General features: G+C 38.5%; 1 protein-coding gene across 2 annotated transcripts; it reads left to right on the forward strand.

Moving 5' to 3' along the window:
- The first annotated feature begins 14,842 nt into the window (after positions 1-14,842).
- Positions 14,843-51,455, forward strand: GYPC (glycophorin C (Gerbich blood group)). Of its 2 annotated transcripts, XR_014618564.1 has the most exons (4): positions 14,843-15,015; positions 41,394-41,444; positions 44,082-46,394; positions 47,283-51,455. XR_014618564.1 is itself a non-coding variant. In XM_084289312.1 (3 exons), the coding sequence occupies exons 1-3, from the start codon at positions 14,982-14,984 to the stop codon at positions 44,276-44,278; spliced, it is 282 nt and encodes a 93-aa protein (XP_084145438.1). In that variant the 5' UTR covers positions 14,843-14,981; the 3' UTR covers positions 44,279-51,455. The 2 variants fall into 2 exon arrangements, 1 of the variants encoding a protein (XP_084145438.1); XM_084289312.1 differs by having other exon boundaries at positions 44,082-51,455.
- The last annotated feature ends 20,634 nt before the right edge of the window (positions 51,456-72,089 follow it).

The raw sequence follows: 72,089 nt of genomic DNA on the forward strand, positions 1-72,089 counted from the left end.
TTTTCAGTGATTTGGGGTGCTTTTACTCATTTTTGACTTCAGATATTTCTGCTCAGACAGAAATTATATGAATTTATAATTGCTTGATATAGTATTATCAATACCCAATATTTTTAAAACCACAAAAAATATTTTTCACAGGAGAAAAAGGAATTGATGACATTTCAAAAAGCAAATTATGATACAAGAATTTTCGAAGACCGTTTTTATTGGTACTATTGGTATTATTTAAGTAAATAAGTGATGTCTTAACTATATACGAAAAACTATAAAAGAATCTTCCACATGAAGGAAGAATAAAATATCTGCCCTAACCCTGACAAAGCAGCATCTCTTGTGATGGCATCCACCAGCAGCTGTCTGGAGAGGTAATTCCAAGATTCATCCTTGGTATTGTTGTTTTGGAAGACTCCTTTCTGACAAAATACTCTCAATGATAATTCATCTGTATTGGTTCCTATCTTATCCATCACTTTCCAAGAATATATTCCCCTGCTGGTAAATTACATACATACTACTCAGACTTCTGAAGCCTAATGGTAGATTTGAACCTGCACTACCGGAAAAAGTTTTCCAAGAGAGTTGCATTTGGTTCCAGAGCCTGCAACCTCATTCTGGGGCGCATGGCATTGCTTTGATACAAGCTCATTCCAGAAACTTCAGTAGAATTGCACATTGTATAATCCAGCCTGAGTGAATTTAGTAACAGATGCCCACAGCTTTCAAGACAGATGCCTCATAAGTAGCATCCAGACATCAAAAAACTTAAAGACTGCTCTAGACTTCACAAAACATAGGAAGTAACATTAATACATGGTTTTGTGGAGTTCAGTGCCAAAAATAAGAGCAGATATTAAAGCCATAAGAGCAGATACTAAAAGCAAACTTCAAAAAAATAACAGCTGTTTTGAATAGTTGCTAGTGTCAGGCATTGGGTGACTATAAAACTTCCTCAGCCATTCTCCTCACTGTCATCTTCCTACATCTCCACTAATACCCAAGCTACTGTTGTAATTTAATTTTACTTTATTGCACTGCTTGTCTAGCAATTCTAATGAGATAAAGATTTCTGACAATGTTGAAAGTTGAGGTGACAGCAATTTGTAAAACAGACCAGACAGTATCAGTTGCACAGGTTATAAACAAAAGGAAGAAGGAAAAAGAAACTTATTTTGCACTGTTTGTAATCAGCACAGAGATGAGGGATTGCAGTTCTCACTGCTAAGAGAGATAGCATGTAGTTGGCTTAGCTCAGGAACATCCCATTCTGGGAACCCAACAAAACCAGCTTTCTGATTACTTTTAAAATTGCTTTTGTGTTGCAGGTACTTGAACCTTGCTCAGGAGGAATCACCAGTTTGAACCTCTTGAGTGACCTTTCACGGCTACTTTAGAAAATGCCTACATTGTGCAAGGCTGTGTCATGAAAAGATAGTTTATTTAGTAGCACTATACCCAGAAGCAATACAACTGTGGAAGTAAAGAGCATTGCTAGGGCTGCTTTCCTTTGTAGCAGAGCTCCACATAGTATTGGCACAGTTGCCCTGCTTCCTGACACCCTGAACAGAGACAGACAGACTACCTTCAGAGGTAGCTTGGTTTACTTTATTGCATCCTGTTCTGGACAGGATAGTCATTGCCTCTGCTCCTCTTTTGTCCTTTTTTTTTTTTTTTTCTCCTCCTAAAACAGCAGAGAATCTCTCTCCCACTTCTTTATTCTTGCCTGTTTTATCACAGTTCTGCAATATTACCTAATTTCTTATTGTTTCTAGAATACCATTACTGTTGCCTTCAATCTTATCTTTTACTAAATCATACGATTAACTCCTCAATTTTACACACCAAACCATCCTTGACCTCTATGTTTGCCATATGTTTTGTCAGCATAACTTTCCATCCTACCAATGAGTCCTTTTGAGAGGATTTTGGGAAAATAACAAGGCGGTTATTTTGGGGAGAGCATATTTTTGTCACATCAAGAAAGAAGCGGTTACATCACTAGGATAAGTACATCATGATTTCCAGGGGACTCCAATCTGTTTAGTAGCTGTAACTGCAGGTGTGAGAGAGCCCATGGCATCACGCTAATGTCCACAGCAGGATACCAGAGGAAGCCTGTAGTGAATGACTCTACAGCAAGAAACTTTGATGATTTGGGCTCATGCTGAGAAAAATAGTTGCACTGAAGTCATGAAATAAAGTAGAAAACAATATACCCTCCTACTCAATTGTTCTCTCTAGGTAGAGAATCCTGGGTCAGGATCTCTTTTATTACCAACAGAGGTCTATCATTTCACATCAGCAGAGAACCTGGCCCTCTCCTTAAGGGAGGGGGGCATGCATTAAATTTTACACTTAATGCACTCTCATTTCCATAATGATAAATGTAAAGTTACACTATTCTTTCAAGATCACAGTACAAAGTGCAAATGTGACAGATTTTTCCTACTTTTACAGTGGGATAACAGAAAACAGGACACTTCAGTACTTGAGGCCCAAAAGTAACATACGGTAAAAGAACTACATTTCCAAACAAATTATGGGGATTGTACAAACACAGGAAATAAAAACCTCCATAGGCAAGGAGAGAAGAGTTAAGACACTCTGCCTGGGATTGTAATCTATTTTCTTCTCCTGGTAAAAGCTGTCCTGGACCTGATATACCAGCTGCTGTCTCTGATATATGCCTCTTACCTCCCCATATGCTTCATGTATATGCTTACATATCACTCTGCAGTCAGCCAGCAGCTTTAAAATGTCACACTGATAGCTCGCCTGGTGACAATACGCACCCTCTGTGCTCATGGACTTAATTTATAGGTCTCAAGCCTACTTATATACATATAAAGGCAGAACCAAAGAAACGGTTTACAGTGACTACTGGACCAGCAGCTATTTCTTGGGCACTGTTACAACAGCAAACTCTGGAATGAGCTAATATAGATGGTCTCATCAGCCTGCGGCCTCTAGGAACAGAAAAGATACCACGATCATGTAGTCAGATACTCTGCACTTTACAGGCCATAGATTTTCATCGACTGATTCAGAGATTAATATCTTCAAGGCCACTCAGGCCACAGAATGATATTCAACTAATAACTTTTGTTTGACTCATAAATCTTCCAGTAAGGTGTCTGGAAGCTTTCAAGAAATAAGAAAAAAAACATACTTTTTGCTTATTTAAAAAATTGCCGCCACCACCCCCCGCCCCCCATCTGCATTGTTATGGATTAGATCAAGAACTGTTAACTCTCATTAAATTTTACTCCAAAACCTGGAGTAAAGTACCTGGTTGGTTCCTTCCCCCCCTTCCCATGGAGATACTTGCAAGTAATAGTCATATTACCCCTCAGTTTTATCTTTGGTAAGCTAAACACATATTTCTATAGCAAGACCTTGGCCTTGTTTGAACAATAAACCCATATATTTAAAGATACGATATCTACCTTCCTTGTTATCAAAATGGAAAGGAAAACTCCACAAAAGGCTGAAAAAAAAATAAAATTAGAGTGTCTTCTGTGATGTAAAGAAAAGTGAGTATATACTGCTCAGGAGGCAACCAGAAAACACACAAAAAAAAGGAAAAGAAACCTAGCTAGAGAGAGAGAAGGCCAATGGAGATTGTTTTCCAAAATGTTTGCAAGACATTGGGGGTTATTAATTACATGTTATTAATTAGGGGTTAGCTTAAGTCACCGCAATTCCTAGGAGAGGTGAGGTCAGCTATTGGTGGTTCATCTCAGACTTAAAAAAAAATAAAATATCTGCAGGTGATTTTTTTGTTATTTTGTTTTGTGTTTTTATTGAAGTGAAAAGACACATTTAGTTTCAAGTAGTCATCTGGCCTTCCCAGGAAACTCAGACAATACAAGTAAAGGGGAAGAAAGATTGAGTGGTCCTAGGTGCCTCTCACCTGTGAGCATTAAATCAGTGACTTCACTTGTTAGCAAAGAACTCTAATCACAGCTCTATGGCATAGCCCAAATAGAAGAGCACTATGCAAAGCCAAGCATTAATAAATAAAAATCAAGGGTTATCAATGCTCATCTGTGGAAAAGACACCAGTTGAGGTTAAAGTGTACATGCAGTGACTTCTAATTTTACAAGGAGGGACAATGATGATATATTTTTTACACAGTTGTCCACATTTCCTTGTCATTTTGTAAATGATAAAAGACTTAGATTTTAAGATTTAAGTTTTAGATCAACCTAATGCAGCTTCTAAATGGAGAAAAGCCCTTCAAATCTCAATATTATAGATACATTTCTCTTTGTAAATAATATCTGAAGTGTGAGTTGCTTTTAATTTTTTTCCCCAGTGATTTAAAACCTCAAAATTTCCAACTTTTTTTTTTTTTTTTTTTTTTTTTCCCAGTATACTGTAGTTCTTCTACTTCTCTAAGGAATCAACATCATTGCAAGCTCTCTGCCAGCAAACTATACAATTTTCTGATATCAGCTCACTAATGGAACATGGAGAATTGCTAGGAACATTCAGTATTTCTTCTTCTATTAGAATAAGTCCATGTATATAATTACTGAGTTTCCCTGTATACCTTCCAGAACTTGAAGGACACTGACCTGACAATGTTAAAAAGGGACTGACTATGAACTTAAATACTTCTGTAAGTTTGTGCACGTTATCAATGTGTACATATTATCCATGACCATTCATTTGCTACTAAATTCACTAGTAAATCAATGATGACTTCTGTGGACAACATAAAAGCCTTAACTGATATAGTAATGACAAGGTTAGATTGTTCATATGCATGCATAACTACTTTGTTACAAGATACAGCTAACTGGATGCAGTTGTTAACACACTCAGTGTCCAGGTTGGAGTAACAGCAGGGTAGTTGTGCCACACCACCAGTGATTTGGGGGTTGGATGGGCAGATTAAGAGGCCAGCTCATACCGACCCCAGGCTAGTAACAAAAGAAGTATATGGTAACATAAAAGGAGAAAGAATGCTGTTTGTTGAAAGTGCTTCTAATATTTTTTCAAACAAATTAAACATTTTGAAAACCTTGGGGAGACAAAATTTTGGCTCAATTAGCAGTGCAAGTCACAATGACCCCATGCATAGACAATATTGGGGTACTCTATTCAGTGAGAACAGATACCCGGTATATCAGTGTAATTATTCAGGCTATTTATTCACGGTGCATTATTTATTCATGGTGCATACAATTAGTTATGCTTACTAAATAAGTATTTGACCATCTACTATTCCAAAGCATCATAGCAATTATGCAGTAAAAGCAGGGAATCTCTGTATTTGTATTTACGTACAAGAGGATGGTCTCTGTGAGGAGCAAGAAATGGTATCAGAAAACAAATAGCAAATTAAAATATTCCTAGAAATGCTACATTCTTTATGTTTGGGTCTCAGCAAAGAGCTTTTTCTTAGGAGGGAGACAAAACTGTTGGACACGATGTGGTTCATCACACCTAATTTTATCCAGTAAATGAGTCACCTTCAGGAAACCTCCATCTCTTTGACTCCAGATGGAATACAGAGCATTGGAATAGACCATGTTACTAATATTTCAGTGATTGAAGTTACATAAAATGAAGCTGACCCCTTATCTTTAAAAAGCTTCTTCAATAGACTGCCTCATTGTAGAGCCTGTATAATTAGGAAATTTAATTTGGCTGATGTAGGAGAGGAAGTGTCCATATATGAATATTTATAGGCAGTCTTCAATCAGCAGCAAAATCTTTAGGTATGCTTTCAACTTGGAAAAAGACCTGAGTATGTGCTTAATTTTAAGAAGTGCTTTGTGTTTTCTTAAATCAAAATAGCCATAAGGACATTTTTCAGTGATTTCATAATCACCGAGTTTGAGCTCCCCTGGTGCTACACAGAATTTCTGCAGATCTCATTCAATGTTAAAAAAAAAAAAAAAAAAAAAAAAAAAAAAAAAAAAAAAAGATCCACTGATCCTAGAAGTTTCAGAACTACAGTCTTTCCCAAAACTCCTTACCTAAACCAATTCCACTCCTGAATTCTGACATATCTAGCTCTCCTTTTAGCCAGATTTTGTGTTAATTTATCTAGTAAAGAAAACATATGTTTAGATTATTCAGATATTTTTTCCTGTAGTTATGTTTATTGTTCTGACTGGTAACTTCCTGGGCAGCTCTTTTATTAAATAAGGAAGAAAACTATTTCTTAATAAAGCATTGCAGATTTCACAATGAAGCATATGTATGTATTAATAGACTTTGCTGTATCCCAGTACAAGAAAGGAGCGATCACTACATGTTCTCTTTCAGCTTCTCTCCTTTTCTTTGCAGTTTAATGCTTTCCATCTCCAGGACAAACACAGGGACCATAAAAAGGAGACCTATGGGAGTGCTGCAGCAACAATGGCTAAAATTTTCAAAGGCATTCGTATATGCCGTTTACATAAGTTTCAAGAAATCCTATGACACTGTATCTAGAGTGAAACATTCTGACTCTGCACTAAAGCAAACCAGCACTCATTGTATAACTTAGTCTGCAAAAGCAGAAACTGTACATCCCAGAGCCTGACCAGTTGTGAGTGGATCTGGTGAACTGTTGTAGTTGGGCTTGCTGCCATTCCAGCATGTGCAGTTTGGGAGTGTTTGTTTTTTTTTTGCTTTGTTTTGTTTTTTGCAGCTGTATATTCTTCTCCTGCTGAATGTTGAAAATCTTGAAGTAGAGCCAATCAGATATAGCTGAACTGCCTTTGCTGCAGTTTAAAAAAAAAAAAATCTGCATGCAGTTTATTTCAACAATAGACCACTCTAAACTCTCACTCCCTTCAGAGCAGACAGTTATATCCATTTTTTATATATATAAAAAAAAAAAAGTTAGTACAAAGAACAGGAACAACAGATTAGATGGTTTTAAGGCCATATCCTATTTTAACTGGATTCACTGGGGGTGGACTTCAAGGATAGTTAAAACAAGTGCATTTAGCACGCTTCAGGGAATTCTGTCTCTTCTACTCCTACTGTAGTAAGTCTTTTTGGAAATAAAAAAAGAAAGGTATTGCTGGTGACATACAAACAACACTCAAGTGAGGAGAACGTTTTACTATTTGAGTGAAGTACGAACTATCCATTGAGCAGGGGGTTGTGGAGCATTTTTAAAGTGGAAAGGAAAAACAAGACACCCAAGTGTCTCACTAACAGGAAGTGGGGAATCACATGGGTAATGCTTGGTTTTGGCTACTAAACACCTCTCTTGAGCTCTGTTTTTACAGTCTCTCATCCATTTAAATTTTGAAAATAGTCATTTGAAAGCAGTAGGATGAACTGTTTGCAGGATGTTAACAAATCCAGTCACATAACTATGCTGGTAAGACACATATTTGTATGGCAGGGGCTAAAACCCATGTCTTTTTCCTTACAGTACACCAGTGAGCAGATGAAGAAGTATTTCTATACTCTAACAATAAGTTTACACCACGGTTTTAGCCAGGGCTTCCAGAACCTTACGTCTATTGATTTATGGGTTGTTCAGAATAAGATTAAAATATTTAAAACAAAACCCCACCACCACAAACACAACACCTGCACAGAAGTAAACTAAGAGCTCCCAAACTTCATATTTGTGGTCCTTTGGGATGCCTTGCCTGCAGGATACAGCAATCAATTGCCACTTTGGGAATAGTCTGTGATAATCTATGGATCCACAAACACTGCACCCTGTGATCAGCAGAGAGTGCAGCCTAAGTGAACTTGAGAGGACCCAGATCTGTGCTGTTTTGTAAGCCCTTTCTTCCTGCTGCAATGCTGGTGTGATCCTATTGAACTCAGTTAGGATTGCTGAGTACATCTCCTAATTATTTAGTTAATCACTTAAAGAAAGCAACTTGACTAAGTCAGTAAAAACAAACATCTTCATAATTGCTCTAGCAAGTTGCTGAATAGAAGAAAAGCATGTAAGTTTAAGATTGCTTTAAATTAAAAACAATTAAAATCACATAAGCCATGAGAAAAACAAAGTTCAAGCCTCCCCTGGGCTAGGAGTTTTGTAGAGTTATTTTTAAAGGAGTGATAGGAGATATGCTAGGCTACAGGTTCTCAGGGTCATCATAGCCATCTTCATTGGGCTGTAGTTTCATTCAGCGTAACTATGCCTTTATCACATGCCAGCTTTGTACTCAGATAGTCTGTTGAAACACTAAACTCTACACTGAAATATCTCTGCTTTTATAATTAATCCAAGGCTATGGAAAGCAGTCCAATAACAAAACTGAAGTCAGCCTGTTCCAACACCAATATGATGAGGCTCAGGCTCTCTAGCACAACTAATATAAAGTATACTCATAGAAATTAGCAGGACATTATTTTGCAGGATAAGTACCTTTGAGTAAGTTTAGCTGGTAATCCTTCACAGAGACTCTCAGCCGTCAATTCACAAGAGGCAGAGGGGAAGAGAAACAAGGGTTTTTTGACCTTGCATTTATAAAAGAAAGAACTCAATTTGGTGTCCTTCCCTCTGGAGAGGATACTACAGGAAAGCTGAAAATCATAGAACAGCTTGGATTGGAAGGGACTTTAAAGATCATCCAGCTCCAACTGCCCTACCATAGGCAGGGATGCCACCCCATAGATCTGGTTGCCCAGGGCCTCATCCAGCCTGGTCTTGAGTATTTCCTGGGATGGGGCATCCACAGCTTCTCTAACCTGTTCCAGTTCCTCACCATCCTCTGAGTGAAAAGTTTCCTCCTAAACTCTAATACAATCTCCCTTCTTTTATTTTAAAACCATTCTCCCTTGTCCTATCATTGTCTGCCTGAGCAAAAAGTCAGTCTCCATCTTTTTATAAGCCCCCTTTAAGTATTGAAAAGCTGCAATAAGGTCACCTCAGAGCCTTCTCTTCTTCAGGCAGAACATCCCCAACTGCCCTTCTTCATAGGAGAGGTGTTCCAGACCTCTAATCAACTTCTTAGGCTTCCTCTGGACCCGCTCTGACAGGTCCTCATCCTTCTTGTGCTGAGGGCCCCAGGCCTGAACACAGTGTTCCATATGAGGCCTCACAAGAGCAGAGCAGAGGGGGACAATCACCTCCCTCAACATGCTGGCCAGTACTCTGCTGATATAGTCCAGGACACAGTTGGCCTTCTGGGCTGCAAGCACACATCAGTGGCTTATGTCAAGCTTCCACCAGAACCCCCAAGTCCTTCTCTGAAGAGCTGCTCTCAATGAGTTCTACTGTGTTCTCCACCCAGTCTGTGCTCATGACTGGGATTGCCTTGACTCAGGTGCAGCACCTTGCAGTAAGACTTGTTGAACTTCATTAAGTTCACATGGGCCCAGTTTTCAAATTTTCAAAAAGCAAGGAGAAAAAAAAAAAAAAGAGAGAGAGAGAGAGAGAGAACGCGCATGAGAGAGCAAATACCTCAGTGTTTTTATATTTCAGGAAATATCATCTGCTAATCTGATATGTCTGACTATGATTGGCTCTGTGTTTCTGTAACATGGGAGGCAGACCCAAGAATGGATTTAAAGCATATACATACATCCAACACCTTTGCTAGAGATACCCCAGTAACTGTGTTGGTTAAAGCATTCACACTGTAATAAGAAACATTTCAACTCTGGATGTGTCCCATCCATGCCTGATCCATCCAGACTACAAAGAGTAGAAGAGAAGCTGAAACCCTTGGTAAAGTACAAGACAGCTTAGCCCATAGTTCACATTACACAAAGACAATACAGATGAAGGACAACCAATTTTGAGAGGATTTTGATATCCACTTAACTAGTAGTGAAAGCATAATTTACCACTTGGGTAATAAAACACACCAGTCTCCAGAGGTGTCAGGACTCTCAACTTCTAATTTCCAGCCTGTTTGGAGTTATGCAATTTTGGAGTCCTAGAAAGAAATAACTTATTGAAATTATGCTGCAGATAATACAGTTCCAACTACGTAAACAGGAATTGTGGTTTTCAAACATCAGAGCCCCTAGCAATGATGGTTTCCACTGTTTAATTCTGTGTTGTGTGAGGAAACCTTCCCTCTTCTTTGTTTTAAAGTTCAGCATGATTAACTTTATTATATTTATTTTTAGTTGTTTTGTTATGAGAAATCCATGTACCAAAGTCTGCTCTCAGATTTCCTGAACTCAGCAAGAGCTGATATTATGATGTATCCCCAATGCATCCACCCAGCTTCTGTTTCTGCTATACTGAATGTGCCGTCAAACAGCATCCTGTTGACTGGTCTAGAGTACAAGCAGATGATATGCTTTCCAGCAACACTGGGTACTAGATTGGAGAGAAGATGCCTTAAAGCCAACGCTGTCCTCCCTGATCTTTGGACATGACAATATTCTAGACAGTAACAGAGAATCAGTGACACTTTGTCCAATGAGCTCTTGACTGTTTTGCCTCCATGATATCATTAAACAAACTACTGTTCAAGGATAGCCAAGCACAGTGCTGTAGAGAAGACATAGAGACTCCTTATATATGCATTTCTCTGACTGTGTGCTACACAGAGTGATGGTTTGTTTTGAGGATTTGTATTGTATGGACACCGGAGGTTCCCCTGAAAAAACAGATACTTTACACACACAAATGGGAAAGAATTTGCTCCAAATAAACTTACAGCCTAAGTGGGGGTACATTAAACACTAACAGGCATGTTACATCCTTTGACTGCAAAACAGTTGCAAGATGAGGCAAACCAGGGACCTGGCTGTGTTCCAGAGACAGGAATATAACCTAAAGGTTCAAGCAGAAGTCACAGAGGTGGTAGAAAGAAAGATCTATGCCTGAGATAAAAAAGAAAGAAGAAGAGATGATCTCTTATCTTTGGGTAATTTTTCTTTTCTTTTTTTTTTTTTTTTTTTCATGCTTTACATGAAGGTTGAGAACTTGTTCAGTAACAATTACTGTTAAAACTACAGAAAGAGAATCCTGTTCTGTGCCCCAAGGATTTCACAGGCTAATTGCATTTATAGTTGCTGGTAGCATAGGCACCATGTACATGTGTGCTGTATTTGCACCATTGTCCATCCTGGGTAACAAATCTAATTTGATCCTTTTGCATGGTAACAGAGGTTTAATTCCCTGTGATATAAAACCAGGCCTGAGTTGGTCCACACATTGTATGGGGAGTATGTGGTCAGTAACGTCTCTATCCCCATCCTCTGAGCACAAAAATAAATGGGAAAAACTGGAAGAAAAATAATGCCTGAGGTCAAGCAGGAGGCCCTTTAATATGAGGTAACAAATAAATAGAATATTTTTCCTTCCAGGGATGGGAGGAGGGCAATTAGCAGAAAAAGGCAATTCAGAGCACGTACAGAGCCAAATGTTTTCCTGAAGCACCTCTCATATGAAGTATCCCTCTGCGAGGATTCAGCCTAGCTCTGGCTTCACCGTAGCTATATCTCTCCTTGACCTCTGGAAAGTCTTCAGAGTTTGGGATCCATCCCGACCACACACAGCCAGGTGTGTTTAACAGCCTGAAGCTTGTAGCAGAGGAGAAGACAAAGCCATCTTTGTCAAGCTGGCCAGCTAGTCAGGTGACCGCAGTGTGTGGCCTGCTGGGACACAGCACTGCCTCATGCCAGTGCAGGCATGGGCATGGGCTTGGCCATGGGCATGGGGTGCTTCCTGAACCCACAACTGGGACAGAACCATGTCAGCCGCTGCTATAACCTCTCCTCAAAGGCCCAAACACCCTCTCCAAGGCTGGGAGGCTGCACAGGATGGACAATGAAGGATACTTCTGGGAGCTTTCTGATCAGCCTGTTGCAGTCTTGTCATGATATTTGCAGGCGGAGATTGCAGCTTTTGCATTATGTTTTGTCAAAAAAAAAATAAAAAAAATCCAGGGAAGACATGGATTTCTACTCCAATTTCCTAGTCAGGCATAACTTCCTGGATAGAGACATTTCTTCCAACTTATTTATTTATTTTCCTTCAAGTGCAACTTAAACCTTCCCTTCCTGTTGGGAACAACAGCTGCAGCACACGACATCACCTTGCCAAGCCTGAGTGACTGTAAAATACCATTTACCTTGAAGCAAGATAGTATCAAAGAGAACAACTGTATGGGTCTGAATATGAATTCATTGCATAGCTCTGGTTAGGAGGAGGAAGAGAAGCTGCTGTATCACTTCTGAGCTAACTCTCTTGGACCTGAAAGGACTGTCACATCTAAAAGCATTTCTGAGACAAAAAGGGAATTTTTGTTTCCTTGCTTAGAAAAACACTCTAAGCTTTCAAAGGTTGGAGACACAAAAGTATTCACTAGGGCAGGAAGCAGATACTTCTTCTACAGGTTAATGGGAATATGGTGGCCCCAGAAGATGAAGTAATTGGCTGATGAAAGCCACACACACACTTCCCAGCATTCCTACATTATCCCACAGATCTGATAGATCCTGTATGAATGCCAAAGTGTTTAGATAAAAAAAAAAAAAAAAAATGCTTTCAGCTACCCTTGTGTTACCTTCAACTTTTTGCCTTTCTTGAGGGGATGGGGTTGCTGGAAGCAACCTTTAAAGGTTACAAGGGAATTCAGACAGGCTGGAAAATGATGATTAACCACATTTTTTCCCCAACCTCACCCCACTCCAATCTTTTGCTCTGGGTTCCTTTAGTGCCTTCTGTCCCCTGAGGCCCTGAGTTGATGGAGGGTTGGGGGAGGCAGACAGCACTGGGCTGCTCTTTGTTTCGTGCCCTGGTCCCATGCTCCTCCGGAAGTGTGTTGGGCTGTGTGGAGCTGTTGTGCTCACTTCCCTTTTCAACATCACATATTTCCTATTAACGATGAGTGGGAAAGGTCAGGGAGGGTCTCTTTAATGGCCTGCTCGAGGGCAAGCAACAGCCTTGCAAAATGGGTCCCAGGCTCTCTGATTTCCTGGGATTTCTAGTCTATTCAATAAGCAAAGAAAGAAATCTTAAGAAAACCAAAGAAACGAAGGTGAATGAACATGAAAGGAGACTTTCCCCATGTGGGCTTGGTTCTGGCAGAATCTTGTTCTGTAACGTTGAGCATGCCTTTCCCAGTGATTTTGGTGGTAGGAAAGTAGCCTTAACAAGAACCAAGATAGATAAAGGAAGAATTGCATAGGTGCATGGGGTTAAACAGTAGGAACTACAGGACACAGATTATGGCAGTCCAGTGGTTTATGTCTATGCAGTTTCAAATAATCCATCACAGAGTGTCTAGGAAATGTTACTAACTGTTACTAACATAACAAGGGCATCAGTACCTTCCATCCCTTGATTCAGCTACAGTGGCTGAGAAGTCTTCTCCACAGGAATTCTGAGATTTTTCAGGGATCAGGACGATGAAAGTTTTAAATGTAATAAACTTGCATAACAACCCTTCTCATGCTCCAGGACAGAAAGGCCCAATTTTACCTGTGTGCTTTGCACTTCAAATACAAAAGTAACATGCCCATTTTTATTTCAACAAGGAAGCCAGCTGGTGTAAATCAATGTTGTGAATTGAAACCAGTGGAGCAATGTCAGGAGGTTTTGCTGTATTTTTTCCTCTTTGTTTTGTGCCTTGCTTTGCTGTGTCTATCACTAAATGTTCCAGAGCTCTCTACCACAAGCCCAGAGTGTGGAAAGTGCTGATCCAAGTTGTTTACTGTATCTGTGCTCCCAAACAAGCTGTTATTTGGCATTGGCATGTAAATAAGTCAATTCTTTTCATCCTGTAGTTGCTAAATAAATACTACGAACCAAGTCCACGGCACTGAATTTTTGCAGGAGGTCACCGAGATGATTTCACAGAAATATCCAGCAACGGTTTTGCAAAACAGGATGAGTCTCAGCCTGAATTTCATGACTCTGTTTTTTTCCACTTCTATTCCAATGGTTACTGTGTTTTTGCTGTCACAGACAGGCAGCTAATTAACACTGACTCTTGGAGACCAGGAAAATGAAAACTGCACCCACTCTTCGTAGTATCTAAGACATTTGTGTTATGAATTACTTGAATTTTGGTAGGAGGTAGAAGTCCTAGCACATGTGAACTACTGTGTATGCATTCTAACAATAACTGTGTACTGCTGACTGCAGTATAGAGTACAGATAGCCAAACAGATAGCTGTGCATGGCAGCAATATAAACAAGACAGCTGGTAGCTTAGTCCAGGCTGAAGAACTTGCTGTGGAGTATGCATAAATTATTCCATACAAACCAATAAATATATCCTATTAATAAAGAACAACTGCCTGTTAATTAAAATACAAATACCAATACTAAGAGGAAAAAAAATGTATAATCTTTACTCCACAGATGACAAACTGAGGCAGAGATTAATCAGTTTGCTCAGGATTCCACAAGAAACCTGTGTCAGAGCCAGGACTGCAGTTACTCACACATCAGCCTGTGCCTCAGCCACAGGCTCTTCCTTGGCTGAGCACATTTCAGGTTCATGCTATACACTGACATAACTACTGTGATCCAGTAAATGCCATTCTCAATTTACACTCGTTAACAGGACAGGATCAGACTGTGAGTGTAAGGATGCTGCTGGGCAACAAAAATTGAAAGCTTTGATTTTGATCTCACCTAGTGACAACAAGCATTTTTGGAAGAGACTCACACAGCAGTGAGTTTTGCACCTAAATAATATCAACAGTCCTCAGTAGGGGCTTGAGAGGCAAATCTAATAGGTGAGTCTGGATTTGGCTAAGAATGAAAAGAGTGTTTTCTTTCCACCGGTTGCTGGCTAGTAAAAGCAAAGGGGTGGAATACATCCAACTTGCAAAACTTGAATACAGTTACTGCTATCTGCAAATGGGTGCCCCTCCCCGCTCATGTGAGCTACACAGGCAAAAGAGAATGACACATGTGCTGTTTCCTTTTCCAGTTGTAAAGGGGTCAGGAGCCAGGCAAGGAGAGCCTGAACAAGAGCCGCATTTTCCTGGGCTCTTCCAGCTGTTCTGTTCAATCCCGCCGTCGGTTCTGAGCAGGGAAGAGAGACTGTCAACACAAATAAGGCATTTTTCAAAGGCGTAAATTATGAGTTACCAAAACAATACGACATCTCAACCACGTGAGTACCCTTATCCCCCCTCCTTACAGTAAGAGTGGATTTACCAGTCTCTGCTTAAGGAAAAGAATCTCAAATGCATTTCATATGAAAGGGGGAAAAAAATAAGAAAAAGAAAATGAATGCCTGAGACTTATTTGGAAGGAAAAAAAAAAAAAAAGTTGTGATGAAACTGTTTTCCTTTTTAATTCTTTGTGTGTGTGTGCATGTGTGTGAAGAACTGAAACTGGCTCTGCAAACTCTGCCTTGTGAATAGGACGGAGCAAAGTCAATAATGTTTCCATCTAAACCCTGGCTTAGAAAGGTTTCATTTAAATAATTTTCCCTCCCCACTCCGCCTTCAGGAATGAAAATAGAGAGCATTTCAAAAGCTTACTGACGCTTTTCTAAGATATTAATGGTGCTGCCCAACTTCTGTTTAGAGTCTCAAGCTGTCTGTGTGTAATATGAGACGCAAGCCACAAACTGACAGTCTATATTTAAAGTCACAATGCATTTCTGCTCCTGGAAATTTAGAAATGTGGGTTTAAGGACAAGCAAATTAGTTTCTCAGCAAGGGAGGGTACAGGAAGGCTAGTCCTCTTCTGGCGTAACTCTGCATATTTTAGTAAACTTGGAAAGAAAGAACTTGGCCTGAACAGTCAAGTGAGCACAAAAGCTTAACTGCAGCGTGGTAGCATTCCTTTGGGGACAGTATAAAAAAGAAAGTGGAAAGGAAGGAGATGGATTCTGGTCTGATAAACAGAAAAGTCAATAGAAAAAACTCTTAAGTTTTTGGTGCTGCAATAACAGGATGTGACTCTGTATCTTTTTCATGGTTTTGATATAGTCTTTCTTGTTTTAATTCAAGGCAATAATTTTGTAATATTTTTAATAAACAAACTGCCAATATCAGAATTGTTTATCATACCACAGTATCAGTAATGAAACCAGAAAGTACAGACAGGATTGCTGGGAGGTGCCAGCAATTCCAGATTTGTTGTGAGAATATTTGGTCTGTATGGAGGTTAACAGCAACGATGCTTCCCAAGCTTTGAATGGGGCGGGCTGATCCAGCAGAAATGGCACAGTGAGCAACATCTCTGGAATCCCAGCTAGAAATTTCTATTTACCCATTAGTCCTTTTTGCAAGTTCCTACCAACCTGAAAGATGACATGCTAGCTTTATCTTACATTTTATTCTATTTTATTCAGCACTTTATGAGATTATAGCTTGTTAGCTATAGATTCTGTTTTAGATTGTTTTCTATTATTGACAGAAAAGTAATAAGATTAATTCAGGATTCTAGGAATAAAATCAAAAGCTTGAGTAAATTACTGACACTTGGTGCTCTCAAAATGTGTGCAAGAAGGTGGTAGTGACTCACTGAGGTGCATTTTGCTTATTGTGCAATATCAACAAGGGTCCAGACCCAACCTTGCATCTCTAGTAACAGGCTTGGCCAGGTGACAAGTCCAGGACCAGTTCCACAGTCCTGAATCCATATGTATCACTCCTGTGACAGATTCAGCTTGTCAGAGGACCCCACAGAAGGCCATAAGGTGGAGCTAGATGAGGTGTTAGTTTGTCTTTGGGGGTGTTCTATACTTATAATGAAAAATGCTGATGCATCAGGTTCTCTGATATTTTTCCAAAATCTAGGCAGGAATTCTCAGCTTGAACCACTTTAAGAACATAGGATTGCCACTAAAAAAAATAAGTGGTTTGCAGTGGAGCTAGAATAAGAATTCTGACTGAAATAAAGTGACTATCTATTCTTCACTTGTCCTCATAATTTCCCTTACTGATTCAGACAGGATGCTCCTGTGTTTTATTTCAGTTTGTATCTCTTTGATGTTGTTGTTGTTGCTTTTCCTGTTTTGTTTTGTTTGATCATTTGTTTTAATGATATGGATCAAATGCAGAGATAAAGAATAAAATTAATTTACAGGGAAGTCAGTACCATATTCTTGTATAATGCAAGTCTGGTGCATTATTTTTATAATGGCTGAGGTTTTGGGGGGGTCGGGTTTGGGAAAAAGGGTCTTATTTATTAAGTTAAATTCCAGTAATTTTTGCAAGCTACAAGATAACAAAAATTGGTGTATTGCAGAGCTTGGGCAACAGATACTTGCCAAGAAGGGAGAATGTTCAGGAAAACAAATCTTCTTCATAAATATGATGAAAATCTTCGAAATGGGTGTGAAAATGCATTAAGCATCAGCAACACCCTTTGACTATGCTGAACATATTAATTATTTCCTGTGTACTTGCAGGTGAGACCATAGAGCAGCTACCTACTGATGTAAACTGAACAGGGTTAAGTTACTTAATTGCTCATGTTCTTTGCTTATCTCCTTGTATACACTTGCAGCTGATAAGGGATTTTTATTCATTCTATAAATACAGTATTATCCTGACAATCCAGGTGGGAGCAGACTGCTGTTTCAGATATAAAATGTTCACCTCTGCAAAGACAGCAAATGTATTCTGCCTCACTATGGGGGTGCTGTACCACCTAATGTCAGGCAGTTCCCATGCCTGGCTCTGATATCCCATCCTGCTCTGTATACTCGGTGGAGAGGCAGGTGAGCCAGCAGTTCGGTCTGCTGATGTTAGACAGTGTGTAGTGTATTTATTCCATCATTCATGGTTAATGAACATTTGTGTGTGGCTGGAATAAAATGGAATACCTAAGGAAAGAAGTCTGCTAACAAAACCAAAAATGGAGTTCAGGTTTCAATTTCATTAGCTGGGATTCAATACAATATTGTGTTGTGAATATATCTTCAGTTTCTTTTTTCCTCTTTTTATTATTATTATTGTTATCATAAGCATTATTAAAGGGACCTAGTTTCACTGCAGGGATGTGAACTTCCTGATTTTTAAATACAACTTTTTTTTTTTTGTCTTTTTCTGTTAATATATTTGCTTCTTCCTACCTCTGCTCAGATGCACAGGCAATAGCTGCCTGACTTATTACACAATAGGAGGAATTCCACAAGTTTGGGAATCTTAACTCAGACTGAAGCTTTTGCCCTTTTCCTGTTTGACTGCAATGATCCAGTTGCAAGGCAATGGGGCAGCTCAAATGAGGTGAGGAACTCACGCAAGTAAGCGTCACCAGGTCAAAGGTTCAGTCTGGGAAGGCAGTGAGTTATGCAAAGCCATCTTTGGGGGTCAAAGGTGTTCATCCCCTCAGAGGAGGTGATCTGTACCTTTGAGGATTTAATCTGTACCAGGCATGCTGGGAATGTTTTATCTGGGGCCTCCTATACTCCACATGCCAACTTTCAGATTAATTAGGGATTATGAGGAGCAGATCATGTAGGTTGCTGCTCAGGGGGAGCAAACTCTACACTGCCCTGTCCCAGGTGCAGGAGGTCTTGGTCCCACCATGTGCAGATTCTCCACCTGCCACAATGACAGCTAGAGCTTCTCCAAAAAGAGTCCAGTATGTGCGAGCTAGAGCTTCTCCAAAAAGAGTCCAGTATGTGCGTGCTGTCCTCTCCAGAGAGGCTGAGAGTTTAGCAAAGGTGGCCCTCAACAAAGGTGAAATAACTTAAAGCTGTGAATGGTGAGTCTGGTTCTGAGGGCAGTCTTGCCCCATAACTCATGATGCAGTCCATCTAGGGGCTGTAAACTGGTCCTTTGATTATTCCCAGAGCAATACAAGTACCTTCGCACAGGGGCTGTGAAATGCCACAAATGATTCCTGTAGCCTTTTAACCATATTATTCACTGCCTTGAAAGTAGATTTGTTTTCATTGCCCTTAATCAACAGAAGTGCTTGTCTGTGAGAGTAAATAATAATAAATAAATAAATAAATAAATAAATAAATAAAAGGAGAGACTTGATTATGAAAATGTTGGTCTTCACTGGTAAACTTGTGAGCATTTATAAATGAGGAAATCTGTGTATTATAATAACCTCTCATTTTTAGCACAGAAGGCTCAAAATGTGTCCCACAAACATTTATGTAAATTGAATACCTCTGCTTACATATTTGTCTACCACCACTGTGCATATGAATGGGAAAATTTGGCTTTATACCGTACAGCTTCTGCTTGACACTCTCACTGCCTGAGATGTGTGTGAAAATTTGTAAATTCGAAGTCTCAAAAGTCACCTGAAATTTCAGTAATTAACAGCAGAACTGCTGGCAAATTGCTAAGCTGGGGGCAGAAGACAGATGTCCATCAAAATAAGAACTGGCTTTTTTAAAATACGGATTTTTCAGCATTTCTGAGCACTGCTACCCCACCCCCCCCCCCAAAAAAAAAAAAAAAAAAAAAAAAAGAGAGAGAGAAAGAGAAAGAAAAAAGATTTAGACAGTAGAAGATGTTAAAGATTCAGTTATGGCTGCTTATGTGGTTAAGCCTATTAGTAACACAGAATTGCACAGTGTCTGCATCTCATTGCTGATATGCTGCACCTTTCTTTCTAGGCTCTTGTGTAATATACCCCATATCTATCACTGTTCCAATGACTGAGTCCAATCAGCAAAGCCTTTTGTAAAACAGGCTTTTTGGACTGCATTCTCTAATGAAAGTCTGTTTGTGTGTCTGCTCTGCAGAGTGCCTGTCTCTATTGTTGCGGAGGGATTAGTATTCCTATAGCACAGAGAAATTCAAGAGGGATCTGATTGTTCTAGGTGCTGTACAAACACCCTTTCCTCAAAAGGCTGGTAGCCTCCATGCAGCAGAAAGTTTATAGGTTGGAGAAAAATGACTGCTTTCCATTCCATCGGCATCTTTTGGCTATGGAAAGTCACGTATAGCAGCCACAAGGTAGGAACAAGAATAGATTACAGTAGATCCACTAGGGCAAGAGCTCTTTGATTCCTACTCTTTATAATTCTGTAATTTCTTAATACATGCAATACATGCTTGGGGAAAAAAAAGAAAAAAAAAAAAAAAAAAGACACCACCACTGTAGCTTGAAAGTCATTTATTAGCTGGCTTCCTTGTTTCTCACAGAAACATCAGAAAAACTTTTAAGTTCAGTGTTTGCCACTATTGGGATCTTTGCTTTGTGGTGGTGTTTTTTTTCTTCTGTGGTGTTGTTTAGTTTTTTTTTCTTCACATCTGACTTGTGATAAGAAATGCATGAAAAACTCAGAGAGAACTCAATGCTGTAGTGACAAGAATACTTGAACACCATAGCTGGGTAGGTATTTGGGCAGCACACAGACCATGACTTAATTTTCTAAGTCAAATGCAGTAGACAGTTACCATAGTTCATGAGAAATCCACCTGCTGCTAAGCATTCTGAAAACTACTTGGCAAATGGAGTGGCACTTGGAGAAATCAGGCTTGGTTTACTAGCAGTTTATGGACACAAACAGAGAAAAGGACCATCTGCTCTGGATAATTTATTTGTATCCCATAATTCAACTACATGAAGCAACAATCATGCAACATAATAATAGGCATGCAGCTCATCATTTGTAGCTGAAATAAGATCCATGCTCCTCAATTTCTCCAAGAGTTATCATGATCTAATTCACACCAGATTCCTCTCTCTCCAATGTTAGCACAGAAATACAACGTGCTGCCTTGTGCTCTGTTGCTCCCTTATTGCAGATGTACCTTGCACGTGTAGTTTCACCAATGAGACGTCTGGCTAAGTGATTTTCCTCTTAATTAATCTTCTCATCTGCAAAGGAGACCAGTTTCTCATATCTGTTTCTCTTCTGACATATGTTTCACCACAGGGTTCTTCCTGATGAAGCAGAAAACTTCACTGAAAATCTCAACGGGTTAAACTTGTTCTGCTGCATTTAAGTTTTAAAGTGATTTTTTTCCCTTCCCTTTCCCTCTCTTTTTCATCTTTGAAAGAAATTCCAGTTATTTCATGAGGGTCTACCTCTTTCTTCTTCAGATAAGCCCTGAAATGGAGTTAAGCTTTTTATCAGTAAGTTGCAGGGGGGCCTTTGAACACACCCTGTGACAGCTCCATGTTATTGTGAGTGATAAATGCCTGTTTTACTGGGGACTGCATGTTTAAAATGTCTAATTTGATGAGGTGGTCCACGTTACAAAGAGCATATGTGACAAGGTTATAGCACAGCAGAACCAAATATTAAGTCTTTACATATGTGTAGTGTTTAGATTTGGAAAGAGACATTATTTTAGCACCGGCAAACCTGTGAAGTGGATTAGAATTCTTTACGTACACACAATATGCATTGTGCATGTATATATATTATATAGTTTATATCTGTATGTATACTTATATAGAGATAAGTATAGACACCTCTTTTCTGTATTTATACGCTTTTTCACTAGTCAGACTTCTGGTTATGGAGAGTTTTATTTCCCTGGCTGCATCTCTGTTCACAGACCGACACCCACAAGCTCATCTTTCCTTTTTTATATGATAGATACCTTCAGAAGTAGCAGAAAAATGACCAGATTTTTGAAGGCTTAGCAGAGGCATAAACTCAACAACAAGAAAGAAAGCAAGAAAGAGGTTTAGGCTATATATAAGAAGTTGGAAATATTACAAAATATCCTTTTCATATGATATAGTAAAACATCAGTGAAGCATCCATATTCTCTTGCAGACATAAGATTCAGGTGCCTCTCTGCTGACTGTATATACGGCCACAACCAGTCAGCTCACAAGGGTAAAGAAACTGAATCATTCTGTATTTGGACTTAAAGCAGCATAACATGTGCCTGACCATCTTGGATGCTATTGCAGGATCCATGTCTCCATAATCAAAGATAATGATTTAAGAAATGAGAAGGAAGATTCTTTGTGCTGGGAGAATTGCCTAGTTGCATCTCTAGGAAAATTTTCTAGGGGAAAAAAAAAAAAAAAAAGTTTTAGCATATTCATGGTGAAATAAAACTAATTCTTTACAGAATAGCTACCCTCCTTTGGAAACAGAATCAAAACCCAGTTGAATTCTGTAATTCTGTAGCAACCTCAAATTGTGAAAAATAAATTTATACTGGAATAGCCTTCACAGAATTGTTACTGCAGATTAACTTGATGCCTCTGCATAAACAACTTTCTCTCTATGCAACAAGAATAAGCTTATTTTCTGAAAAAAATAAAAAATAAAAAAATCATATTAACCTGTAAGCAAGGTCCTTCTCATCTGTTGTTTGGATATTTCAAAAATTTCAGTCACTTAATAGGGGATGAAAAAGCAGCTGCTGATTACCAGCTTTAGCTAAACCAAATAATCCTTAGGTAATGCAAATAGTTCAGAAATCATGTAACCAGAGAAATTAAAGGGTTACATGTACATGAGCAGATAGAAAAAATATATTTGTAGTGGATTGTGAAGTTAGCTTAAAAATGTTGTCATCCAAGAATTCAGGAAACTTATGCAACTTTTCCAAAATTCTGAAGTAACTAAAATGATACTCTGTATTTTTATATTTTATTTCTATCTTCTGAGATCTACATGGGTGTAATGTTGAATTTGATTTTAAATGTTTTCTTCATACATATTAGGGCTGGAAATTTACCATTTTATTATGAAATCACATTTTCAGTAGATATTGTTATTTCTTGAAACTTTAAGGAAGCCCTCAGATCTCATGAGCTAGCACAGGTTGTTCTTCTAATTATATGATGGTTCATTCAAGTGTCATGAACGCAGTCCCTCTTCTGTCCAACACAGGGAGCAAAAAATTAAATTCTTGAAGTACCTTGATGCAAAGATGCTCTCAGAGAGTGGACTATTTTCTGATTATTACCCTTCTCTTACATCTGCCCACTCAGATCATCTAGTTCAGATATCCTCTGCACCTCCTAGTACTTCATGCCTATCCCTTTCTCAGCTCACTAGTAAGTGCTCATATCTCAGCAAAGGACAGTCATGGAGGTCTCGGTTGTTAAACACCATTTTCTCGCTTCTGTCAAGGACATTTCTGGCAGTGGGAAGGAAGAATAGCACAGGAAAGGAAGACATAAATCTTCTCTTGTCAATGGGCTGAAGCATGTTTCCTTTGGGAGTTGCCCTGTCTTCCTTCTCCATCTCTCTTCTCCATTGGTTTCTCTTTGCTCTCATCTTCACAGATTGCTATGAAACACCTCCCCCTCTCCAGATCTTTCCTGTCATGACATAGGCATTTTTATTTCAAACCTGGGATATATGTTGTTTACATCCTGGATCCCACGATTGGGAGAGTTTATTATTGTCTGTCTCGCTTGAATTTCCATAATTATGTCAGCGGATTTTGATTTTTTGAGTCTCTGATGCACACAAATCCAATTTTCCCTTTCCTGAACTCATTTGGATCATTTTTTTTTTTATTTTTTTTTTTTTTAAGAAGCCTTTACAACCAGTTCCTAATGTCAGTTAAGCTATTGGTGGAAACAGGGGGATATACACAGGATTAATCTGCATCTCTACAGAAAACCCTGCATGAGGCGTTGAGCAGAGCAGACCAGGGAACAAAACAGCCTTCAGAGCCATGCTTCCATTCCAGCTTCCCCTTTGCTTTGTGAAAAGGAGAACCCATGGTTTTCTTGTTCTTTTTCAAAACCTTTTCAAAAATTTCAAAACCTTTTTCAAAACTCATTATGCTCTGCGTACCTGGCCACTTTTTCTCTTACTCATCCCATTCCTTTGCCAGTCATGGAAACAAGTGGCTTCTCTAAAGAGTAGAAAAATGGCTTATGCTAACACCTGCATGGCTGAGAAGAATAGCAGGTCGGGGAGAAAAAGGGTGCTTTGTTGACTCTTCCTGTGCAGGCTGTGACCACCTAATCGAAAGAGACAAATTCTCATGAAACCTTCTTGATTGCCTTTGATGCCTTTTTCCAGTTCCCAGTGAGAGGTGGGTTCTCCTCCATGTTTAGAACTCAAGCAGTGGTTAGCGTCCGGGCTTTGCATTATTCCTAAAAAAAAGGAAAATCACCTTCTATAACACATTCCCTTGAGCTGGATGGATCCAGCCTTCAGACACCACTCCCATACAATTCACTTGCCCATCTAGGAGAATTTGAAGTAAGCTTAAGCCCAAGTCATTTCCAAAAGGCAGTCATACATGGTAACTTCATGTAGTGAGAGATGGGAAGGACAGATTTGTAAAGCCCTCAGAAAGAAGCTAGTTTGCTCATAGCCTGGGCTAGCCAAGTCTTTCCTTGTTTCCAGCTCTCCAATCAATGTTTCCTTCCTAGTCATATTAACAACAAGCTTTTACCATCTTTCCTTTCACATCCTTCCTACTCCTTCTTGATAAAAACAATCTTCTCTCCTGCATAGCTCCCCTACATAATCTCTTTTTATTTTGCTTTGTTTAGTCTGTAAATTCCTCAGGACTGAATTCACCTCTTCTTCCATTTCCTTTCTAAACAAAAGTCACCATAAAATTGTTTGCCACTTTTGTGCTCACGATGAGGAGAGCTAAATACATCCGTCTTCCCAAGTTACGTCATCATGTATCTCATTCTGGACAGAGATGCCAGGAGACTTCCTGAAACCTAAAGATAAAACACAAAAAAACAACCTTAGGTATGACATCAACTTGCAAAGCATATCAAGCTGGAAGAACTCTAGGATTTTCTCCTTGAAAATAATTTTCCCCTAAATATATTCATTTATATTCTCTGAGATAGTCTCTAGACTGTGGAGATCAAAGCAAACTGGAAATCCTGCAGAGTTTTTAAGTGCGTTCAAGGTGCATTGTTTCAAAGCCTTGTGCCTGAACATTCAAACACCATGGAAGAAATGAAGTAGCAGGTGGTAACACATGTAAACATGATTGTTCTAATCTTCATACTTTTCAACTTGTCAAAGCCTAAGTTTGCGACACATTATGTGACAAAGAGCAAAAATAAGGGATGATGCATGCACACACACACACATAGGGGAGCATAAAATCCAAGGACACCAGCCAGCTTTGGATTTTCTATTTCAGCCACATTTGTGATCTTGTAAGTTATTTACAGCAATAAGGATATGGATTTACCAAATTTATGCAGAACTTGCAAATCTGTGCACAGAGGGAGTGTTGCTTGGGAGACTGGAATACAACACTGTAGTTGTCTACTACCTTACTTTTTTTGCAAGTAAGTTTTTCCAAGGTAAAAAGTATAAAATGCCATCCATTACAGGCTAGTGGCAATTTTTAAATGTCTGTGTATTGTGAACAGAGATAACCAGTCTCTAATGTTCCTCACTTAGCAACTGAATCATTGTAGAAATATTTAAGGTGGTTTCAGAGAGTCAAAGGGAGGTAAAATTAGACTATTTTTCTTTTTATTACCAATAAAGAAATATAAAAATCATAACAAGAGGTGTCCCCCAGATCTGTCCTCTCTCTTACCATAACTTTTGGTTTATGTTCTCTGATCAGCTCGTGCTGCAAACATACAGCTTCATCACCTGAAGTCCTGGCATGTAAGCAAATATTTGACAATTTCTGCTTCTTTCAGGTTTGTACAGATGTTCTCAGGAAGCACCCTACTCACTGTAAGGTAGCATTGCTTTGCTGAAGTCAATGGCATTGAGATAATTGTGCTCTGGAATTTGAGATTGCTCATATTGATTTCATTGAAGCTTGGATGAGAATTTACTGATTTAAGATATTCACTTTTTAGTATTACTATGCTTCAAATGTCTTAATTTAGTTCCAAGCAGCCTCATCTACTATCACCACAAATTTTAATGAAGGCTAAATGATTTATCAGTGGTAACTAGAGCTGTTGTGAGAATCAGCCGTGAAGACAGGGAGTAGCAAACAGAAATAAACCTATTGAGTATGTTCCAAAAGAAGAATCCTTCCTGCCGATTCAAGTTTCTTGCAAATTAAGAAAATACGTATATGGCTCCTGAGTTCATTCTCCATCGGGATTAATGATTCAAAAGGGACTCCTTGTACCACAGAGGAGTAAATCACCCCTCCTACTTTTGGCCGGCAGGATGTGACTGGGGAGATAAATGCTTTTTATTTCTCTGACCTTTGCTATTGCTTCTTGGTAAAAGATTTCCCTTTCTGGAATTTGTTAATATAAGACAAAGACTCTTCCTCCTCCCACATTCTGTGTGAGATGCTTAATTTCTTCATCCTGGGGACATAAATTTGAGCTAGAAATACAGCATGAGCCAAGCCCTTCTCTTGGATTACCTGTGCTGATTGCCTTCAGATGGGATGAATGAAACCTTTAATTTCAATTGTATCTGACTCTTGTCAGAAGGTTCATGACTGACTAGAGCAACAATGTGGTGGCAGAGATGGATGAAACTGTTTTAAGTGTCATTCCTATATAAGTTAAGATCAGCTTTAAACACTGGGGGAGAGAGCAAGTGGAGGTAGAACCACATGACAGTTTTAAGACAAGATGCAGCCTATAACAGCCAGCTCTTCCCCCCTTCATGACTTATACTTCCTTCAAGGAAAAGGTCATGGCTTCTCTCCCAGCTACTGCGAGCCTTCCCCAGGCAGGAAGCATATCCTGTGTCCTGTTTTCTCCAGGGGCCAGCAGCAGAGCAGAGGGGACCATTGGCTTTCACTGTTCTGTTCTTAAGTGACCTAAGTACCCAAGCAGTGGGTAGATCTCCCTCCCTTTCAAATGCTTAACAGCCCACCCCAGGCCTTTACACAGTCCAGCAGCTGCTGGAGGTGACCAGAAGGGGAAAAACAAGCTATTCCCTTTGGAGGCCTGGCTGACTATTTTTGTCAGATATGAAATTGCAGCAGTCACTGGGGGGGGGAAGTAAATGTCTTGTGATTAAAAACTGCATCTGTGATTTCTTCCTGAGGAGAGGGGTGTATTTTCCTCACTGGATGAGAAACTGGAACATCTAGTACTGTGTGGCATATTAAGGTAGCAGCTTGCTATCTGTGGGCAAATGCATCCATATCCCTAAAAGGATTTGTACTTCTTCTCTCCCATACTGGACATAATCCTGGGTGGGGGGAGATGTAGCAAGAAATGCAAAATAAAGTCCCTTCGTAGGTGCAAAGTCATGGCAAAACAGATGTGGCTGAGGGCCATATAATTTCTCCAGACTCCCAGGACACACATCTCTGTCTTTCCCATTCTTTCTGGGATATTTCCAGACCATCTTCTAGTTAGTGGGATTTGGTAACAATTCATCCCAGAGATGAGATGGGGATACTGACACCTCTTCCCATCTGGTACGGTGTCCAGAAAAAAGAAAAAAAAGAAAGTGATTACCAAGATTGTTTTGATCCTGATGGCACTGAGCTTTCTCCCCTAACCAGGACTTAAATGCTTGCTGAGCTCTGCATGGAAGTGCTGTAACAGCAGTGCGCTGATGGTCTTGTTTCAGCCAGCATCAGACACCTAATGGAGAATAAAAAGACAGGACAACCATCTGGGGGGCTGAAGAATAGGAAATTCTTGAGAAAGAGTTAATATTTTAGTGTTTAAAGGGGTGTCGTGTTATAAAAGCCTTTGCATTTACCAGAGTTTCTCACTTGAATTACTTTAACCACCTGCTCAGCGTTTGGCAGGATTGGGCCTTATTTCCCCCTCTTCCCTCTTCTTGAATGAGCTCTTTTACCTTGTAATTGAAGGAATTCAACCTTGGGAACTCAGCATTGCTGAAGGCACAGTTTGTGTCAGGGAGCAAGGCATCCCTCCACCTGGCTCCTGCAGGTAACCACAGTGCCTCCAGGAGCCACACAGAAATGCATGTGACTTTATCCTCTCATCCCTTGTAACAGCCAGTTGTGTAGCAGAAGCCAGCCCCAGAAATGCAAAAGGATATTGCCTGAAGTTATCCATGCAACTCAGCACAGCAAAAGGGTTGCCATCATGCTTAGCCTCTGTTTGCAAGCATAAGAGGATGAGGGCAGGGAGTTTTTGCCACTTCTGCTTCCCTCGTCATTCAGTAGAGCTCCTTCCTATCTGCCATGTGAAAATGTTCAGTGGAAAGCTTTAAGGAGCTACAGCCAGACTGCTGTGTATGTTCCTTATTTATACAGCATGTACAGCATGAGTGGCACAAGGAAAGGCTACCAAGTATCATGAGAGTAACTTAGTGGATTTAGAACATAGTCATTTAGGTCTTGGGTAGGAGGGAATTAAAATCAACAAGTCCTGCGATATTAGAGGCTGTTATATCCACTTCTTTCAAATTTCTGTTCTATCTATGCAGAGGGAACCAAAAAATGCAAAAGGGATATGGACTCTTCACTGATTCATAACAGATACATACTTGTGTCCAAGCCTTGCCCTGACATGGAGTAGAGTGCAGCTCTCCCTGAAATAAACTGCAGCTCACACATATCTTAGGGTGGAACTTGGCTCTTAAACAAAGTTTAATGGGAGCCTGCTCTGGCTGAACTCTACTTATGACTTCATACTTTCCAGGGCTGTGCTGTTTTTTTTTTTTTGTTTGTTTTTGTTTTTTTTTTGTGTTTTTTTTTTGTTTGTTTTTTGTTTTTTTTTTTTTTTTTTTTTTTTTTTTTACCCTTCTTTATACTAATAGGTGTTTCAGTGGGATAACTTGACCTTCTGATACTATTCCAAAGCACACTTCTTTGGAGGCAATGGTAAATAGTTTGGGGATGTTATAAAAGAGCTTTGATAAATTATCAAGCTCTTTCATGATTGTTCAAGAAGGCAGATATTTTCAGCCCGTTAGAATCAACTGGTGAATAAATCTGGGAACTGATAAAACAGAGAGGATGGGCAGAGGCTGTATCTGGTGATCTTAACACTGGACCCTTGTTTAAGCCATGTTTCTAATATTCATAAAATTGATTTTTTAAAAGCTTTTACCACCGGCTCAACAGTGCAGTTGGAAAGTGTGAGAGATCTGCCACCAACTTCAAAGTGAGCAGAAGCAGCTTAACAGAGAGTGTTTTTATGAATCCCACCTTGCATATGTACCACTTTGTATTTCACTGTGTGTTGGAACAATGCCCTGCTTTGCCACAAGTGTAAATGGGACCGTAATGACTGCTGCTGTGCAGCTGCAGAGTGTGGTTGCTGCTGATTAAGCTATGGCAAAGCAACATCCCTCCAGGAAGGCAGGGAGGGAGGGGCAGGGTCAGAGCTCTGCCTGAGGGTCCCTATTTTTACAGCTGAGAGGTCCCTTACTTCTTAGTACATTCCTATGTATTCTTACACTGACAATACCATGCCCTCAACTTTTGCCAAGGCCTTCTACAGCCACTATATTTCAAAGGAATCACTTGGCTGTGAAAAAAATGAGTTTTCAGTTCTTTTAAGAGCAATCTAGCAAGGAATTATCTTGTTGTATCCAGCTCTTTTTTACCTTTGTGCTTCGCTTTTGGGGAAACCTGTTTGTTCTGAGTGCAGATATATAATGTTCCTCACCTGCCTGAAAGAGCACTTCTGCCTTTTGCCCTTTCTGTCTGCACCTAGCACACCCCTCCTTGTTAACAGAGCAACCAATAGTCAGACCACATGGTAGTGACTTTGATCATTTTACCAATAAGTAAATACCCCCTGCCACCTTTTTATATTTTTTATTTTTTTTATTTTTTCCATTGGGCCAGTTTTCTGTTGGATCAGCTTGAATGGAAAAGGGTTAGGAGCGAGAATGCCCTTTTCAGCTGGAAAGTAAGCAGCCAGCTCAAATCACAACAATTCACTCTCAGCTTTCCTGCATGTGTATATCATACATTTAGGAAAGGAACAGCCCAAAGACTTTGCAGTAAGCCAAAAACATGTTGATCAGAGAAGTGCCTTAGCAAGCATTTGTTGCTATTGAAAAGTACCAGACCATATTTCTTTGCTTAATGACACACATTAATCCTCCACTGAAATTGCCAGAAGTATCCAAGCTTAATCTGGCTTTAGAAGTTTAAAATACAGTCCAAACTATATAAAAATGAGGCATTATGACCAAAAAAAGGAGCTGGAAAAAAAAAAAAATAAATATCAGTACTGTCCCTTTGGCTTTTCCTTTGTTGTTCAAACCACTAAAGACATTCTTTGAATCATTAAAAAAAAAAAAAAAAAAAAAAAAGTCGATTTTTTAAATTGGTGACCAAAATATGAATATCATCCCATTATTTCCACCCACTACCATTTCTGTTTTCAGTCCAGCTTCCTAATGAAATGAGTCTTATATGTTCCTGCTGTCTAACTGTCTGCTTAATCATCTGTTCATCCATCTGTCACTTCACATCAAGAACTTTTGGATCTACTAACCAGTGTCAACCAGATTTGAAAGAGAAGCAGAAGCCTCAGAGATGATTATGGTCCTCCAAGTTGTATGAAAGTCAACATTTGTCTACAGAGAGCCATTCAAGTGAGCAGTAACACAAAAATGGCTCCTTACGAGGAGAATAAACTAAAGAATGTTCTTCTCTATGTAGGAATATATTAGCAACAAATTTTGGCAAGATCATGGAATGGCTCTGGTTGGAATGGACTGTAAAGATCATCAAACTTCAACCATCAGGATAAGGTTGCTTCTGAAAATATGACTACACTTAGTAGGCCTAATGCAGACATGTAAGGCACTATTTAAGCACCTGTTGGAGAGATCTAGCACTGCTTATCAGTGCACGTCAAAGGCTCTGACTACCTTTTAGAAAGGCTAAGCCCCCAGCACAGGTTAGGAAAGGGATGGCTGAGCAATGCTAACAGTAATGGTTGGGATTTATTTTCCCTAATTATAGTCTCCAGAAACCTAGGCCTCTAATCTATGCTAGTAGTTGGCTTAAGTTGGGTAAATTGGCTTCTTGGCTGATAAGAATGGAAGTTCCCACTCCCTCCCCCAGAATTCATCACACTTCTGCAGGAGCTGAATGGATTTCCCTGCAAGAAGGGGTGTCCTTCCTGCAGCACCTTCAGATATAGTATAGATTATGTAGGCTCTTTTCTAGTGGCCAAACATCTCATCAGGCTAGTTATTATCTCTCCACCTACATAGTACTGACTGTTCATTCTTCATTAGGAGAGAGGAACATTATTAATTAATTGCTAATGAATCTCAAAACAGTGTAAGTCCCTCACTGAAAAATATTCAGTATATGGTTTCAATGCAGGTTGTTGGTGTTTGTTTTTTTTTTTTTAATGCTCAGCTCTGTTAATGTGTTCAATATTCTATTTGCCAAATAAAGCCAGACAACTGTCCAAAAACAATGGACAAGAGAGACTTTTTTCTTTCTTTTTTTTTTTTTTTTCTCCCAACAATTATTGCACAATCTGTCTAGAATTCCTCAGATGAATGATAGATGCTAAAGAATTTTTGATAAAATTGCTCAACTCAATTCAGACAGATTGGACTGATACATAAATGCTTTTCAGATAACAAAGCAGGCTTTGTCTTTTTTATTGCAGCAGATAGGCAAAAGAAATCTGCATGTTCATTGCAGAATCATTGGAATATGAGAAGTGTTGTTACCCTGAGCTATATTTGCCTTGCAAGTTTCTAAGGTGTCTTATTTATTCTTATCTTTTGTTTAATTTGTTCAATATTTAAAGCATTTCAAAGATTGTTTCCACTACAGATATCTCTACTAATAATATTAACCTCATCAGTGTTCCAGGAAAGATCTCTGTGTTCCTAAAGAGCATATGCTAAACATCCTGACATTTCTACTTGCAATGCTTAGTAGACAAGCACCTTAGGCAAGCATTGGTGTAGGAGCTGGATGTAGCTGAATACAATTCATATGAAATAAGCAGGGGAACAGAGCACAGCCATCTCCTGTTTTCAAGAATTATCACCTGTAGAACTGCTTAGCTACAAAATATTGGTGGTGAGAATGAGACATAAAGGAAGAAACCTGCCCATGTTTGGAAAATTATTATACTTTTCTAAGGATAGTAGCTGGGCACTAAATCCTTTGAATTGTCAGGATAATATCTTTGTACATGACTGCAGGCTTTCACCAGCTTCCAGGTGATTTCTAGGTCACATCACCTGTAATTTAAGTACAAGGTCAAATCTTTTAATCTCAAAACTAGAAACAGACATTTAGCAGCTTTAATAAACTAATGGTCACATTCCTTTCCTCTCATGTTCATGTTCATTAAAACAAGCTTTTCGCCAGCAGCAGAACCACTGAGACACTTTTGCTTTTGGATTTATGTCCCTAAATCCCACCACTGACATACACTGGCTCCCTTCCACAGCAGTTCTGCAGGGGAAGGGAGAGGACATTGCTGCAGCTCGTATTTACCTACATGCACAACCATTGGAAAGCATGTGGTGACTGGACAACCAGTTGCTGCAAATTGAGCTTAAAATTATGGAGTTCTTACTGCCTCTCCTTCACTGCTGGCCTAATCTGGTCTCCCTTTTTTCTCTAACCTGCAGTGTCCAGGAAAATTGAGGCAAAAGTGCCTGCTCTTCCTTTAAAATCCATTGGAGCTGAATAATGGAGTCAAAACTTCTAAAGTCTGTAAGGACAGATAATCAGACATACAACAGGAACACCTACATTTCACAGAGAAAATCAGCACAAAAATGCTGCCAAACATATTTGGTGGAAATACTTAACATACCAAACAGCTTGGTCTGTCTTAGTTAGGGGGACTAATTTTGGCTAATGTTTGTTTTGAATCATAACACATCCAGAAAAAGGGTGTGTTTCAAATGTAAACTAAAACCTAATCCTACGGAGTCGTTAAGGTTATAAAATCAAGCTCATCAACATTTAAAAATACATAGATCCCCTTGTCCTCTGATGACATCATAAAAAGTCCCCAGAGTCAAGATTGAGGCTGGTAGACCATGTAGGTACACATTAAAAGCACATCTTGGTAAATAATTACAAGCACTTCAGAGGTTGAATTGTTTTACTATATCATATAACCAATTACACAAATGAAGGAATTGTCAATACATCACCTCCTCCAAGAACTCTTTCCACTGAAAGGTTCCAGCTGAAATTTTTATGCATATGCTTCTAACATGTAAAGTTTAAATCAGTGAGGTGTGCCTTTTCATGAGTTGTTTCTCAAGAATTAGAGGTTAAGTATCTGTTACAGATTTTGAGATGGCTATTCACCATATACATCCTCAGCTACTTTGATTACCTGTGATCATTTGAAAAATTTGCAAAAAAATCATTTGCTTTGCTTTAATCAAGTGTTAATTGCTAATCAATAGTTAATCAATTTGCATTGCTTTGATCTCAGTGCATGAGCAAATGGCTGTTTTGTTCTCATTTTGAGTCAGCAAAAATGACTAGAGCTTGAAGTTGTTGACTGTGGAGGACAGTCAGGAAGAAATTATTTGGCAGATTCTCTGGATATTTAGTGTTTCTTTCAAAAGCTTCTCTATTGACAAAAAAAAAAAAAAAAAAAAAAAAATTAGTTTTCTGTTCCGATGTGGAGTGGGATGGTGGAAGAAGTAAGCATACATGCAGGAAGACTGCCTATTCATGAACTGTAGCTTCTGGTTTGATTCATATCTCATTTGTCACTGCTTCTTTAATGTAGCAATACTAGATCAATTTATCTTCCCCAGCAAAATGTACATTTGGAGTGTGAGCCAACTTTGTTATGGAGGAAAAATGTGAATTTAAATCTGCCCCTTCTGAAGGGGATACTGTCATTTAAATTCTCTTAGTGGATATACTGTGCTTAAATAACATCAGAATAAGTGGTTGATATTCAGGCAGCCCAAGCAAATGAGAAAAAAATACTTCTAGTAAGCAAAAATAAAACTATGTATGTGTATATATTTATATATGCATATATATATATATATATATACACACACAGGTACAGATATATATATTTTGTTTAAACAGAAAGGAAGTTTTCTTTCAAGTTCTCTTACGGGAATAAATAGAAAAGTTTGATATAACTAAAAAAAAGTCTATGGTTTGTTTAGATAATACAGCTCCTTTAACCATTTTCTTCTCTTTCTTATATTTTAGTTTTTTGTTTTTTTTTTTTTTTTTTTTCTTCAAAATATAGAGTATCTGTTCAGTTTTAAGATTTTTTTTTTTCCTAAATGTCATTGACACTTTCTCCTTTCCTCCTCTTATCATTAAGGTATATCATACCACTATTTTTTGACAAACTGACTTTTAGTGTATCTCTCCATCTCTGATTTTCTCCAAATATCAAGTGCAATTCAGTTTAACAAATGAAGGAGAAATGTGGATGATGCCATTACTCTCTGAAACACAGGGGAAAAAAATGTTTTATTTATTTATTCTAGAAAGGTAAAAAATAATTTGATGACGCTGTATACCAAAATCAGATCTGAACTATTAAAATTATGTGGCAATCCTAATCTAATTAAATTAAATCTAATTAATGTAATATGCCATTTATGCTTACTGTATTATACAGCTTGAAAACTCTTGAACAGACCATGATTTTAATTGAAAGAGACTAGATTTTTTCTTCTCAAAATGAATGACAAAGTATTTACTATCTGGGATAGCAAGGGGATTGGGCCCAGTGCATTTTTATTTTGTAGATATTTTTAATCTGCATGATTTACTTTACACATGGAGCACAGTCCATTTACTTACGCAAAAGATCATGCGACTGTTGTATCTTACCATTATTGTCATTATAATAATTTAGTATATAAATGGCAGCCAAATTATTCTGTCTCTTGTCCAGATTGACAGATGAGAATCTGTTCCTTAATTTTGAAAGAACAGCCTTGATGTGTTTCATTATCTAATGGGAGATGGTGATGGCTTTTTCAGCAGAATGTGTCAAATTGATGGGTTCAGGCTGATGACCCTTTTGGATAAGAGATGCCAGTTCTGCCTGGGTATTACACATTCAGTGCAAATATTAAAATATGTAATAACTTTTTTTTTTTTTTTTTTAATCCAGAGAGGCCTTAGTGTTATGCATCTGATATCATAACACAGGCCAGAGAGCAAACTGAACAATTAACTTATTTTTAACGTTAAGTTTTCAGGAGTTTGTTCAACTCATTTTTACACATGCAGCTGTAGTGAACCAGTTCTAACTATAGCTTGTAAATTAAATCAGTATGCTAAGGTTAATAGATTAATGATTTTCTCATGAATGCAATGTGTTGGCAAGGCACAAACATAAACCAAAGGGCAAGGAGGACACACCACAGTTGCATAAACAATGGAGAAGTTAAGACTTCATTAGTTCTTCAACGCTAAATGTGTGGTAAGAAGTCTTGCATCAGTGATGACAATAGAGACACATTAAGATCTGTTTTTACAGTCAAGAGGAGTGCTAACTGTACAAGATCATACAACGAACAAAAAGAGCCCCTGAGAAGGGAGCAGTGAAAGGAAATAAAGTTTTATTTTATTTAAAAATTAAAACTGCAGAAATTATGTTAAAAGTTTTTAACAATAACATAAGCTTCCTAGTGGTCTCTATAGATTTAAAAGTTTACAACATTTTAATGAACCCAGTAAGGCACCTTACTACCACCCACCTTCAGTGGAAGCAACTGGATCAGTGATGAATGTTTTTGAACCCCCACTCAAAATCTTTACATGAAAAGGCAGTCAACCTTCAAAATTAAGATTTTTTAAAATAAAGCAAAAGGACAATTTACTAGACTCCTTATTGATATTGCTGAGTAAAGTGTAGCCTCAAGTTACACTTAAAATTCACTTTCAAATCTATGATGTGTGAAAGATCAATCAATAAAGAGGGAAAATCCTTTTCTGCACTATGTTCATATCTGGCTTGAATCATGAACTGGATCTTAGTCAGTTTGAACATACCCCTTGTTTACCGGAAGTCCATAGATGGATCATACTAATATTTAAGACAAAACAATTAAAAGTTGAATTCTCAAGGCACATTTCAGCCTACAGACTACTTACACATCTCTTGACCTCTAGTCAGTATCTGCAAAGCATATCTGTGGACACCAAACTCAGGTTGGGTTGTTCTTCACTTGTAAAAGTCCTACCAGCAGGAGTGTGGTTGTTTTGTTTGTTTGTTTGTTTGTTTTTTACAGAGGTTAGATGAGTCAATTAAAAAGGAAATCTTACAGCATGTTTTCTAGTCTGCATACCTAAGAAGGAAAGCACTGCACAATTCATCACTATGCATCATTTAAGTGGGTTGAATGAGTTAAGTGTTTTGTCTTATGCAACAAACAGGCACATCAGGAGAACAAATGGGTTACCTAAGAAAAGCACTTAGAGACCTACCTGAGTGTAATAACCATAAGCAGACAGCAATGGAGCATCATGATAAGGGTTGGCTTAGGTTTCTGTGAATCAGAAGCACAAGCCTGTGGGCAGGAAAATCTGGAAAGGCAGAAGTAGTACTGCCTGACTGGTGTCAAGTGGCCTTGTAAATTGTAGTGCAAAAGCTGCTTATCACAGATAGATATCTGTATAGTTATTCTGCTTGACTCACCCACTCCAAAACTGCAGTATCTCTCACAGCTGCAGGGGATTCATGAAGATGAATCCCTGTAAGCTCATGCTTTTCTTTATATATTCAATGCCGTTTAGCAGTAAACACTTGTCCAACTTTAATTTGGAGTTTTATCTTAGGAAATGAAAGAGACACTGAGAAGTCTGAGGTAAGGTATATGTCATTCCATCAGATTGCCCTTCTGAATTGCACAGCAAAGATATAGTACTAGTAGACTAGAGTTATCCTGTAGGATGATCTCCATGTTTTCCTTGTCAAATATTCCAAAAGTTGATCCCTTAGCAAATACAATTTTCTTTTCATGCCTTTTCCTTGTGCAAATCCATAATAAGCAAACAGGTAGGCATTTAAATTGCTAACTATAATGCTGACTGAAAAACCACTAAGGCTGCAAGCACTGGATTTTTTTTTTTTTATTCTGGAAGCTCCATTAGCAGATAAAAACAATACCTGAAATATAAGGTGATATTAAATAAACATATAAAGCATATAATAATAATAATAATAATAATAACAATAACAATAACAATAATAATAATACAATTATAATTATATAATTATACATTGTATTATTTTATATAATTTTAATATTTTATATATACATATACTTCATATATATAAAGTAAATATAAAACATGATCTAAAATCCATGCTTTCTACGCTGGGTGGGAGAGAATACCTACATATTTCAGGAACAAATATGCCCCGTCCTCTCACCATGTAAGCAAAATGTCCTGTTTAGTTTGTATCTCTTCACATAGTTATACTTCTAAAGTAGCTTACTGATAGGTCTTGCATCTTTATGAATACCTGAAGGGAGGGGGCAAAGAAGATAGAACCAGGCTCTTTTCAGTTATGCCCAGTGCCAGGACAAGAGGCAACGGGCACAAACTGGCACACAGGAGGCTCCATCTGAACACCAGGAGGCACTTCTGTGCTGTGCGGGTGGCTAAGCACTGGCACGGGCTGCCCAGAGAGGTGGTGGAGTCTCCTTCTTGAAGATCTCCAGAAGCCTTCTAGATGTGGTCCTGGCCAACCAGCACTGGGTGGCCCTGCCTGAGCAGGGGGTTGGACCAGATGGCCTCTAGAGGTCCTTTTCAAATGTAATCATTCTGTGATCCTGTGGTATATCTGGGTTGTCCTAACACTTTGTGTTTCCTTTAAAGTCTTGTTTCCTGATGTCACAAAATTATGCCAAAACTTCACTTTTCATCCACAGAGTGTATTTGGTCTTTGGTACTGTGGAAAAGATCTAGAAAGTAAGACTTTAATGCATCTCAAGCATGAAAGAAAGGGAGAAAAAATTGTATTATTTTAAGGGGATGATCATAATTTTAAGCAGGGAGTGACTTATAGCTTTTAGTGACTCAGATTGGGAATTTAAAGAACAAAGGAAACTGTCACAACTGCCAGGAGAAATGTATAGCAAAATAAGGAGAGAGCTGAACCTCAAACATTCTCACTGCTGGACCTGCCTTCTTGAAACAAGTGATCCTCATCCAAAGTGAAGTAGAAGCAGTTTAAAATAGAAAAACTATCAAAATTAACAAAATTGAAGTTTTATTGTAAAAAAATTAAATAAATAAATAAATAAATAAATCACACCTGGAGGAGAAAGTTTAACAGATTTACTGACAAATTTAGCAGGAAAAATCATCACTGGCTACATTAACATGAAAGCTACTTATACTGGCTTTTCACCTTTGAAGTGCTAAGCCAGAGATCTACTTGCAGTATTACAGAGTCAGAAACATTCCCGAGGCTTTCAGAGGCTGCTGTATTCTTGGCATGATTTGATAGATAAGAATGAGACAGGTAGCAATTGTCATTCTATTGCAAAAATCCTTATCTGTAAGTTTATGGACAGAACTGGAATTTGATGAATTTCAGGTCATGGCACAAAGGCATTTCTTTCCCTTCATTCTGGCTTTTAGAAACATACTTTCCAACAACAGACAATTTGATTTGTATGTTTTATTCTTGATTTAGCTAACCCATTTTGATGGCCAAGAGTTTTATGAAAAACAAGTTTTCCCAGGCTCGTTGCTTTCTGTGTCTCATGGTAACCAATGGCACTAAATAACAACACTGTCTAAACACATTCGGGACCAGATTGTAGCTATGGACAAGGGCCAGTATAACAGTAAGAGGAAGTTTTGTGGGGGCAGTTTAGCAATAGATAACACAAAAGATGTCCTTGAAACGAAGGCAAATAACCAAAACAGATGCAACAGCAGTTACTGAAGTACAGACATTTGAGTGCTCTGCATGTTAAGAAGAGCAGAATAAAGAAGGTATAAGAGGGCTCCAGCTAACAACATTTGCTCAGCTAAAAATTCTGTATGTTCTATATCTTTTCTGCTTAGGGAACTGAAGATCCAGTCCTACGGCATTGCAATTTATTTCCCATGCAGGCCAAGCGGAAGTTCAAAAAGAACATGCTGAGATTCTTGGCCAAGCATGTTCCTGTCCGGATGGTGTCTGTTGTCTCACCCTTACTCTGGGAAGATGGCCTCATTTGATGAGCACATGCCTTGCATTTTCCTTAGTCGTGTTTTGTGAAGGGTGATACCATTTCAGTCTTGAATGACACCGATACCTTCCCCCCACCTAGAAATATTATCATATTGCTATGTATCACTTTGCTATTTTTGGACAAAGTGAAATCTCAAGAACTGCAAGACAGGCACTGAGGGTCACTCTCTCTCCTCCATCATCCTTGCTCCATAACTGTTCTGGGGAGAAGACCCTGGAAAATTCAGGCCGTTGGCTGCAGTGTCCAGACACTCTAAAGGATGCAGCAAAAGTCAACAAAAGCCAGCTGAGAGGACAGTGAGGCTATTCTGGCCTGGTAAAAAAATGGAAACACAAAGGAAAAGTAGGACTCTCATCCTTTCAGTAAAATGAGAACTGTGGTGACTGAAGCCTCATCACAGTGCTAGCTGTTTGCTGAACGGCAAGGACATTGTCAGCTTAACAGATCATTGCCAACTACGTGATAGCTCAGGATGGGGCCATCACTCTTGTGAAAACTTAGAAAGTACAGTATTGCAATGAAAACTTTTTTGCAAAGTGATGATATTGTAATCCATTTTCAAAAAGCACTTTGGTGGCAACTACCAGAGATAAGGCACCTGCTTGTTATCTGAATCTGAGAGACACATGGAAAGAACAGAAAAGAACTGGCAGTTACTCACCTATCTTTTTATAATTAAATGAATCATGATTTGATCTGGAATTAATGTTTGGAAACAAGTCATGTGGTTAGGGAAGCACTTTAGAATTCACACCTTTAAGTATTTCATTTTTGTAGAGGAGCTTGTTTTTTAGCATGCAGTACATATTTGGTATATTATGAAATACAGAGCAGTTTGACCTTGAAACAATTAATCTCTTCTGAGGCACATGGGTTTTGAATGGATATAGACATAATTAGAGAATTTAAATTACACAAGGCACGCTCAATCTTTCCATCTGGAAGAAAATGTGGGAAGGACATCTGTGGGAGGAGAGGAAAGGCCTTTCTCTTTCCAGAAAAAAAAAAAAAAAAAAAAAAAAAAAAGTCCCATGACTGGGAAGAGAGGGATTCTTTGACTCTCAGCTCTCCTCAATATATTACAATCTGATATGAGACCAGTCATGAGTAAGGAGAAAGCTTCTGATACTATCTTACCCTTGTATTGGCTATCACACATTTAGCCAAAGAGACAGATATCAGCCATTTATATCAGTACTACTATCGAGCTTATTAGAAGGATTTGGAATTAACATTTTTACATTTTCAAGAAAACTTTGCTATCTGCTGTATTTACCAATTGGAAGAAAGAGAGGAGAGAGAAAGAGGGAGAGAGAGTGCTCACATAAAACTAGTTGCTTTGTTAGGACAACAAAAGCATTTAGAATTGCAGAAACGATACAATAATTAAAAAATAAAATAAAATAAGAGTGTCCTGTCATAAAACTAGCATGGACAAACCACAGGAATTTATCACCTTCTCAGACACCCACATAATTCAAGAGTACATGAGATGATACCAATGACATGAGATAAAGAGCTGAAAATAAGATGAGATTTGTACCTGGATCATCTACAGAGAAGCTAACAAAGAAATACTCATCTATGTGAATTTACTTTCAATAAAATAAAAAATATTATAAATTTTTCAAAATTTTCAAAATTACTATTTTTCAAAAATAAATTTTCAAAAAATAAAATCCTTTTCAAATAATAAGGAGAGAAAAATACTCACTGGTTTTTAGGATTTTTTTTCTTCTTCACTCCAAAACACTGCCTACTCATTAGTTGTTTTGAATATTTTTTGTAAGTTCAATAATTAAATAATCAAAATACAATTCAAATTCTAACTGCTCTTTGAGCACCTTACAACCTTTTAGACCAACTTCTTACACCTTGAAAGGACATGTCAGATACTTCTCTTTTGCTTTCAAATTGCAAAACTATGTATATATTTTTAAAGAATTATAGTCCAGTAAATAAAGTAATTTGATTTATCAACACAAAATTCAGACTTACTCGAAGCAAGGACTGTTTTTCACCACATGCATAACGGGATTTTCTTGATTCCAAATGTAGGTTTAAAATAAAATAAATGCTAAGATTAAAAAAGAGAATACTCCAGATGAATAAATACTAATTAAATCAATAGAGCTAAATTAATTTTCAAGATCCAGATCATAGTCTAAAAGCCATAAACAGGAAAATAAATAGGTGTCAATATTTCTTTTCCCAAAAAACTACCTTTCTGAATGTAATCACAGTATCTGAACACTCTTAATTTAATCATTCACTGGAGGATGTTACAGGTAACTGCTCATAATAAACAGTAGGTGTTTCCCTGAGGGCCAGGGTAGTTTGCATAATGTGCTAACTGTTTTTTTCTAGTGTTATAGTGAAAGAAAACTATTACAGTACAGCCAGTTCTAATGAGATGTTTCATAAACGTCTTTTGCTAATGAGAGATCTTGTTTAAGTTCTGAGTTTCAGAGGTTAAAATAATACAGCACCACTAGAACAGTTGATGCTGTTACATGTAATCCAAGTCCTTTTTTGTTTTTTTCTTTAATTAACTTTTGTATCTTCTGATCTATTTATAGATGCAGACATCGAGAACTCCTCAGCTGGAGCAGATGTGGCTGTTATTGGAGGTAAGTAGCACATCATACTTAGCGGCACCATTAGAATTAAAACAGCAGGATGGTTGGTTTCTTGCATTTTGCAAACCCCCTACTTTGCTGACAAGACAACAGGAGCGGCACAATTAGAGTTAATTAGGCCAGTGGGAAATCTGCTCCCAGAGGGGCTATTGGCAAGATAACGAGATGAGATAATGAGCATAAACCATCGAGCAGTACCACCCCCATCCATTCTTCCTTTTAGACAAGAATCTAAATGTCCAGTAGCAAAGTCAACCTCTGATATTGCTCATCATTCCCTGGTCCAAGACTATCATATAATACAAAATTGGTGTGACATCTTTGATTTGAATCACACTAACTCACACCGATGGATCCTTTATTCTTGCAGAACATACTACAGAGCACTTCCTGGTGTTCCATTAAAGCTCCCTCATGCATTTAAACTAAATACAGTTGTCAGGATAAATGAACAAAGCTATGTTCACAGAGAGAACCCTGTCTTTTTACTTTTATTGTGTTTGTTCATTTCCATGCTAACGCACTAATTTCAGCCATTCACAAGGGGGTATACCAATCATTAGTGCAAATTGGAGAGGTTCTGTTATATTTCCCTCAGGTCCCATCTCCTGTAACTTTAATTTCAGCTTTCTATGAACAAGTAGCAGGTAAATTGATTTGTACTTAGTCCCCTAGGCTTATTAATATTGTGCTATTTCTAAAGCCTATTAAAGCCTCTTGTGTCAAGGGATACCAGTGAGGTCCTAAAAACTGATGAAGCCCCCAGTGTAACTAAGATATTATTGTAAACCTAAAGTTCTCTGTATGAGCAGTTTAATTTCTGCTAGCAATAACTTCACATTCCAAAATCAGGCACCATAAAATCTGTGGGATAGCATTGCAAGCATATTTTTTAAGATAGAGTTATCATTTCTGTTCACATTGCCAATGTTCTGTTCAGTCCCCCATCTTCACATCAATAGAATATCCAAAGTTGGTTACTGATGCTGATAAATCGAAAGCTTTGGAGATACCTGCTGCTGACACATATCTTGAACACAGGGGATGGAAGAGATGCACTCTCTACCCACCCTTCATTGTCACTGCAGAATAGCAGGCCTTTCCAGGGAGTGATTCATCTGTCCAAACACAGACATTTGTTTCTAGAACAGGAATCAGCCCCTCTGGTCTACTGATTGTAGAAGAAGCCCAAGAAGACTAACTCAGATGGAGCCTCCTGTACTGTAGATGCCTACAGTTAATCAGATGAAATCCCACCTATTGCATCCTCACAGCAGCCTCACACTCTCCACATACTTTTTTTTTCCCCCTAGGCTTATCCTATTCTGGTGCTTCTTATTGTGTATTTCTTTAATATTTGGTTTACTTCTTTAATCCCCTAGTCCTGGAGTCACAGGAACATAGAATCAGCTCAGTATTGTGTACTCATATAGAATTATAAGCTTATATAGCTTGTTATTATAATAGTATTATAATAATAATAATTATTATAGTAATTTATATATAATAATAATATTATTAATAATAATTTAGTTTATATAAGCTAAAGAGCTTAGAAGCACATCCAAGTAGTATCTAAAAAGTGTTTTAAAAAAAAAGAGAGAAGGAGAAAAAAATAAATAATGTAAAAATCATAGAAGTTCAATAAATCAGCTTCATAATACTTTATCTATCTTTTGGATTCTTAAATGATCAATTTGATCTGAGAGGAAGGATATAGACCTTGTAGTTTTTTAGCTATTGACTTATCAGTGATGCCTCTTTTTCTGGACTTTCACCTTTCCTCATAGAAAATGAAAAAAGAAAAAAAAAAAAGAAAAAAAGAAAAACTCTGGGAAGAGAGGACATGAAGTGTTCTTCTAGTACACAATCATCCCTGGAGAATTACTTTCCTTCACTAGGAGTGCTTCCATTCACAGTTTAGTCCTACACACATTTAGGTTGCCTATGGAAATTTTTGTCCAGTCAACACATGGCTAGTTTTATTTTTTTTATTTTTTTTTCAGATTAGTTTTAGTCTGGGAGACAGAGAAGTTCTACCCATAACATCCTTCTCCTAGGTGTCACTTCCACATTCATTACAATACAGCTTTCTTAATTAGAGCACAGCATGAGATGGCAGCTCCCAAATATAAAGCAGTACTGCAGGCACATGGCTCCTGCTACTTGTTGAATGTTTCCTAAGAAATATTCAGTGGCCTTTACTCCTCCTGAAATTGAATACACTCAGTTGGGCAGGATCAGGTTTCCCGCAAACTACCTGGGATATATGGTACCATAAAGATGAAAGAAACTTTGTTTTTGCTTTAGGTTGTCATATTTCTTCTCATTGTGGAATGAACTGTGTAGTTCCAGTGAATCCAAGAAAATCAAGCCACTGATTTTGAAAGAAAGCTAGCAAGAATTTGATCTGCATTTCTGCAGTGTGTATACCCCATCTTGCTTTTGACAGTGTCAGCTCATCAGTTTGTTTTATCTGTAATCTGTTCTGACCCTAGCTATTATAACATGTGAATATCTTGTGATACATAGACTTTCCCCTATCAAGTAACTGAAGTTGTGATGCCTGGCTGCAATATTCTGCTTGTATTTTATTACTGACACATTTAACTGGTATCTTTCTTCTAGGTGTGATTGCTGCAGTGGTATTTGTCCTCATTTGCCTATTGGTTGTGATGGTCCGGTACATGTACAGGCATAAGGGCACCTACCACACCAATGAGGCAAAAGGAACTGAGTTTGCTGAAAGTGCTGATGCTGCTTTGAAAAATGACCCTGCTCTCCAGGAAGCTGTGGATGAGAGTAAAAAGGAATATTTCATCTGAGAGGCAAGGATTTCCATGGAGACTTCCCCAAGGGAATCAATCAGAAATACTACATCAACAGAAGTGCTAAGAGATGGATAATATGAAGAAGCAGGCAAGCATCCTAATTGAAAAGTATCTCTTTATTTTGTCACTGGGTTGTTTCTTTCTCTCTGCCCGTGAACAGCTAAATGCCAGATACTTGCCTGTTGATTTTATTAGCAACACAGCTGGTCACAGTTGAAATCAATATCAGATAAGAAGAAACAAAATCTCAGTATGAGTGATACACCAAAAGCAGATAACGATAGCAAATGTCAAGCCTTGACATTTGGTGAAAATAGCAGATGCCAATGGAAAACATCCTCTTGGAGTTAATGATGCATCCTATGCTGATATTATACAGAACTACCTGAAATTGAATTTGAAATGGTCACAGAAAAAAAAAAATCAACATTAAACTAGATAAAGCTGAGGCAGCTGGAACAAATAAGCTTTGTTGCCCAGATATCTCCCCCCTCCTCTTAAAAGTGCCATTTTATTGGCACAGGAGACTTTGTTTGTTGGGAATTTAGATGGGGACTTTTCTTTTTTGAATTTTTAGAATTTTAAAAACATAAAAGTCAAAGAGACTTCAAAGAAACAAAACTGTTGAAAACCATGGAAAATGTAAAAATGAAGGATTTATTTCTAATTTGCTCTGCATGGCAGCTTGAGAACTGCAAAATGTTGGAATTTAAACTGTAGAAAATAACAGTCAGTAGACTTGCAAATATATTTCCAATTAGTTGGTAGGTTCCCTGCATGCATGCAGGGAATAGATGGGTATTAAAAGGTAAAGCATCTTGGTTTGAGCAGGCCTTTTGAAACAGTGGAGCTCAGCTAGATTTTTTTCAAGTAAGATATTTTTGCCCAAGTATTTATTTATTTATTTGTTTTGCATTGGAAAATACTCTCAGACACCCCCTTGCAAGATTTTGGATTTCTGCAAGAACAGGAATTCAGTTCTGGTGCATATACTGATAAATCTTTTGTAAACGCAACCGTAAGACTGTCACTAAAAAGAATTTTGTTCATCTGAATGCCACCGGCTTGTATTGATGTCTCCATCTGTAAGGACTCTGTATATCCTTTGCATTGTCCTAGATAAGAGAGTTACACTGACCATCAATGCTTTAATATAAATAAATAAATAGATTATTCACAGTGGTTCACATGAAAAGATCTTATTCCTTGCCTAAAAATCAGTGGTGATGAGTTTCTTTAACCCAGTAAGCCAGCTTCCTAATTGAAGTCCACAATTAGCTCCAGAAATAAGATAATTGTTTTCTGTACCTGCTCATCCCCATTTGCAATGGTTCCCTGGACTACTGAAAATAGAGGGGAAGAAATAAAAGATAAAAAAAATAAGGAACTGATGAGCTCTGCTCGACTCAATATGTTTTTTCCTGTGTTTCAATCTATATATATAAGCATGTGTATATATACATGTATACACACACATATAAAATCATCTACAACTGCTTTCAAGACACACTTGTGATCACTTCTTGACACCAAAGCTTGAAAGCTCCTGGATACACCAAAGCTTGAAAGCTCCTGGATACACCAAAGCTTGAAAGCTCCTGGATACATTATCGATGTCGGCCACAAAAATGTTACAGTGAAAAGACATCAGCGCAAGAAAAGACTGTGATGACCCAAGTGGGGATATTTTCATCTTTTCAACCACAAATGCAGTTTTTTCTTAGTACCTGAAGTAGATGGACTTTGAATTACTCTTAAAATACCAATACCTTAGATCTTGAATCTCCATGTGTTTGCATTTTAACCAAAGAATATCAAAATCTTGCCAATTTTACTAAATGCTTAAGATATTTTTTCATAACATACTGTTGCGTAGCTACATTCTATTCTGTGGCTAGTTCAGTACAACATGCATGCAACCCAGCACTAGCAGAGCTCAAACATGATTGTTTTCTTCTAGGATACATTACTATTTTAATCTTTTTACTGCTTTTGAAAAAGGAATCTGTTTTTATTTTTCTGGGACAAGTGTTGGAGAAACTGAATAATCTTAGCTGTAAGACTGAGTTTGTAAAACTGAAGATTCCTGACCCTCCAGCTCAATAAGAATGTAAGTATTGCCTCTGAGGAGAGGGTAAATAGGGTGACGTGAGCTCCGCTGGATCTCTCACACAAGCCATGTGAACACCAAAAATCTTTCTTCAAGTGCTATCAGGACCTATAAAAGACTGCCAACCTTTCATCACCTTCTGCACACTTTCATCTACCCAGAACTGCTTGATGTAGGTTTGGCTGTTGAAAAACATTGACTTTAGAGCAAGGTGTGAGGATCATGAGGAATAAATTTTCAGCTTTTTTTTGAGCCCAGTCATGAAATTCTGTTTTTTGTTGTTTTTGCTTGTTTGTTTGTTTCTTTGCAATTTGATCCTGATGCTTCTAATTAGACAACTGTGACATACCTGTTTCAACATGGGAAAATCTGAATTAGTGTCTCTTTTGGTGGAAGGTTGAGTATTTTAATTATGAAGTGGATTGAGACAGTGGTTAACGACACACATTTGAACTACAGTAGTCAGATTTTCTGGTGATACAACATGAATTGAGCAGAACTCAGCCAATTCTTACCAGTTCAGTCAACGCCAAACTTTTCTGTCATTGCTTTCCCTAACTGAATGCAACTACTGGTCTTTGACTATATCCCTTCTTAGTAGCTTAATTAAATCTCTTTATCCTACTTTCCCTATTCATCCATGCTAACAAACTGTACAGCAACAGCTTCCCTATCAGTAATGAACCACTCTGAATGTTTGCAGAGCAGTGACTCTGGCATGAGCTACAGTTTCAGCTAGTTTATTTTTTTTTACAGTGTTCTTTTGGGTTCCAGGACTTTGTGTGTTTAGAAATGACTCAAGCATGCTGAACAGAGAAAATAGATATTTATTTTTTTTTGGCAATTTTCTGTTTATTTGTATGTTGTTTTTTTTTTTTTTTTTTTCAGGACAAACTTTGCTTTGTAATGAAGAAAGCCCATGACATCTGAATGACTGGCAGAACTCTAATGACTTCATCCTGCTTTTTTACTCATACAATAACTCCGCTGTCTTGAGTCATTCAATTTAGTTGTAAAAAGAGTGCATTACAAACTTCCTATTGCTTTTAGAACTAATAATTAGCAAAACATCCTTCTGCAAGCAACATGCTGTGCTAAAGCAAATACTATGTACAACATCAAGATGTCTCGGTTGGCAGCCGTATCTTTTCATAAGCAATGATCAATTGATTTTAACAATTTGCTTCCTGAATAGGAGAAGTAAGGAAACAGGCTGCTCTTTTGCTGAGGGTCCAGTTGTCCTGCAACTCTCTGGTACCACATTTCCCTAACCATGCCTTCAATTCTCACGTGCAGTCACCCAGGCTCCCAGCAAGATCCCCCTTGACTTCCTATGGCATCCCTACAACTGACCATTTACTTGCTTATTCATTTATTTTGTTATCATTGAGGATGCTATGTCTGTCTCTGATGGCTAAGAGCCAATTTTCACAAAAGTTTTAACTTTAGACTTCCCATCCAGTGTCAAGTTTGATCATACCTGCCCAACCTGGTCTCAGATTGATTTACAAAGTTTACATTTGACACATTTTTCACAGAAAAGGGGTCTAAAACTAGTATTGCAAACTCTGGTTAGTTAAATTGAATGCCATAAACCTCCAGCATTCACTAAACAAGGGATCAGGATGATGATTCCTGAAGCAGGAATTTTGTCCTGATTCCTTAATTCTTCGTGAAAACTTCTGGAATCCCACCATGCACTGAAAGCTATAGCCATTTTTATGTGTTTTTTTTTTTTTTTCTTTTTTTCTTTTTTATGTTTATGTAATAAAGAGAAAAAGGAGAAAAAAAAAAAAAAAAGGAATTTCACTTCCCATATTCTCATATTCTACATTCTCCTGTCCTGCCTTAACATCTGGAATTGCATTTCTTGTAATTTTGTAGAATACCTGAATCCTCCCCTGCACTAAAACAACTGCTTATTAGTGCCAGCACCTGTAGCTCAGCAGGGCAATTCTATCCAAAAGCAGTTAGTCCCAACCAGGTATCTGCCTACCATGTCTTAGACCTGGTACACATTTTTTTCTGAGGCGTGGCCACTGTCATTCCAGGTTTCCCTGGGGCCAAAGTGCCATTGCACATTAATGCTGTCCTGCAGAGGACTTAAACACTTTTATTCTTTTTAGAACAAAAGGACCAAATCACTTTGTGAGTCTATTAAAAATAATATCATAGGATTTCCTTAGAAACATCAACATGGATTTTTCTTTTAAATCAAATCTAGAAATCATTGGAAGAACATCACAAAGGGAAAATAAAAAGGACTGTTCTCATTCAGCAGGGAATGCAGAAAAAAATACCGTAACATTTATAGCAGAAGGATAAGTAGGATAGCATTGTAAGCCACAGCCTGCGAGTATTCCTTACAGAGTACAGGAAACGCTGATACAAGATGTAAATTAGTAAAAAGATACAGAGTGGGAGAAGATAACTAGATGCCAATAAAGATGTAGAGTTTTTTTTTTTTTTTTTAATCAAACAAAATAGATAGTGCTCTTTGAAAATATCAAAGTGCATTTGTTGAAGGTAAATGCTGACAACAAATTTCTTTGAATTATATGAGGTGTTTGAATTCCTTGCATGTGCCAGTCCAATCAAAAAATGTTAGAAAATAAACACCAAAAGAGCACCCTTATTAAATATATTAAGAGCTGTTTATTGCATTTTCTAAAATCTCTCTGTTTTTCACATGAGAAGGCTTTGTGTGCTTTGAAAATGCAGAAGCTTCACAGCAGCAGTTCATAAAAGACAGAACACTAAAGAACCCCTGAACAAGCAAGGAACACATATTTAAGGTCTGGAAATTCAGGTAGTTAATAAAGGAAATTAATGATATCAAAGAAAAACTCAAATAGTGAGTAAAAATTCCAGCCATATTACAAAGAAATGAAATGCTTATGGTAGTAGAGGTCTTTCTCTAGTTCAAGATATTGTCAGTGACTGGAAATATGTAATCATTATTCTATGCGATGGTTCCCTGTGTGGCTGGGATAAAATTCCACTGAATTCTACAGAACAAGAATTTCACTGACTATATTTATTCTCCTTGCAATAAAATTGTATTCCCACCCAAATCAGAAAGAAACACTCTAAATTAAGGTAGAAAACTTTAAAAGAGCTGATCTTTCAGTATAATCTAATTTTTTACATCATTTTTCTGTTTGTTTTTTTTTTTCAATCTGTACACATGGTTAAAAAATCTGATATACTGTATTAAAGTCTATTTGAATTGCAGCATTGCTATGACAAGAAGAGCAGATACAGCATTCAAAGCTCACTGCTGGTTGTATGTTAAAACTGACTATAATGTTTGTATTTTTCAAAGCTATTAATACACGGTTGTTGTAAATTACTTTGAATTGAGAAAAGGCAAAAATATAAATAAATACATAATAACATTATAATTAAAGTTGTAGCTTTCAGCATTTAAAAGACTGTTCTCATGCTTTTGTTTGCCTTTAAAATGTCATGAGCTTTTAGAATCACCAATTATATTGTTTACCTAAGAACGTAGATCAAAAAGGATAAGTAGGACAGAATTTTTCTTAATAGTGCATACTAACTCTAAAAGATACACTGCTAGTGTTTGTATTAAAAAAGCAACAGAAGCTTTTGATAGATACAGGAAGGAGTCAAAATTCAAATAAAGAATCAAACAATTACTGTCTCTGAAGGAACATTGCCCCATGGATGTCAATGTGGATCTGTATGTTGGTTATCTAAGGCATGGTGTTTGTAAAAATTCTAAGCAGGCTCATAAACATTTAATGAATATTTACTGATGGATGGCTTGCCTTCCTCACAGCTGCTATTACCAAGTGCAAACACTTTTGTTTAACACTTCTGTTTCGTTCTTCGTGCTTTCCATACTTCTGTTTTAACTTAGTATGTCCCCAGTTAAAGAATACAGAGGCTAAGCCTAGTGTAATATTTATTGTTATTTCGCTTCTGCCACTTTTTTTTTTTTTTTTTTTTTTACAAAGATCATTGCTGATGGTGGGAAAAACAAACAAATAAATAAATATATACATATATATATATAAAGGCTCTTAAGCAACATGCTATTCATGCTATTGGGTCAAATAATGCCTCTAAATGGTTACGTCTTGCAGGGTACCAGAAAGATAGTGGATCATGTAAGCTTTAATATCTATAAGCAAAGAAGTTGAGGTAAGAACAGCTCTTCTTTTGGACCTTTCATGTGCCACAGGACTTTCATGTTTAGGACTGCCAGCAGTAGCCGAATGGTTCATTAGCAGTGCTCTTGCTGGGATGACAAGCAGGGGGTAGAAGTACTGAAGAACACCCACTGGATCCTCCAAGATTAGTCAGACCATATGATATTTTGACCTTGACTTCCTAACACATCTAACAGTGAGATTCAATGTTATTGGAGGTGCTTCAGCAACCCAAATCTGTGATGGCTTGTACTGTTAATAGCAGCAGCACATGGTATGTAATTCCATGGAGACTAGCTATTGGCTGTTTGCCAAGAAATAATTAAAGTGTGTTGGGACCAAATTCTCTCTTTATGTATGATCAGTATTTGACAAGTTTACAGCTGAAACAAAGAGCTGAGTAAAGAAAAAAAAAAAAGAAAAAAAAAAAAGGAAGCCATGTGAAAATAAGTGTTCAGCAGTACATTACATAGTGACATTCGACACACATGTATGATTTCCTTCAAATCTTCAATCATCTATGCTGAACCTAGAGTTGGTACTGAATATTCTGACTACAACAAGAAAGAAAAGGGTCCAAGACCTTGCTGTAATCAACTTGTTTCCCAGCAAAGATTTTAATTAACATTTCTATTTCAGCTTAAAAAAAAAAAAAAAAAAAAAAAAAAGTAACACCCAGCTTTCTTCAGCTAGTCTTGCTAAGGCTGCACAAAGAGAGGTTTTCTAATTTTTGATCTTTGGCTAATGACCAGGAAGACTTGAGTGGTGACTCAGTCTACAGTATCTTGGAAAAAAAGTATCTAATCTCCCAGGAGGATTGCTAGCAGATTTACTTGAAAGCTCTTTTCTCTGTGACATATGGATATGCTGATAAAATGCAACTCAACACCACATTCTCAGTTACTGAGAACAATCATCTTTATCCGTTCTAACACCTAATGGAGTGATCAATAGTATTTTAATAAAGCCTGCTCTAGATCATTTTTAATTCAAATAAGATTTTATATTGTATTTCAATTAAATTACATTTTCTGCCATTCTTTAGTGTCAATTTCTGCTTTCCTTTCCATTCATAATTTTTTTTTTCATGAAAGTATGTGTGGCTCTCAAGGCTCCCCATACCTTTTCTAATGTTGCTTTAATGTCATGCATAAATAGAACCTTGCACTCAAAACTTCTATACCACTGAAATCTCTCCATTCCCTTCTGTTCAAAAGCAGCACAGCTTACCTGCCAGAACAGAAGTGGAAGAATCAGAGAGATTATTACATCTCTCAGCTTTCTGGTGAAGGGATAAAGACCATCATTCCATGAAGGGAGCTCAGGACTCTCTCAGTCTTTTTTTTTGCATGACATGAGTGATGCTTCTGACACCAGGATGTAAGAAAGCAGAATGAAAAATGAAAGGCATGGCACAGAATCAGGAACAAGATGATTCCCCTGAACAGCAAGGTGCTGAACACATGCCAAAAGTTAAGCCACAAGAATCAGTCATAGAGACTTCTGCCCAGCTCCCAAATAATTATTTTTCTTACTCTTCTCATTCAATATCTCTCCTCCCTCCTTCCCCCCAAAACCCATCTGGCAGCTGTGTTTAAGTTTAACCAGATCTCTCATCTCTGCAGCTGTACTGACTGCAATGAAAAATGAATTACAGGCCCAAGTAGCAGAGCAAATAGTTCAGGATCAGATTACTTTAAACCTTATCTGACCTACCGTTATGTGTACTCACTGTCCAACTCAGAGGTATAAGTTACACAGGTTTTTAAAACCCGTCTCAATTTTTTTCATTTTGCCCCATCCCTCCAGCCAAGTTTTTGTCCTCTCATGCTGTAGGATCAGAAAGTTTCTGATTACATTCTGGCTGATCTGTTCAGACATCTAGTTCTGGGGAGAATAAGGGGATTATTGATGCTTTATTTGTCTCTCAAAATCAAAAACTATAACTTAATAAAAGTTTTGTCAAACCCACACAAATACTGGTGTATCACTAAAGAAGGTAATGACACAGTCCTGAAATGAAGGTCACAGTCCCAGAATAAGTCAGCCTCCCTACCCAAATCAGGGGGACACTGAAGGTGTAAAAGAAAACTTTACCAGAATATTGTTCAGGCACGGACCAAACAATAAGTTTTCAGTAAAACAACTTCTTGGCTGAAGTAGAATTATTTTTGGAAAAAATAAAAAAAAATAAAAAAATAACTCTTAATTCCTCATAATCGTCTTACTCTTGATTTCAGGGAGAAATAAACATTTAGTCTGAGGAAAAAGTAGTTTTAACTAAACAAGGGAATATGAGGTCATTATTCATATTATTCCTACGACAACTTATTTTCCAACAGTTCTGCTCTGTATGGTAAAATTTTCACAAAGACAAACTAATATTTTTGTTTCATTTTCCCCCTGCTGTATCATTTGTGGAAAGTGTTTGTGTCATTTTATCTAATAATCATTCATCTTGTGCAGTGTCTTCTCAGGTCTTGCCCTCTCGCTTTACATGCAGTGGGTTGAGGCGGAGAAAATATATATAATCATTCATTTCCCTTCCCTGCCTAGCCATGAGTACAGGGAGGAGTTCACATCTTCCAGGGGTTCTGTTTCATTTTGTTGGTATTGTTATGGAAAATTAAACTTCTGAGAAAATGCCATACAGTTTCTTAAAATTATGTATTTTATATCTATATATATCTGCAGTCATTACTGAGCGTAGCTGCAAGAGCATATCTTTGTTTTTTATCTGGTAACTATCTGGAGACATTTTCCAGTATTGGCTTTTCCACACGTTTGCCGTGAGTGCAAGTTTAACACTGTATTTCTTAAGTCCTTCTAAGCTTTCAAGCAGTATTCTTCCAGAAAGCTTGAGAAAATTAAAGCATCATCTTTCAGAGCAAGGCTGCATAAGGATGGATTAGGATCATGGCACATTCTGTTGCTACTAGTAGCTTTCTGGGATTTTCATTTCATTTGAGTTGGCAGTCAAAGCTGACTTCAGATTTCCTTTTGGATTTCCTCTCTAAGGTCTGTTCTGTAGAATCATAGTCATAGAATGCTTTGGGTTAAAAGTGACCTTAAAGAACATCTAGTTCCACCCACCCTGCAGGAGAGACCTTCCACTAGATCAGACTGCTCAAAGCCCCATCTAACTTGAAGAAGAAGACCAGAAAACTCTTTAGATTGTGTAAATAAGCCAAAAGCTTCACCTATCTCAGGTAAAGCTCAATTATTCCAAACAATAACATTTAGTGATTTAATGTCTTCCACAAAGTTGCAGACTTCTACAGTTATACATGCTGGTACCTTAAAAGCCACTGGTCATAAAGAGAATTGAATGTTTGACCACTCGGGCTAAAAGCAGAAACTTCCTCAAGTTTAGCAAAGCAATTAAAAGCTTCTAGCTGAGACTGGTGCCCCTCAGATCCCTAGTGTGTCAGAAACACTTAATACATGGAAAGTGTATTTTTTATATTCCAATGCATGCACCAATACAAGTGTCTTCCTGCAAGCCTCTATTTCCCACAGCACGATATGTATTCAGCAAGTATGACTTTTCAATAACCTAACAAATATCACTTTTAATACTCTCTGCCCCAACAAGAAGTTGTCATGATGACATTTTCTCCCGTTGCAACTAGCAAATTTCTGATGAGGCTTTCTTCAACTGTGCGGTATCTTGTAGACAATGCAGGAGCACCACAAGCCTTCTGTGAGTTAAGGAGCAAAAAAACAATGACTTACCCAGAAGAGCATTGACATTTACTCTTATAAGTCATTTGCTTATCAAAGTCACTTAAACTAGAAATTTATTCCAGAGAATGTTCAATTTGCAACATATCAACAATTAAATGGTTAAATATTGGATTATTTTTCTATAGTTCTCTGAAGAAAAAAAAAAAAAAAAAAAGTAGCCAGTGTAGCCAGTGCACCTATTAAAATTATTTCTTACCTGAAAAATATACTATTAGTTAAAAGCAAGTGACATGCATTGTCAGTACTGCAAAGTTCAGGAAGTGAAACTCCTTGCCAAGATGAAAAACTTTCTAAAGGCTTGTAAACACCTGAAGCCACAAAATCTACTGACTTTAAAGCCAAATGGTTGTGATTTCTCATGCCCACCTAATTAAGGACACTGGAATGGAGGACAAAAGCAACCAGCCATCCCAAGAAGTCTATGGCATGAATTATACAGGATGATTTGGCCAGATTAGCATTTCCAGCCAAAAAGGAAAAAGTCTATGAGGTGTTGGGAAAGCAGGAGTGAGGGACTCCATTTGTCCTATGAGCAAGGCACTGAGTGTTTCCAGATTTGTAATGAGACTTAAGTGCACTTTTTTTTTTTTTCCTTTTAATGCTGTATATATTATAAGCAATATGTCTTTGCTGATGAAATTCCTGATAGGAGTAAAATAAAACAATCCCTCCAGAGATACATATCTGTCTGCTCCAGATGGGTACATGCAGCTGTTGGGGCAAAGAGTATTACACAATCTACTCATGACTCGTTTATCATATCAGTGTAAGGTTACGTAGAAGGAGACTATCTGCTCCTTTGAGGGGACCTGGTCAAGGACCTTTTCCAATGCAGCAAGGGATAATAAGAAAGGGAGATAGTAATAGGAATTACTTTTGTACTAATTGGTAAGAAAATAGATGGAATGTGGAAATGTTGATTCAAGCAAGGTTGTCTGTGTGAGGATGTCTGGACTGAGATTATAAGAAGTAAAGAAGGTGGAACAATAAGCAAAATGCTGAGGCACAGACCTGACAAAGCAAAAATGGAGACAATGACAAGAAACAAACCTCCCACTCACACTGGTTGATGGGCTGCCAAACTACAGGAGCTGCTTCCAGAATGATCAATCTGGATTCACATCTGATAAGATTGTGGACCAAGGGGCCCCAGAATGAGAGGGTACAGAAAGCTGAAGAGCTCTGCAAACCCACAGAGGCACATACAGGGGAAGGGAGAACAAGAGGAAAGGAGAAGGGATAGGTAGAAAAGCATATAAAAGGTCTGGATGCCTGTAAAACAGGGTGGGCTAGTATTTGTCTGGGCACACCTGATCACCACACTGTCATCTCATATTTACTCATTAAATCTTTTCGTAACTATCTGTCTCTGCATTTTAGCACTATCTTTCCTGTGTGTATGCATGCTGAAAGGACTATGTGCCAGCTACTGGCAAGAGCTGTGTGTGGGTGCGAGTGGAATTCATGCCAGCTACTGGAGTCAGGCCGAGGATGTAGGCCTGCAGGCTGTGGTGCCAGCTACTGTAGCAAGTGAGGGTCCTAGGGTCAGCAGCTGGAGGGTCCATAACTCTCTGGATCTGAAAGAGTCCTACAGACTTTGTGTTCAGAAAACCAACTACTGGGGACATGCACTGAGTGAACAGGTGCCAAATAATGAAGTCAGGCCAGGGCTGTAAGGCCTGTGGACTGCGGTGACAGTTACTGGAGTGAGTAAAGATACTAGCATCAGAAGTTGGATGGTCCTTTCCCGATTTAGGGAGGGGTCTACAGACTTTGAGCCCAGAGTGCTAGCTACTGGGGACCTGTGTGAGTTAACTGGGTCCCAGCTCCTGAAGTCAGGCCAGGAGTGTAGGACCACAGACTGTGGTGCCAGCTACTGGAGCAAGTAGGGTCCTAACATCAGCTACTGGAGCATGTGGGAGGGTCTTCTACTCCCCCCATGAGGAGGGGACTACTCCTCTCCTAGACATGAGGCCGGAGCACTGTGTGTCCACAAGCCAGGTACTGGGAGAAGACTGGCGTGAGTGAGGCAGGTGTGGGCTCTGTGATGGCAGCTGGAGCAGAGCCGTGGAGCCTGGTGTGGAGAGCAGAGCCTGTGTGCCTGGTGCTGGCTGCTGCAGGGGGGGAAGTGTCTGCATCTTCCCCAGACTACCATGTGTGGGTTGTTTGTGTGTATTCGCAAGCAAAATTCAAGCAGGACCTGCTGGCAAGTAGCAGAATCTTGGCTACTTGCCTGGGCTGGGGCATCAGGTATACAGGGGTGTCTATGTTGGTACTCTCAGCAGGATTTGCAAATGTGGTGTGCCTGAGGGATGAGTGTGTGTATTTGCAGCAAATTTCAAGCTGGACTAGTCAAAAAGTAGGCAACCCATGAATGAGGTAAAATCAGGTTAGGGGCCCAGGATCCAGGCAAGGCTGCTAGATGGACAGAGGGGCTGTGCTGGGGCTGAAAGGATCCATGGATGTGTGTGTGTGTATGTGCTTGCGAACCTAAAGAGTGCTGTGAACCTTCACTAGTGAACTTTTTTCTCTATCAGCTGGGAAGGACGAGGGAGACTTCGATGTCTGTGACCATGTTGTATGGGAGTCCGGTGTTTAAGCACCATTGAAGGCAGTCCTTGCCTTGGAGGGCCTGTGTGACCGTTCATATCAGTGTCCTCTCGGTGTCTGTGTGTCTCTGGGATAGCAAAGATGAGCACATATCAGTTGCATTTGCAAGGGGAAAGTAGCAGCTACATCCCCCAGCCTGGGCAGAGACCCCAGATCTGGCATGGGGCTGGGCCCCAGGAACCAAACAGAAGGGGTCCTGGGCCAGAGCAGCTGGAGGAGGCCACCACACTCATCACCTTGCTTAATTGTCAGTAGCTGTTGTGGCTGCTAAACTAGCCTAATCCAAGCACTATTTCCACAGGCAAAACCTGAATGCAAATACAAAAACAAACAAACAAACAAACAAAACTCAAAAGTCATAAAACAACAACAACATAAAAAGGGGGGGGGGGGGGGGGGGAGGGGGTGGAAGGAGGCATGAATAAAAAGATCTCCATATGTTACTGTCTGTATTTTCTAGGTTCTTACAGATGGTGAGCGAAACAGCAATACATCTCACATTTACTCTGAGCAACATGTCCTGGCTGCACAACACCTCACCAAAGCAAACTTACAAACCACAGAATCTCACATTATAACTAGCAGGGCAAGATACTGGTCTTAAGGTCTTTTACTAAGCCTACATAGAGAGTGTTAAACTTTTCACCAATGTACCCATTATTCCCAGTAGGAAAAAGATCAGGGAATGATTTGTATCCCAAGGTGCACATTTGATAAGGACACAAGCAAATGCCTCATTTGGCTTCAGAGAAGAGAAGTATCTAGACTTGCTCTGGCCACCCCAGACTTGCACAGCTTTCTGTGGCTGTGGCTTTTTTTCAGACCAGCTGTTCTATCCCACAGTTATCACAAGCAGCTCTGCTGTTTCACATCTCTCAGATCCATGTGCAACCTCAATAATCTCTGTATCATCTGCAGCAATCTTGCAAAAGCCATCCACTACAGACAAAATACTTTCCAGAGGGTCTTATCACCTCTGGCTGAACCAGAGAAAATGGACCTTGCAATAGCTTTAACAACGGCTGAAGGACTACAGATGCTGAGCTTAACTTGCACCAGCAGCATGGTCAGATACTGAAGACCAGAACACCCTTTATGCTAGAAATGCTGTTTTGGTGGGTGAAAACAAAAACACATGGACCTGGGAAGGCAGATGAGCTCTCCCTTGGTACCCTGAGAACTGTCAACAGTGAGCCCATCTATCCTAGCCCTGTGCAATATAAATACATCTACATACCTATGGTTCAAGAGCAGCCTGGCCACAAAGTCTAGCAGCCTGGTCACAGACTGGGTGAATTAACCCAGTACCTATTTGAGGTTTTTCAAACCCACTTACAACATAGTCTGAAAGAAATCTCTTCTAACAGCTGAGTCAGACAGGAGCAGGAATTCATGGTGGTCACTCACTATGAAAATCAAGCTGTGGATCTTACAAATATTTTATCACTGTATAGCACAGAAAACCTCTTCTTAAAATTCTATGTACCTGTGAACTGATAGGCAAATCCTAAGCAGGGACTCCCTGCAAAAGGCTGTTTTCTTGTTTGTACCCAGGGCTTCAGCTCAGCCCACAAGCAGCTGGTGTAAATTAACACACATCTCTTGACTGCAGTATTGCTACTTTGACTTAAAAGAAAACTGAGTAATGTAAATTTGTCAAGGATCTGATACACAAATGTGTTGAAACTTGAGATCTGGTAAAGAATAGTTCTGAAAAAGCTTAAATCTGTGACTTCAGACCAAGTATGTTTTTTGTTAAATTTTCAACAGCAATTTGTGTTGCAATAGGTAAATTGGAGAATTACAATGACCTCAAACACAACAAACAACATGTCTGAAAACAGAGGGATCTGATCCTTTCTAAATGATACTGGCAGAGTCCTAATTTTGCAGAACTGATGCCTTTTGTTTTATCTCCTCAGCACAGTTAATCTGACAATGTGCTACTGTAATTATGAGCCAAGGCAAACTTGCATACATCGTAGGAAGAATATTTTTTAACAGAAAAATTGAATAAATTTACTATTGTACATTAATGACTTCATTAAACAAATTTCTCAGGATTTTGGGAAGGGAGATGAAATGATAGGCAAGAATTATCTTCTTCAAACATCTGGGAGCAAAGCACAGCTGGCTCTCTATTGGAGCTTGGCACTCAGCTCGCTATGAGACATACTTGAGTACATAAGAGAGGCTCTTATAAAACTGAATCATTTGGGCAATTAACACTCAAAGCAATTTTCACACAAGCCCTTGATATATGAAATTTGAGTTTTACATGTGACAGGCAAGCTTCTGTATACAGGCAGCTCCAGCATTGCTGTAGCACTTCAAGGTTTATGAAGGATAAAATGCTTTCAAAGATGGAAGGTGCATTAAACAAGTTTTCTGCTCATTTGAAAGGGAAGATTTATTGACAATGTTTTACTGTTACGGGCCTGTTGAAAATTAGTTAACTCACAGGAATATTCATATTGAGAGCAAAAATTTGGAAGTTTTATAAGCATTATAATGCCTTACAGGACTAAAGAAAGATCTTTTAACTAATTATCACCTTTTGCACAAGCTGGATAGTCTGTCTTAAAGAAGCACAACTTTGCACACATTTTCTGCAGCCAGCAGCAGCTTAATGTAATAACCAAGACCAGAACAGAAGATGATTATATATATATATATTATATTACACATTATAAATTATATATATAATATACTATATATGTTATACATATATATAGTATGTATATATACATATATATATATATATAAAGACAACATAATTAAAGTGCTTATTAATGTTAAAAGGCTACATAAAATATAGTTCACTGACTTAGAATTCCCATAGATCAGAGAATCTACAATGTTTAGAATAGGTATTCTCGTTTATATAGCAGCCAGAAATTGTGTCAGGCAAGTAAAGGGGGTAAAATGTGGAGTTAGTCGCAGACAAGAAGATTAGGAACAGCAAATAGAATTTGTTCTACCATCATCCATAACCGAAGCACTTTGCAGAGTAATGACATCACCCTTAAATCTAAAGCATAACATAAGAGGAAGAATGACTTTCTTCTCCAATCCATCAGTCTGTGAATTGTGAGTGAAGGTTCAATGTTCACAAAAGTAGTTTTATTTATATTTGAATATTGAGATTATTTTCCCCATTTTAAATTAAATGCAGGAATGAGTAAAATAGAAAATACGAGGATACTCTAAATTTTGCTACTCCTTTGCTTCTGCAAAGGAGTATTTTCAGATGCTCTTTGAAAAGGAATATTGTGAATTAAAGCAATACAAGCAAGGTTATTTAGAAGACAAAGTTACATATAAGTATACACTGTCCACCTCTCTGCTTTTATACAATTGGTTGCTTTTGATAAAGCTACTCAATTTTCACAGAGCTAACTGAGAACAGAATCAACCTGAAGACCCCTGGATTGATTAGAGTTTTTAAAGTCAGAGTTGAACCTATCTACAGAAGCAGCTTTCCTCTCAGTAAATGCTTCATAGTAAGAAATAGAGATACAAGGTTAGATCCTTTAGACCTAACAGGAAATTGAACAGAGATGCCTTCAAGAGGTAGACCTATGCATTTGAGCTATCTCAGAAAGCCTGTATTTACTGCCTAGTAAGGTCAATAACAAAGACTTTATTTATGCATTGCGACTAAGCCTGACAATAGCACTTCACCATTAAGTGCCTCAAACTCATTTCATCCTGAACTCATATTCTACCAAAGCTATTTTAGACTTCAGTGACCAGGAGCTTTTTATCAATGACTCTAAATTCCCAGCATACCTTGCTTCTTGACACAGACTCAATCTCTGCAACTCTGGGCTTCATTCCCAAAAATGTTGCTATTATCTGGGAAGCATAAGACCTACCAGTCACCTAGGGTTTTCAATCTAACATAGCAACTCAGTGCAGTTAACTTTCTGTGCTGGCTTCCACTAAGAAGCTAATCCTCTCCTATTTGGTAAATAGCCACAGTTGGAGAGAAGCATTTATATTTTATTTTTTGAGTCAATTGTCCAATTTGGCTAGAGGGGTGCAAAATAGTGTTTTTCTCTTGGGTTTCAGAATGTGTTTGCAGCCAAAGATGAAGTATGGAGAAAAGTTTGAGGGAGGAAAAACTGCAGTGAGAAAATGCAATGACCTTTAGTGAAGGGCTCCTAAAAATAGCTCTTCCCAGAGAACATGGTACTCTGAATTAAGGTAGCAGGTCTGTACGATGCTATATGGCTATGCTATGTAAGGTTGATTTTCTGGACAAGCAGGATACTTGGGGGAGGAGGGCAATTTTTATAGACCACTGGGGGGGGGCGGGGGAATCAGGACAGGCTTAATGCATAGCCTTGATATGAAAAAAATAGGTATTTGGCTTCCACTTTGTGAAGAGCTATTCTCCTCTTCAAATAATGAATTGTTGTGTCAGAGCTCATTGGAATGAACTAGGATAGTTTGCCAGGCAAAGTCCTGATGGATACCTAACAGACTTCAGCCCAAAGTTTGTCTTATCTCAGATGGACTTGCTTATGGAATCCAGATAAATTGGTGGCAGGAATCTCTGCTAACACAAAGCAGCTGCTAGCTGGAGACAGGACAAATTCTAGTCATGGAGGTGGCGTATTTCACATGAGCTGACAGTTTGGGAACATTGACAGAATGTTTCACCTACATGTTACTCTACAGTTTCTTTTCAAAATCATAATACTATTCTTTACCAAGGTTAAATAGGACTTTGCTCATCCTTTTGTGAAATATTAAACAGATCTGCATTTGAATCAGGACACTGCAAGCCTGAGCTGTGGAGTTCCTAATCCAACTTCCTGTGGGATATCCTATAGGTGAGATGGATGTAAATATGGAAATGTTCTTCATCAGAGAGGGTAACATGATATAAAGGTCAATGAGGGCAATTGCAGGTTTTGCTTTGAAAGTTTGGTATATCCAAACAAAGACCATCTTAGCCAAAGGAAATTCAGTATTATCGATCTAAAGATTACAAGTGAGGAACTGAACCCTAGTAACCAGTGAGTAATATTTATAGTTCATAACAAAAGAACGACTCAACATACTTTGAAAGGGTGATATAATGGGTGAATAAACTCATTCTTTGGATGAGGCAAGCACCGCAGAGAAGGATAATGATTTTAGTTCCCTGCCTGGCAATACTCACCTGATGCTGGCACATTTCTTGCATGCTGGAATAGCATGTCCAGTTCTGGTGTTGACATTTTAAAGAGGATGTTGAAAAACTACAGGGTGTGCAGGGAGAAGACACAAATATAGCTCAAGCGATGGAGAAAAATATTTACAGGGAGGGAATTTGATCTTATCTCAAAGAAGACTTGAGATAGCCATGATTAGTACATTAGTAACCTTCCTGGGGAGAAAATAGCATATACAAAATGGTCCTTTAATCTTGCAGAGAAAAATGTAACTGACAATTTATGGAAATTAAATTTGAGCAAATTCATATTAAACATTTTTAATGAGTATGATTAACCACTGAAATACACTGAAACAGAGCATAACAGGTTTTTCTTCTCTGTGTCTGTACTAATATTAAAACAAGCTAAAGCTCTCATTAGCAAAGCTACAATCTTTCTTTTATACCGAGATATGGGTGAAAAAGATCACACTCACGCTTCTGTGACTGCAGGTCAAGACAGGCTATGTTTTCTGAAGTAACACGTAAGCCAAAGCACAGGAAAAGTTATTGGACTCCATCCAGGAGTAACAGTGTGAGACTGAATGACTGAGAACTTGGACTTTTCCATCCAAGGGTCATGTTTTAGCTTGCAGATCTACAAATTTATATAACTTAACTTGTTTGCAAAATACCTCAAATACCCATACTTGCCCAAAGCAAGCTTGCTTGCAAAAATCATTTACCTGCATAGAGGGCAAGTACTGCAACAGGTAATAAAACCAGCATTACTACTGTACCTCATGCATGAATGAAGCTGGTAGATATTGCCTCCTGGAAATAACAGTTCAGGAGACCTATCAGCTGCTCAGGTACTGTTTAACCTGCAGGCATTGTTGTTTGTGTTACTTTACACAAAAATGCGTTAAGTGTTATTGCTTTCTCCAGCAGATATAGCACTACTAATTATCCCATCATGTAGTCACTTTGCAGTGATATAAATAGCCCAGTTAGTGTCATTTTACATTATCCAGCAGAGAACCTCCAAAGCCTGGTTAGGGCATGGAAGTTGCTTAAAAAAAGAAGCAGGTCACTTTAAAGACAGATTCTGTATATTTTTCCTTACACGCTTCAGATGCTGCTGTTTGCTTGAATCAAGTCAGTAGAGAAGGAAAGTGAGAATGATAAATAGGGTGATGAAAGAGATGAATTAGTAAAGCCCTATTGCAAAGAATTAACCAAAACCAGAGACATAAAGGATGATGCAGATAGTGTTTGCATCAATCTCTCCTAGACAGTATACTTCGCAATTCTCCCCTCCAAATTAACTCCACTGCTTGCATCATTTCTTCCTCCCTGCAAATAGTAATTTTTTATTTTATTTTTTTTCCCAACAAAGTGGCTTCTTCTAAAAATCCCGCCTTAAGGACATCTGATGCTCACCCTTGAGGTCCACCTCACAGCTGAGAAATGTAGTACTTGGGCTGGACTACTTACTCGAGCAAGACAATCAAGACAATATGAGAACAACTATGGGAGATTACACGTCATAAATGGGAATATTGAATTTTAAACTGAGGCTTAGAAGCCATAAATAGATAAAATCAGGAGGGAACTTTGACACACAGGCTGGTTTGGACCATTTTTGAGCATGCATATCTGTGGAATAGCTAGAAAATATGGACAAGTGTCCCAAATCCTCAAACTGCCTAGACAAGATTTCCAGGCAGTATGTGCATCAAAATGTTTTTTGAAGCATTGTTATTATTGTAAATATATGTAACAAAAGATTAGAAAAACTGAGAAGTGTGGACCTTTCTGCTGGAGAGAAAATTGATGGAGAAAGCTATTAAAACCAAGCTGAGCAAAGGAAGATTTAGAAAATTTGCTGATAGTGAGGGACTGTGCTAAGTAGTAGAAGCACTAAGAGGGGACAATATGTACCTCATTCTACAGGCGAAGAATGAAGAGAATAATCCTGGTTAGATGTTTGGAAAAGGAGGTGACACAGGGGTCTGAAATCTGTTTAATCTTTCTCCAGTTTCTGTAGTCAGTATGGGTACTGTAGTCTTTGCTTCTACATAACATTTTTATTGTGCCATTTTTCCGATATGCAAGCAAGATCTATTTACTAGAAACCATACAGTTCCTTATCATACCCAGCTTGGCTCCAGGAGCAGCATTTGGTTTCCCTGTGGCTGAAAGATGGAAGTTCGTCTAGTGGTAGATAGTCACACATCAACATAGGTAGCACATGTTACCACAACAGGAGATCTGTGATCTTCCAGTGATGCTTTGTACTGAGAGATTGGTTTGTTCTGATTGCTTTCAGGTAGCTAACTTTACTTTAATACACCTGAAGAATTAATATTTTCCCAGTGTTTCTTTTCCAGTTCAGTACCTGTATTGGTTGCAACAGGAACAGCAGCTGATTGGCAGTGCAGCAGGAAACAAGATGGTTGAATTTAGAGTGTCTCATAAGGGGGTTGGTTCCTCTCCCTCAGGATGTGGTGCACACTCTGGAAATCTGAGACCTTCTGTACAACTGCAACCACAGCAACAGAATTAAGCAACAGAATGTAATAAGGGAGTCTTGGCAAGAATGTGGGGAGTCACTAATCAGGTTGAGCACCTCCTCCAATGTCTTCATGGAAAGCCCACTGAAGTATTCCCTTCCCTCCAGATTGCATTTATTCACATAGCATAGTCATCTAAAAAGTGTTAGGCCAGAAGAGCATGGTCTGGGACACGAAGGAAATTATTATGTTCAAGCAAAAAGACTTCATCCTCTGTGGACAGAGGAATAAAATTTCTACAGCCTTGGACATAATGTGCTTCTCCCCCAGATTTGCACTAGACTCACACCAAATATTGTGTCATAAATTCTTTAAGGTGGGGAAGTGATTTGCAAGCTCCAAAGCAACCTTAGGATATTATTTTCTGAAGAAACACCTCTAAAATGAATGTTGTAAATCCCATCCATTCCTGGAGATGACACTCAGCCAGCTGCATGTCTCAAGGCAGAAGCAAAGTTTTAAACAACTTGCATACAGTTGTCCAGGGAATTTTTCATGCACATCTTAGGCTCTATTTGCTATGCAAATTGAAAAACAGTGTGCCCCAAATACGTTACTTGTCTGTCTGCCTATTTGCAAATCAAATGATTTAAATTAACATGCAGCATAAGAGTGGGCCCCCACAGCTAAGTACATAGATTAACAGTGTATAAGTTAACAAGACTTATCACTGCCTCACAACTCCATTGCCCAGTGAAATGACCTTTCTCACATACCTCTGTCAAAAGTTTGCTTTCTTCTGCCAGCTCTTCTAACACCACCACTACCAAGTATGCCACCCCCTCAATAGGCCAGTTCCAGCACCTATATACCAGTGGGGAGCCTCTCATTAGTTTCAGCTGTCTTTGGAGTAGGCAGGAAAGGAGTAGGCGTGTTGCATTATTTGCTCTTTAGAGACTTTCCTTCCTGCCAAATTACTCAAGGTACAATTGTGAAGAATTTGGAAATGGCTTGATAGACATGAACATGTGTCCTGCAAAGTCTGGACAGCCGGAGCTGAAGCCTAAGAACTCAGAATGTAGCCAGTAGTGTTTGGTTTTAATGACATTTCAAAACTTTTCTAAAGATTAATTAACAGCACTTATCAGGGGACTCGGTATAACTAATTTTTATAGACCAGACAGGGAATTTAATGCCTTTTACCTCCACCCTTGCTTTTCACCTCTAACAACAATGCTGTGATGATCATCTTTGTAAGCTTTTCAGTGTCCTAAAGACAGTTGGAAATTCTATTAACTCAATATTTTTTTGCTTTCAAAAGAAATTTTGCTTTCTTTGGAAACAAAACATTTAGCAGGAATTGGTCCCTCTGGATGAATCACCTGAAGGGAAGGGAAGGGAAGGGAAGGGAAGGGAAGGGAAGGGAAGGGAAGGGAAGGGAAGGGAAGGGAAGGGAAGATGTTGAAACAGTCTATTTTGATATGCTGTGAAAAAAAAAAAAAAAAAAAAAAAGTATTTTCCATTCCATCAACATTTTATTTGCAGGCTATTTTTTTGGAAAATAAATACAACTGAACTCACTACTAATGGTTTGAAATGATCATAATGACATTTTTTGCTCACCAATTCATTATCATAATTGTTGCTATTAGTGCATTTCCAGATTTTGCTCCTCTCTCTTGGTTTGTGCACTGAAAATATGACAAGATTATCCTTTTCTCCCCACCCCCTCCGATTTTGCTGGAGTTAGGAGAACTGTATTTTCACCCTTCATGTTAGCAGCTCATCACTGACACCTTCTGTTATTTTCTTTGTGTCCTTGCAGGCTGCTGCATATTTAAATCCTTTAGCCAAGCAGCTTTCTTACATATCTTAGATCAATGTTGCTTAGAGGAATAGTGCAATCGATTCCTGCCCTTTTCCTGAATGAAATGCTCACTGCTGAACCAGTAACTGCTAAATGTGCACCATGCCTCAGACACAAAGAAGTCCCCAAATTTCATGTTTGCTGGGCTATGATTGCAGCCCAATTGTCAACACATGGCAAACGTTCAGGCATGTTTTCTTTGTGAGGTGTAACACTATTAGTAAACTATATACTGGGACTCCCTATAGGTAAGTGAAGAAGTAAGGATTTCCAAACCTCCCATGGGTATCCATGCAGGGACTTTTGTTCAATTTGAATGCAAACAGAAGGGCATGCACTCAGGCTTTATTTTTGCAGTCATCCCTCTCTACCTGGTATAAATAAGTTTTTGTTCATCTCTGGGTTTTTGAATATTTGAGTGAAATATTACTCTTAGTATTGTGAATACAGAGTCTAAATGGCTGAAGGATGATAGAAAAAGCATAAGCCTTGTATACCACCATAACCTGATTTTAGATTTGTAGAACTTGAAGACAGATAGGAATCTTCAAGGGAGTTCAATACAATTCCCTGATACCCAGTCACAAAGTTTAGTTGAGGACAGCAATACTCCTACCATTTCTTGTGCATAACACACTGGTGATCATGGGATGCTTGGTACAATATATGTGAACTGCTCTGTAGTATGCACCTGCAAACAGCTGGATTTTGGGAAGACCCAGGCGGTCTCATCTGTCTCCCTGAAAACTCTTACTCCTTTTTTTCAATAGGATTTGGAAAGAAGAATAAAAGAAATGAGCTTTCAGCCGCCCCCATCTTTCCTATTGCTGCTGGGAGCTCATGTTGTGACAGGTCATTGCAAGATCTGTAAATGCAAAGATGAAAGCAATTGAACCTCTTGAGGGAAAAGCAAAGAGGATAAAGCTGGAAGTATCAGCATGATACGACGTGGTGGGAGGGGAACTCTGGAAAGAAACCCTGAGATTTGCTCTTCCCTGCCTGGAAGGGTTTGAGCTGTTCTTGCCTCCCTTTAGAAGGCTTGCTGTTTCAGTAATTGGGTTGTTATCATTCGAAGGATAATTATCCTTCCCAGAAAGACACAGAGATGCTGGGAGAGGGTGAAGTTTCAACAAAGTGAAACCTAGCAGAGGTACATGACATGGCCTCTCCGCATCCTGTCCAAAGCCACATATATCTGAGGAGAGTTTCCTATTCTATCAGAGATGAGAGATGCCACTAGCCTATCTTAGTGTAGCCTGTCCTGTGGATAAATGTTTCCTGACTCTTGGTGCTCACTTAGTGCTCCTTTGCTCCTTTGCTCACAGCTTCTAAACACTGACTAGGTGTTGATCCAGAACAATCACACATAGAGCTAGTCATACTTTTTGGCTTTCAGACACTAAGATTTAGCAAAAGTCAAAGCATTTCCAGTGTAGGAAATAGGAGACTTTTTAAGTTTTATTTCATGTCTTAATTTTCATTCTTTCATCTGGGATGGTTCATAGCTAATACAGGAAAAATATTCAATTCAGAAATATTATAGAAATTAAATACTGTGTTTCATTATATATAAAATTGATTTTTTGGTTTAAACACATGCAGACACACAAAAATAAATAAATAAATAAATAAATAGAATCCCAAATGCCAATTTCCATTAAAAAAAAAAAAAAAAAAGGTTTCCATAAAAATGTGATGTTTGTGGAATATATTAATTATGGTGTGTCATGCCCCATTTCTCATCTAATGCAGGGTGTCAAAGCATGACTTTATCTCCAGCACTACACAAAGTAGCACCCAGTGTCACACATGATGCACATCTCTATAGGTAAAGGAGTTGCTGCTGTTGGATTTTGCAGACTATTTCATGTTTCATTATTTGTTCTGCATTACAATTGTGTAAATCCAGCTGAAACTGAAAAAAAAAAGTTTAGCAATCCAGTACTATTAGCCACCTATAACTACAATATATGGGCACAACTCAGTATTGGGAATTCTGAATATTGTGCTTCTCCTTCTTTGGGCTACTCTTTCAGCTGCAATGAATAAGGCCTGTAAGTCTGGAAGGCAAACTCTGCCAAACACAGGGAGACTATGCCCTTAGCTCTTTGATCTATAATATTCATTAGTATCTCACATGTTCCCAAGAAATTGTTGCTTTGATTTTCATCTGTTTTTGTTTAGGTGTGTTTGAGTTCATGGGATGTTTTGATTGTCTCTTCAATATTTTTACACACAAACTCTTTGCTGTAAAGCTGCCATCTGTGTCTGAAATATACACCAAACATGCTGGGGTTTTCCTCCCTGGAGATCTCCTGTTCTCTATGAAACACTGAATAAAGTTCATATGGGTCTTTCAAAGCCAAATAATAAAAAGAAGGAAAAAAGTATAAAAAAAAAAAAAAAAAGGAAAAAAAGCTTTTTTAGGATTGAGAGAATCAGAGTTAACCATCTTTACCAGTATTATGTCATCCAAGTAATGTTCTCGCTACAACAGTAAAAATAATTTTGCATTTAGGCTGTGAAATTCATCCTCAGATTATACCATAAATATTGGGAAACTTATGCTACATGTGAGGTTTACAGCCTCCAGACCTAAAGAGGCATAGAGGAAGATTTGGTTTGAACAAAAAAGACGCATTAATAAATAAATCTCATGGGCACTACTCAGTGAATAATTATGAACATCTTTGGTGGCTGTAATTAATGTTTTTTTCATTGTTATTGGTCCAACCCTAATATCTGATTCCATTGTTTTAGAGTAGAGCAGAATTTTTCAGTTGGAAGGGACCTTCAAAAATCATCTAGTCCAGCTACAGTGTCACAAATCTAGTCAATCCTCTGACAACACCTGAGGACTACCTTGCAGATAGTCATCATCACCAGATGAGGGTCACCACAAGTTTGGGCAGCAAAGATTTTGATCATAGACACTGGTAGGCCTAGCAGGTGACCAATGGAGTATGGGTCATACTGAGTATTCCAGTGTCTTTAGCAGGTCACCTAGACCTAGACCTAGCAGATAACCCTGTCAAACCACTGGCAAGACTTTGTCTTAACTTGAACAGTGTCACAAAAGCAATGTGGGTAAAGCACATTTATGCTGATTCAGCTTTCTGCTGTGATTTACAGCCTGTGCCACTTTCATGTTGGAATCCTCTTTTCATCATTGATTTATATGATAATAATGCTCAGAAGGCCATTCAGGAGCCAGCTGCCATACCAATGAACCTCAAAATGACACTTCATTATAGGCTGGAGTGCCTGCCATCTTCTGTAAACTCCATTACAAAAAATAAAACTTGGCTCCGCTGTGGATTTCTTTCCAACCCTTACCAGAGAGTCCAGATAGTCAGGCCTAACTCTGGTCACAGGCAGTAATAACACTCTGAAGGTGTTCTCTACACCCAGAAGCTTCCATAGGCTTGTATTAGAGAGTAATGAGCTGCAGTGCTGGGAAGTGACTTGCTTCTCTCTTCTGATGATGGATGAAATGGAAGGTTATGTCCTGCTGAAGAGCAAAATTGTAGGTGCACAATGCTGTCTTCAACAGCTACCCTGGAAGGATTTTCTGATGCACTTGTAGGCACCCGCTGCAAAGTGCTGCATCAAGCAACTCATTCTCTACTAAAAGCAGCAATATGCTGTATCAGACCTACAGATCTCAGGCATTATGCTGTGTTTGTGCTTGGTCAAAGTCCCTGACACTTGTGTTAATTAAGAATACAGCTGCTGTTGTCACGACATGACAGGTACTCACAATTATCTGAGGCCCTTGCAAAATGTGAACAAATGTTCAGGCTTTGGAAGGCATGCCATCATTATTTAGCTTGCAACACAAAGCAAGTAGATATAGCAGAAAGAGCTGCAGAAGACTTAGTTCTCCATAATAGGCTTTGACAGAGTGAAATCTAGGTAAGGATCTGCCCAAAGGGAGCAGATAAAGAGTTTCTCAGAAAGAATCCCTGAAAGATATCATTGTAACACAGTATTTGTTGACTTCATCTGCCACTGGTCTGATCAATCACATTGAACCTTGTCTGACCTGGAGCAGAAAGAAGATTTTTCTTCCTCTGAACTGTGTAAGGATACTGAGGCAGAATTAGAGAAAGAAGCTGGGAGTCTTCAGATTTTATGCCCTCCTCTTCTAGAGGTAGATAGCCCACCCATTTACCATAATTGAAACAGAAAAGTCCTTTCACTTTAAATTATGTTCCAGTTTTGGTGTAAAAGTTGTTCATTTTTATGGCCTGGTACATTGGAGGCAATAGAAAAAAAGATTGTTACCCTTACTGAAAACAGCATCTGTCACTGGGATCAAATACTGCATGCCATCCTCGTGATAAAATGGGACACAGCTGAAGATTCAAAGCTTGCTGATATCAAGGAGAATTTTTCCACTGACTTCCTCAGGGGCTGGCTAAGGCCTTTGTGGAGCTACCTTACGAATGTTCAGTGTTAAATGTTTCTTTTTTATAGGGTTATTAGTGTGTAGGTCCACTGTACACAGGACACTGGAAAACATTTTTACTGCCAGCCCTCTGTTTGAACCAATGGGCAGTTTGGCGCATTATGGTCCATTATTTTTGACTGAGACTCTAAACTACCCCATAAAAATGTTGTCCTTGTTGTTAGTTTGCTATCCTGAGTGTTGCCATAAACACAGATTCTTGCCATTCAGGGGAGGTAATTTCTGATGACCCAATGAACTCGTTGTTCCTCACAGGCTGTGGTAGGGTGCCTGAGATGGGATCAAAGTGATTTAAACACCAGACTGAATCAGGAACGGGAGCTGTACAGTCCTGTCAGAGGAGCAGCTCCCCCTTGGCTACTTACCCACTGTGTAGCAGCAATACTAATGTGGAGGAATGACCCAGACAGAGCCCAGCTCATACATTTTTCCCAGGGACTATGCTTTACATAAAGCCTGTTAAAGGTTTTAATGTGCTTTATAGAACAGTGAGCAGGAGATTCACTTCAAGCCTGCGAACACAGCATTGACCCTGTTTTGCCAATGTTGGTCTAGGGAAAGCTGCAGGGAGAGAGGACAACCTGTGCTTCCAAAACGTTCCCTGCTGCTTTCCAATCGCTCTATTGCATTGCATCTTGCAACTTCATTGATCTATGACAGGCAAAGAAATGAGGAAAACTTAAGACAAGAGAATGACACTAAGCAGACCTATAGCTATACACTGTTTTGTCTCAGATTTTTTTCCTAGCCAATGTTTTTTTAAAGTTAAAAAGGGTCTAAAAAAGTATTTCAATAATAATTAATGGCAAAAGGAGAGGAATGGAAATGAAGATACTAAATGTGAAGATAACAGCCCTGGAGTTTGGAAGAGCATCTCTTTTGTTGTGTGATGACACCCTATCTTAGAGTCCGCTATTGGCACCACTGTAGACATGATCCCATCTCTAGCTTCTCCCTGTCTGAGTCACTTATAATAGCCAGGTTCAGCGGGGTTTAGTGACAAAATAGAAAAAATATGAAGAGTACCTCAGTCAAGAGCATATCAACAACATAACTAAGCAGTGAAGCCCTGTATATATTTTTCTTCCTTTGAAATCAGAGAGGATTTCACAAGTGCCTAGTCTACATGGTTTTGCAAAGCTTACCTCTACAGAGTTATG

The sequence above is a fragment of the Netta rufina genome, assembly GCF_964035555.1.
Source record: "Netta rufina genome assembly, chromosome: 6".
NCBI lineage: Eukaryota > Metazoa > Chordata > Aves > Anseriformes > Anatidae > Netta > Netta rufina.

What these genes read in the sequence shown, in the direction of transcription:
- GYPC (XM_084289312.1), top strand. Translation starts at nt 14,982, where the DNA reads ATGAGTTACCAAAACAATACGACATCTCAACCAC. An exon ending in CAATACGACATCTCAACCAC is followed by an intron (nt 15,016 to 41,393) that starts GTGAGTACCCTT and finishes ATCTATTTATAG; the next exon opens with ATGCAGACATCGAGAACTCC. An exon ending in AGATGTGGCTGTTATTGGAG is followed by an intron (nt 41,445 to 44,081) that starts GTAAGTAGCACA and finishes TCTTTCTTCTAG; the next exon opens with GTGTGATTGCTGCAGTGGTA.